This window comes from Thamnophis sirtalis, unplaced genomic scaffold, assembly GCF_051295495.1.
Source record: "Thamnophis sirtalis isolate CommonGarterSnake01/CBP01778 unplaced genomic scaffold, rThaSir2_p1.2 scaffold_3, whole genome shotgun sequence".
In the NCBI taxonomy this organism is placed as follows: domain Eukaryota; kingdom Metazoa; phylum Chordata; class Lepidosauria; order Squamata; family Natricidae; genus Thamnophis; species Thamnophis sirtalis.
In genome coordinates, this window is record NW_028261383.1 from 97,483,770 (window position 1) to 97,550,994 (window position 67,225).

The 67,225-nt window shown below is 37.7% G+C and overlaps 3 protein-coding genes across 6 annotated transcripts; 2 read left to right on the forward strand and 1 right to left on the reverse strand.

Annotated features, from left to right (window-relative positions):
* Positions 1–595: 595 nt before the first annotated feature.
* On the forward strand, positions 596–13,632 carry RNF14 (ring finger protein 14). The gene is made up of 8 exons (XM_014074776.2): positions 596–2,089; positions 2,565–2,727; positions 4,664–4,815; positions 5,278–5,781; positions 7,202–7,430; positions 10,133–10,305; positions 11,339–11,469; positions 12,881–13,632. Exons 2-8 carry the CDS (start codon positions 2,574–2,576, stop codon positions 12,909–12,911), a joined length of 1,374 nt encoding a protein of 457 aa, XP_013930251.1. The 5' UTR covers positions 596–2,089; positions 2,565–2,573; the 3' UTR covers positions 12,912–13,632.
* A 666-nt stretch (positions 13,633–14,298) lies between these two features.
* On the reverse strand, positions 14,299–29,470 carry GNPDA1 (glucosamine-6-phosphate deaminase 1). Of its 3 annotated transcripts, none has more exons than XM_087709579.1 (7): positions 29,334–29,470; positions 25,297–25,426; positions 23,603–23,704; positions 21,570–21,752; positions 20,302–20,486; positions 17,562–17,736; positions 14,299–14,769 (listed from the first exon to the last, which is right to left on the reverse strand). In XM_087709579.1, the coding sequence occupies exons 2-7, from the start codon at positions 25,418–25,420 to the stop codon at positions 14,675–14,677; spliced, it is 864 nt and encodes a 287-aa protein (XP_087565705.1). In that variant the 5' UTR covers positions 25,421–25,426; positions 29,334–29,470; the 3' UTR covers positions 14,299–14,674. The 3 variants fall into 3 exon arrangements, with proteins under 3 accessions (XP_087565705.1, XP_087565706.1, XP_087565704.1); XM_087709580.1 differs by lacking the exon at positions 29,334–29,470 and adding an exon at positions 26,333–26,425; XM_087709578.1 differs by lacking the exon at positions 29,334–29,470 and adding an exon at positions 26,263–26,418.
* Positions 29,471–33,291: 3,821 nt separating this feature from the next.
* NDFIP1 (Nedd4 family interacting protein 1) lies at positions 33,292–58,572 on the forward strand. 2 transcript variants are annotated; one of them, XM_014059664.2, is made up of 8 exons: positions 33,292–33,567; positions 42,978–43,059; positions 45,323–45,453; positions 46,528–46,615; positions 48,509–48,633; positions 50,642–50,708; positions 54,525–54,630; positions 57,646–58,572. In XM_014059664.2, the coding sequence occupies exons 1-7, from the start codon at positions 33,514–33,516 to the stop codon at positions 54,626–54,628; spliced, it is 651 nt and encodes a 216-aa protein (XP_013915139.2). In that variant the 5' UTR covers positions 33,292–33,513; the 3' UTR covers positions 54,629–54,630; positions 57,646–58,572. The 2 variants fall into 2 exon arrangements, with proteins under 2 accessions (XP_013915139.2, XP_013915138.2); XM_014059663.2 differs by having other exon boundaries at positions 33,293–33,567; positions 42,972–43,059.
* The last annotated feature ends 8,653 nt before the right edge of the window (positions 58,573–67,225 follow it).

Genomic DNA, 67,225 nt, shown 5'->3' on the forward strand with positions numbered 1-67,225 from the left:
AGGAGAACCTTTTCTGCCGTAGCTTCCGCCCTTTGGAACATCATTCCCCCTTCTCCCATCCCAGATGTGAGATCTGTCCCTATCCTCAGCCTTTGGAAAGGGCCTAAAAACATGGCTCTGCCAATTCTCTTGGGCCCCATACAAGGGTGTCCCACTCTGGAGATGGCTAGTAGATTAGATAAGATACCACTTCCACACCTGTTTACTCTCTGGTCCTTTATTTAACTTACTGTTAATGCCATTTGTGTTTTAAGACTTGATGTTTTAATGTTTCCATTTTAATTGCTTCTGATACTATAAGCTGCCCAGAACCAGTGAGATGGAGAGCATAGAAATTCAATAAATAAATAACCATTCTTAATAAATGTGATTGATTTGAGCAGTAAAATTATTTTAGTGGAATAAAATATGTTTTGCATATGTCTTTTTAGGTAAGATTGCGGTACTAATAATGTAGCTGAAAGTCATGTCTTTGCTCTGTGGAACCAAGAGTCATAATTTTGATATTAGGAAAGCAGCAGCAGAGGAAGAGATGGCAAGTGGAATCATTAGGAATCAAATCAAATATGATTAAATCAATTATGTACTTACCATTATTTTTTTTCAATCTTTACCATTGCCATTCTGTAATTTTTCTACCAGTGTATTGTTTGATGCTATACAGATAACATTACTCCTTGCCTAGGCTGTGCTGAAAACCACTATAGCTTCGCTGCTCCAAGTGAAGTAAAAAGAGGAATAGAAAGTTCAGAAGGGGAGAAGCTATTTTGGTCCAAGAAAAGTGATATCTGAAGCCAGGGAGGTTAGGGGCAAAGGGAGAACTTGAAGTTCTCCAGTGCAAGATGCTATGCCATGAGCTATGGTTTAGAAATGACAGTGACTGAATCAGAACAACAGGCCAACCTGTTGTGTGGCCTGTTGACGTGATTCACACAATATCTTAAATGATCATGAGTGATGTACATGACATCATTTTTCTCTCGTCTTGCACACCTTAGTCATTTTCATTGAATCTTTCAGGCTGTATGAACCTGAAGCTGTTACCTTTAACTTCCCATTAACTGCAAGTAAGGTTTCAACTTACAGCTTTTTTTTAATCTAGCTATTCCAGATTTGTACAACGTACTTAAACTTTGAAAAGTTTAATTAACAAGCTGAGCAAGACAAGTTTAAGTTGATGGTGGTTTTGTTTATGCTGATCTGGGTTATTACATGTATTGTGGGAAATGCTGCATAGCAACCCAGTTCCTAATAGCCAAGTGGGGTTTATACAGCGCACATGATTCCAAAGATTGATTTATTCAACAGAATATTTTATATTGACTAAATGTGATTAGACACACAAGGAATTTGTTTCTGGTGCATAAGCTGTATGAGCAATAAAATAATAAATCATAAATCATAAGATACAATCATAAATCATAAGATACAACCGACAAAGTAATAGCTATAAGGTAACAATAGGGGTAGGTAACAGGAAAGGTGAGATGGATAATAGTAATATAGCCATACTACATGGGTAAATATCCTTAGGCATAAGATAGTGCTGGGGGAATTAGGTATTTAGTAGAATGATGGCAGGGGATGAAATTGACTTTGGGTCTTGTTGTTTTGGCATGCAATGCCCTATAGCATCATCCGGAGGGGAGGAGTTGAAAATGTTTATGTCCAGGATGTAGATCTGTAGATAACTGTATCTTCAATACTTGTGGATACGTGTAAATATCTGTAGATATTTTCTCAGCCCTCTTTCTGTGTTGCTTGTGCAGTATAGAGATCCCCAATGGAAGGCAGGCTGGTTGCAGGTTTTTTTTGCCATGCAGTCCTAACTATCCATTGAAGTCTATACCTGTTCTGTGGTAGCAGCAGTAGAATTTTTAAAAACCAGCTAAACTTGTAAGTTTACAATGTATGTTTGATTTGAGAGAATATTACAGATTTGATTTAATTTCTAAAGTAATGTTGTATGGATCAAATATTTTTCTCTGGGCACTATATTTCATGACAGGGATGGCACTCCAGTGAAAAACTGATCAGAAACAGAAAAGGATCCTGGAGGAATTTCATAAGGAAGAAGAAAGGCTTTCAGGTGAGTTCCTTGAGATTAGCCTACTTCAGACATAACAATGAATAGACAGTTGCTTTTTGTTATTTTCATGTGTCTTGGGCTTTTAAACTCTTTCTCCCACCCACCCCCCCTCCAGGCCACAAGAAAAAGATTGGAAAGTTTTAATTTCTGTTAAATATACTTTGGCATGAAAACCTTAGTATTCCGTAAGTGTCATTAATTGAAACTAAACTGATTTATAAACTGTGATTGAAGTTATTTTGTTTCAACTTCCATAGTTAAGACCAACTGTACTGCATTTTGTTTAAAGACAATGTTTAACTTTTAAAATAAGTAAAAGCGTTTGACTGTTTCCTGGAATCTCTACTTCAGATGAAAAGATTTCATAAATCAGAAGGCTGCTATTGTCCATTTGGGTACTGATGGTGACTAGAGCAGATTATTCAGTTTATGATGTCTTCATAACATATTCTAGAAATACGTTTATCATTCACAGATCATTTAAATGTCTTCAGAAGACAAAGAATCTCAGGAGGATGAACTTCTTGCTTTGGCAAGTATTTACGATGAAGATGAATTCAAGAGAGCACAAGATGTGCAAGGAGGAGAAACTCGAATCTCCGTGGATGTGCCTCAGAATTTCAGAGTGTATCTGAGCGGTAGGTCCGACTCCTTTTTGGATTCAGATTTGCTTGAAAGGTATTGTAGTATAGTACTGTCAAGTATGGAACATTCATGTATGTATTTTTCAGATGCACCGGAGTATAAGATGCACTCTGCAGACCTCCCAAAAACAGCCTGTTTTTCACAAAAACAGGCCCATTTTTTTCCAAAAAATCATGAATAGCCTTTAGGAGATTTGCAGAGTTCTCCTAGGGGGTGCCCCCCCCAAATGAGCAAAAAACAGCCCCTACAACTGTATCTGTCCGCCCCGTGCCAACTCAGTGAAGCAGTTGAAGTGATGTGCCAGTGCCTGGAGGCTGTCAGGGTCTGGATGGGAGCGAACAAGCTTGCACTCAATCCAGACAAGACTGAGTGGCTATTGATGTTGCCTCCCAAGGATGGTCCTGATATTCTACCTGTTAGCTTGGGGGATGAAATTATCCACCCCTCAGAGAGGGCTCGCAATTTGGGTGTCCTCCTGGACCCACAGCTGACGTTAGAACACCATTTGTCGGCTGTGACCAGGGGGGCCTTTGCCCAGGTTCGCCTGGTGCACCAGTTGCGGCCCTATCTGGACCGGGAGGCACTTTGAATGGTCACTCACTCCCTCGTCACCTCAAGACTGGATTACTGTAACGCACTCTACATGGGGCTGCCCCTGAAGAGTGTCCGAAGACTACAGTTGGTCCAGAATGCAGCCGCGCGAGCGATAATGGGTGTACCGAGGTACACCCATGCTACACCTATCCTCCGCGAGCTGCACTGGCTTCCTATCGGTCTCTGGACCCGCTTCAAGGTGTTAGTCATTACTTTTAAAGCCTTACATGGTATTGGACCTGGCTACCTGAGAGACCGCCTCCTGCCATTTACCTCCCAACGACCAATAAGATCACACAGGTTGGGCCTCCTCCGGGTGCCATTGAACGAACAATGCCGGTTGGTGGCTCCCCGAGGGAGGGCCTTCTCTGTAGCTGCACTGGCTACCTGCTGAGATCCGGACCCTCACCACTCTTCCGGCCTTCCATAAAGCGACCAAGACCTGGCTGTTTCGGCAGGCCTGGGGCTGTTGATTATTCCAGCCCCATTTGATGAAATGGATGTTGTGTTGATTTTAATTCTGTAATTTTAAATGTTTTTATCTGTTGTGAGCCGCCCAGAGTCCCTAGGGAGTGGGCGGCATACAAATACCATTAAAGTTTGAAAGTTTTCACAAAAATGGGCCCGCTTTTGGTTAAAAAAAAAAAAAGGGCATGCATAGCCTTTAGGAGGCTTATAGAGTGCTTCTGGGGGTGGGGAGGAGGGAAATCGAGCAAAAAATGGCCCGTTTTCACTCATTTCTGCCCTTCCTAGCCCCCAGGAGCACTCTGGAAGCCTCCTAAAGGCTTTGCACGGCCATTTTGGTTTTGGGAAGCAAAAAATACTGTATTCAGTGTATAAAACGCACCCAGATTTTCAGCTCTCTTTTGAGGGAAAAAGGTGCATCTTATATTCCTAAAAATACAGTATTTATCCTATTTCTTAACCACCTGTCTCCCTCAGAATTCTGCTAACCTGTGCATTTTGCGTTGGCTCATATGATACTTCAATATACCTCATTACCTCTTTGAATATATACATACACACATGCGCAAGGCAGGAATTCACATTTTGCACACACCAGTGTTGAAAAAGTGGATGAGGATTGCAATCTACTGGTAACTATATTTACACATTTACTCAACATACCTAAATTCAAGTAACATTTGAGGAAATTTTAACGAGAATTTCTCAAAGGGAAGGTTTTATGGAAATAATATGTATGGAACCATTCAGCTAAATACCATGACTTGGAAATTGCATAATCAGATTAATTTATATGTCACCCAGAGTTGCCTTGCAGTGAGATAAACAGCAAACAAATTTAATAAATACATTGAATACATTTTGTTTCAGGCAACTTCACAGAGACTCTTGAAAACAGCAAACTTGAATATACAGTAAGCTTTCTGCCTCCAGTAGTGCTGAATTTTGAATTCCCAGCAGACTATCCTTCAACTTCCCCACCTCTGTTCACTCTCACTTGCAAGTGGCTCTCTCAGGCTCAGGTTTGGCATCCATCTTTTACACATCACGTAATTGATATGATCCATCAGGATGATAAGGCACATAGTTTTTAAATGAATGAGTGATGATCTTGTTGTAGTCAAAGGATGATTGCTAAAAGGAAGCATCATAATTAAAATTCAGGTTAGCTAGGGAAAATAATATGTGTGTTAAAACTCATGAATTATTTTCAATTATATTATAAAGGCAATAATTGTGACTTTAAAACCTTAATATCCCTATAACATATTCATTTGAAAATTATACATAAGTAATTTCTGGAGTTACATTTTATCTCTACAGGTATAGCAGTCCTTAATGTTCAGATAACAGCTGGAGAGTGAAATATGGATGCAATACTATTAAAATACCATTTTTTTCATGAAATATAGTCAGATTGAATTAAGATTTGTGGAAAAAATGTTTTTTCTAACTGTTTTTTCTACTGCTCTCTCCACTTCCAGCTCACTGCACTTTGCAGGCACTTAGATAATTTATGGGAAGAAAACAGAGGTTCTGTGGTCCTGTTTGCCTGGATGCAATTTCTCAAAGAAGAAACACTTGCCTATCTGAATATAACTTCCCCGTTTGAACCGGAGATAACCAAGCAAGAAAAACAGCCAAAGGAAGAGGATGGTTGCCATGACATCAAAAATTCTGCATCCACACATAGAGAATCCTCTGATACAAGCACTGTAGAGGATATTGAGTCTTTGTCAATCCTGATTAAGGAAATTTTAGACTTTGATCAGTCTCAAAAAGAGAAGAATTTTAACTGTAAAATGTTCACGTGCAATATTTGTTTTTCGGTAAAACAGGGAAGCGAATGTATGGACTTTAAAGACTGCAGGCATGTGTACTGCAAGATTTGCTTGAAGAACTACTTTGAAATTCAAATCAAAGATGGACAGGTCCATTGCCTGAATTGTCCAGAACCAGAATGTTCATCTGTTGCCATTCCTGGGCAGGTAAAAGAAAAGACAGTTATGCATCAGACCCCGCCCTGTCATTGGAGCATAAAAATAGTTGAGCATTATCCAGAAAGAAAAGCTAGTACAGGTAGTCCTCAACTTACGACCCAAAATTCAGCCCAAAATTTCTGTTGCTAAGCGAAATGTGCATTTTGCCCCGTTTTATGACCTTTCTTGCCACAGTTGTTAAGTGAGTTGTTAGTAACATGGTTATTAAGTGAATCTGATTTCCCCATTGACATTGCTTGTCAGAAGGTTGCAAAAAGGGATCTTATGACCCTGGGACACTGCAACTGTCATCAATATGAACTAGTTGCCAAGTGTCTGAATTTTGATCATGTGACTATGAAGATGCTGCAATGGTCATGAGTGTGAAAAATGATCCCTTTTTTCAGTGCTGTTGTAACTTCGAGTAGTCACTAAATGGACTGTAATAAGTTGAGGACTTTTAACAGAGTTGGAAGGGGCCTTGTAGAACATCTAATCCAACCATCCACCCAAGCAGGTGACCCTACACGATTTCTGACAGATGGCAGTCCAGTGTCTTGAAAGCTTTCAGTGATCAGCTCCCACAACTTCTGAACTTACTTACAACGTACCATATTTAAAGATATACTAATGTCCAATTATAGTAGTGGCTATCTATATTGTTAAAATGATTCTGGCAGCTAATACTGTGAGTACTTAAAGAGAGGACCATATCTTTTGCAAAAAAACCAAGATCCCAAAGAATTAGGTCAGTATTCACCTAATTTATAAGAAGAGACATATGTAAATTTGTTTGTCTTGCAGTAAACAAAGGTTTATTATTTTCTGGATTATTATTATTATTTGTAAATTAACTTTCGATACCTTTAGAATCTTGGTCTAAGCTTAGGGTTAAATATATGTTTCTACGTTCTGTAATGAATTGGCCCCAATTTAATTCAGTAATATTCTGGAGTCCTTTCTAAATCTTTGAAGTCTTTGGATTGTTATTAGCCAAGCCCTAGAAATATGCATTGTGGAGCACTGATAAGAAAGTAATCCCTTCCAATTTTGATATGAAGTGAGGTGTAATCACTATAGCTGCTGCTGTATGACAATAGGTCTAAAGCAGTGGTTCTCAACCTTCCCAATGCTGCGACCCTTTAATACAGTTCCTCGTGTTGTGGTGACGCCCAACCATAAAATTGGTGTCTCAGTTCCTAAGACCACCGAAAATATGTGTTTTCCGATGGTCTTAGGCGACCCCTGTGAAAGGGTCGTTCGATCCCCAAAGGGGTCACGACTCACAGGTTGAGAACCACTGGTCTAAACGGAGTTCATTTGGTTAGTATCTTTTGTACTCTTCTATCAGATTATTTTCATAAATATAATCTCAAGTAAATCTTGCTACATCAAAATCCTCTAATATATTTCATCACTTGCCTTCAAGGTGAAAGAGCTGGTGGAAGAGAAGCTATTTGCACTTTACGATCGCCTGCTGCTTCAGTCAAGTTTGGATTTGATGGCAGATGTAGTGTATTGCCCACGCCCAAGCTGCCAAACCCCGGTGATGCAGGATCCTTCTTGTACCATGGGCATCTGTTCACAATGTAATTACGCATTCTGCACTTTGTGTAAAATGACCTATCATGGAGTTTCCCCCTGTAAAGTCACTGCAGGTGAGTAACCATAAAGGACCTTGCATTCAGTGCTCTCTGAATATGTAAGAGAATTAGCGTAGTGTTAGGGAGTAAGCTCTTAAAATGATGGACTAGCACTGAGGAAACTCAGGTTCTCCTCAGCCATGAAAACGTACTGACCAAATAACTCTTGAGTCATTTACTTATCAAGTTGTGAAACTCACAGAGGGACATTCTTACATGAACCGACTGTATCTCACAGGGTTCTTTTGGGGAGCACTGTTTATGCCATCTTGAACTTCTGAATGAAAAGTGGGATATAAATCTAGTCAATAAATTAACATAATTTTGGATGTGGGAAACTCTTCAATAATCTCATAGAATGGATGGTGCAGGTGGTCCTCCAGTTTGTCTTGTAATCCTAAAAGCATTTCAAGATTATACTGATGAAATTTTGTGGCCCAAATTTTCCTGCTGTTTTTATTTGTTTGTTTAAGAAAGGGGGAAAATAACTATCTTAATTCTATGGAGCATTTTAAGATCTCTGTTTCAAAAAAAATGTCTAATTTTTAATTGTTTGAGAAGATGATTTAAGTCTCTTGTATAGCTTCAGATTCTTATGGAGCTTAATATATTTAATTCACTCCTCCTCCAAATCAGATCAAACATTTTCATTCTAATCATTCTGATTTCATAATTGGGTCACTATCCATATCTCCAATATTTTACATCTAAAATTGCAGCTAATGGTTACCATGGATTGGCAAACTGTTAGAAATACAATTCTTAAAGGCTGTCTTCTTAGATAGATCTTGATTTTTCTCTTCTTTATTTATTTCTTTGTGTCTTTAATTGAATAGGGAATATATAGAAGGCTTTATTCAGTAGAAGATTTTTTAAAATGATGTTATAAAGAATTATAAATGCAAAGTGAATACAAACTACATAAAATACAAAAAAGCACAGGGAAAGGGGACGACGATGCTGAAAAAGAAAATAAAGAAAATATTTTAAAAAATAACTTATTTCATACCAGCAGATTAAAAACAATTTTAGTAGTTTAACATAATTTCTAAAATAAATCATAATCTCTCTTTTGCCCCTAACTCATATTTTAGATAAAGAAAACAGTCCAAACGCTTGGTCTATTAATCATTGTTAGCACGAATCCAGTAAGGGCAGATAACAACTATTTTCTTCTTTTAACCCAGGTCAAACAAGCTTATCTTATAAGCTTTCCTGAGTTTTTAAAATTATTCTTTGACTTCTTAAAAAAAAGGTAAAGGTAGTTTGCTGATCATCTGCGTTTCAAAACAATAATCCTTCAGAATTTTAAACAGATTTCTTTTGTATCAATAAGTAAACATGATCTTTTTGTTTATTGCTTCTAATAAAATCCTTCCAAATCTTAGCAGATTTTGTATATGCAGAAGAAAAATAAATCCAAATCAGTTTCCTGGTGTAATAGCTTCATCTGCTTTAGGGAATAAGTCATGTGTCTCATCTATTTGTATTACATGTAAATCCGCCTTCAAATTAATTTCATATACATCAATTGCAGTTCTTTTTCTTTCATAACTATTAGAATATCATCTGTCAATTTTATCAAGTGCTTGATCCTTCCTTTCCAAAGGTTTGGCTCAAAGGTATTAAAAAGTTTGCACTAAGGATTTCTCCTCCATTTTATTTTATCCTCTGACACTAATATTCAACCATCAGGGTAGCCTTATTATAAAAAACCCCAAAGCAATTGATATTTTCCCATAAATACTTCTAAATAATTTAAAACCGTACTTCCAAATTCCTCTGGCCCATTAAAACCCTTGTTAACTTTTCACAATCCATATACAGAAGCACCCCTTTGCTGCATAAAGAATAGTATAAATTTTATTGTAAGTTTTTAAAATATGTAATTATTTTTTTGATTATGCAAAGCAGTCAGGATTACATTAATGGGCTTAATGTAATCCCGACACCCTGCCATTCCACTCATAGGACGACTAAAAATGGTAGTCTGCTCATGAACTGTCTTGATGAAGTCATGAGTCTCAACCATCTCCCCTTTGTTCTGGAGAAATGCTGGCTTGGATCCGAAATTTGGCTCATAAAAGCCACTTTGTTAGCCATGGTATTCACACGGGAAGTGTTCTATTGATTAAAACATATTGAAGTAGCAGGTCAGACATCCTCTAGAACAGCGGTTCTCAACCTGTGGGTTGCGAACCCTTTGGGGGTCGAACGACCCTTTCACAGGGGTCGCCTAAGACACAGGCGCACGCTGCCGTCTTCTCTCTGACAGCTGCCTGGTTAAAAAGCCATCTGCGCGGCGTTTTTCCATGGGGGGCTCCGCAGAACATCCCAAGACCGATGCCACCACATCTGCCCTCTTTGGGACAGATCCTCTTCCGAAGGACGAGGCCCCGCAGGTTCCTCGCCTTCCAATTACGGCTCCATGCCGTGGAAAACATAGGCGCGTGCACGCCCTGCACAATTCTAGCCCGGAGTAGGACCAAAGCCCCTCTCCCAACTGGCGCTTCCTCCCTCGGAGGGCTTTGGGGGGAGGCTTCTGCAGAAGCCCAGGTGAGTGAGAACAAGTTCCCACCATTACAAAGTCTCTGAGGCTGTAATTATTGGGGGGGGGGGGTGTTGCGCGCATTTATGTTTTCCATGGCGTGGAGCTGCGCTGAAGCTCTGGGCGGCCAGTTTGTACAACTTTATGCCATTTTCTGTTCTTAATGCAGAGAAGCTAGCAGATTTACGCAATGAATATCTTCAAGCAGACGAAGCCACAAAACGATTTTTGGAGCAACGCTATGGCAAAAGAGTTATTCAAAAGGCTTTAGAGGAGATGGAAAGTAAAAAATGGCTAGAAAACAATTCCAAATCATGTCCTTGCTGTGCAACACCTATTGAGGTAAGATCATAGCAAAGAAGTACATGACTGAAAAATGTTCTGGACACTCAAAAGATGTTTACCTTTTTAGGAGCAAGAATTGTGGTCTAGCTTTGAATTGCTGTGGACAGCCATTCTTTAGACTATCAGCTCAGTCCAATCCTGACTATAGGCTGGGATCATCTCCACAGTAAATTTTGGTTGTGTTGGCCCACAATCATAGAGCGTACGCCCAGAGCGGCCACTGCCAGAAAACTCGGTTTGGAAGCTGCAGAAAACGCCATGTGGAGGCAGATGATACAAATAAGTCTGACATCTGTTTTTCAGTCTCTCTCCTCCCCCTTTCACACACACACACCTGAAAGTGCCTATATCAGTTTATGTAATTTCTGTTGACATGCTTCCTAGAGGACTGTTGACAATGGATTTTTTTTCTTTTTTTTCTGAAGCTCCACTTTGGCAATACTATGAAGTACCATACAGGGAGTCCTCAACTTACAACAGTACATTTAGTGACCATTCAAAGTTATACTGGCACTGAAAAAAGTGACTTATGACCGTTTTTCACACTTATGACCACTGCAGTAATCCCCATGGTCACCTGATCAAAATTCAGACACTTGACAACTGACTCATGACAATTGCAGTTTCTTGAGGTCATGTGATCATCTTTTGCAAAATCGGCCAGGAAGCCAGAGTCACTTGACAACCATTTCACTAATTTAATAATTGCAGTGATTCACTTTAACAACCTTTAGCAAGACCGTTTGTAAGATGGAATAAAACTCATTAAACAGCTGTCTCCCCTTGTAACAAAAATTTTGGGCTCAACTGTGGTTGTAAGTCAAGGATCACCTGTAGGTAAAAATCCCATTTAGTGCTTCAGCTATTTAGAAAAGACAGGCAGAATTCTCTTTTTTATAACAGTGAAGACAGCATTTGCTACTGCTAGTATAAGTGAGTAGCCTCTGCATCTTTTATTTTCCATTTAGCAAAGTATAGTGGATTGTACAGATGTTAGGTCAAATTGTCTTTTTCCTTTCTTTTTCCCCAGAAGTTAAATGGCTGTAACAGGATGAGGTGCACTGCTTGCATGCAATATTTCTGTTGGCTTTGTATGGGTGTTTTATCCAGGATAAATCCATACCAGCACTTTAGTGATCCAGGCTCACCATGTTTTAACTTGTAAGTAACTTTTTTCTCTACTGAAAGAAAAGCGGAATTTCACTATAGGTCTAAGTTTACAGCGGTTAATAGAGTTTGCATTCTAGAAGACTTTGGGATCTCTTACTACAAAGTAAGCAAAACAATAGGTCAACGTCTTTCAAATTTGGTAATTTTAAGATGTGTGGACTTCAACATCCTGGCTGGGGAATTCTAGTAATTGAAATCCACTCATATTAAAAGTAGCTAAATTTGAAAAACGCTGCAATATGTTAATAAATTGAACACTGTTTAATATGGAGCTTATTCCACAAGCTGGTGAAAGAGCTGGCTGAACAATTGTGTACAACACAAAAACCTTTGACATGTGTACCTTTTTGTCTGCAAGAGGCAATGATATTGAAAAATTCAAAATTGCTAAAACTATTTTGACTGCTTTGAAATTTGTTATGGGACTTTTTATTGGAAAATAATATGTGCAATAAGACTGGATTCATACATTGTACTAATCCATAATGTGACTTGTTTGGTTTATTTACTTAGAGTAAACACAGCTAACTTTAATAACTATGATTAAAGTATGGCTTAGCAAGATGCAGAATACAATATACTTTCATTAGCATCGCAACAGATTTCCTACCAAAATGTAATATTTAATCAAATCTTAAATAGTACTGTAATATTTAAATTTGTGCCAAAAGTTAATGCTGAAGCCAAATTCCATAGCATACAAGCAAACCAGAAGTGATTTCTGGTTTGCTTGTACGGCCATTTTTTGCCCTCCGGAGCCTTCAGGGAAGCCTCCTGAAGGCTCCAGAGAGCGAAAAACGGACCTACGGGGACCCAGAAGTCCGTTGCCGAACTTCCGGTTTGCCCATAGGGCTGGTTTTTCACACTCTGGAGGCTTCAAGCAAAAACAGCCAGAGGCTTCAAGTGTGAAAAACAGCCTCAAAAGAATGCAATAGATATCAGTGCTTGCTTGAAAATAAAAAGTATATTGTATGTTATTTAAGAGTACCAATTTTTCTAGGAACAAATCCAAACAATGTGTCTCTATTGTTATAAACAATCAAAGTATATTGAGCGTATGTAGAAGTAGTGGTTAAGTCCTGAGAAAGTCAGTTGGAATGCATTATTGCAGATCTTTTAATGTTAATTTTTTTTTAATAAGTTATGGCCTGAGTACTACTAAGTTTGTTCTTCTCTTTACTGAAAATAGAGAGGAATACTGTCTTAAAACATAGCATGTTCATTAGTTTCTGATATTACAAATCTCCATAGTTGTGAAAAAAAATCCAGTTTTGAAAACTATTTTTTTTTAGTTTTGCTGCTTGATTCTGCTACAGGGGCTTTTTACAGAAATATATGCATGAGTTGTTACCGCGTTGGGAAAATATTTTCTTGTTTAAAATTCAATTTTCTTGTCTTTCAGGCTGTTTCAAGCTATGGAAATTGAGGATTAATTTTGGAATGAAGAGAATGATTAATCTTTAACCAGGATCAAAAAAGCTAAAGAAGTGAAAATGTATCATGCATGTTCAAGTTACTTTGATTATCGATAGATGAGACACAGAAATCAGCTCAGATCGTCTAGAAAACTGCTTTTGTTTGCTACCACTAATTTCATGGATGTTATCTTTTAATTTAATTTTCAAAAGCACTGAACATTTAAACAAGCACATTAAAATTTCACAATGTGCTCCTTTTTCAAGTTAGCACTATTATGACTAAAACTGTTCCAAGAACAACAGCAGTGGAATGTAAGCAGTTGTTTGCTGTCCTTGTCCAAGGAGCAAAGTATAAGGTAAAAAACCTGTGATTTCTTCAGGTTCTACAATTCTTAACACTTTATCCTGTTAGCATGGAGAATGATGCAGCCTGAGAGTCTCTTGGATATGGCTTATCCTGACATGGATGGAAAATGGATTTTAAAAATCAAGATTTAATAAAGACGACGATGACAGTAGGTTCAAATAATAGGCCTGTACTTTGAGGCTTCTACAGCACCCTATTGCATTTGTGGGCAAAATGCTGGTCTTCTGGCCTTAATTAGTTTGTCTGATAAATAATAGATATCTGCAAATGGTTGCCTTTAGCCATAACAGTAATTTTGTATCTATCCTTCAGTTTTCACAAAATAAACTACTGCTGGAACCTGTTGGCAGGTCAGTCCATGGAAAGTTCCATTGTATGATCATATCTCTGGTTGATAAGTTGTTTGCTCCATTCAAATTTGCAAATAAATAAATAAATAATGCTTGTCCAGAAGAGATCAGGAAGAAATACTTCTGGGCCAAGGTGACATGAAGATGTCTGCTCTTCCTATCTACAATGTGTTAAGCACGAACTCTATGGTTATATATAGAAGTTGAAAATAAAATATTCCTACCGGCTTTTGGGTTTTTATAGATAAAAGTTAGCACTTCAACTTCTACTACAAACTGGAAGCAAATGATTTTTTCCTCCTAAGGCCGGCATAAATGCCAATAATTGTTCTGCTGGCCACTTGAGAGAATAGAGAAGTATGTTTTCCTGCACTCTTAGAAGTTTCCCACTTTTAATACCTTCCAGATTGAATTACAATTCACAGAATTCCTAGCAAAAGTCAATCAGATTGGGAAACGATGACTTGGATAATAATGAAGAAGAAGAGCCGAGAGTTGATGCTTCCCCACATTACATAATTGTACCTCTTTAGAAAAGTCTGATATTTCTGCATTAAGAATTGAGGTCCAGTAGAAGGTCTGAAAGAGTGCTTTTCATTTGTCGCCTCCCCCTGCCCCCGTTCCTCAAAAGGCTGCGTTTTCATGAAATTCCAATTTTTAACAAATATGCCCCAAATTGTTCATAAACGTTTATACGTTTAATATGCAAAAAGTAATGAAAAGTCTATATCCTGCAGATTTCTTTCTACACAATTAGGATTCTAATGTTAACATTCCCATCCCAGAAACTCTTTAAACCATTAAAAAAAGAAAAGAAAATGAGGTTGCCATTACTTCATTTGGTCTATGTTCTTAAAACAGTAGGAAACTGATGTGTAATTAGTCCTGAGTTACTTGTCATTGCTTGATGCAGTTGCATCCACTCCTACTCTTGCACCTGGTAGAAAAAAAAGATGCTTTTCAATAATTGATTCCAATAATGTATATTGTATATTGAAAGACTGCTCTCCACCAACTTCTTGCAATGGTGCCAGAAAGATCTAGCCGGTTGCTCAGAGAGGCTAGTCACTGTAGGCTTTTTCAGATTGACTTTCTGCTCTAACTTCTTTCATGCTGTAGAGCGGTTCCACGAGTTTGTTGTGAACAAGCATCAACCCTGGTTAAAGGAAACAAAAATAGTTCAATTCTTATGTAAATGTCATATTTTATCAAGTAATAACTTACACTTGTACCAAGTATATTTGAATCTGTGAGGTAGTGATTTCAAACCTTTCTCCCCAAACCCTCTGGGTCCCTCTCAGAGGTGGGTTCCTACCAGTTCGCACCAGTTCGGGAGAACCGGTTCGTCAAATCTACCGAACCAGTTAGAAGAGGTTCCACCAGTGGACCCGGAAAGCAGGCCACACCTATAGAAGAGGTTCAAAATTTTTTTGAAACCCACCACTGACGCACGCACACAGACTCACACAGAGAGAAAGAGGAAGAGGAAGAAAGGGGGAAAAAAAAGAAAAAGTGAGATGAAAGAAAAAAAAGGAAAAAGGGACAGAAAGACAAGGAAGGAGAGAGAGAGAAAGAAAGAAAGAAAACACATGACCAGCAAGCCACTCCCACCAGGTCACATGGCTGGCAAGCCACTCCCACAAAGGAGGCCACACCCACAGAGTAGGTTCGAAAAATTTTTGAAACCCACCACTGGTCCCTCTACTGCCTTGCCTAATGTATTTGGTATCGATAGCAATTTTATAGTACCTCCTACTACCACCTGTCTTCCAAGCAGATGTTTAACCTGGTATCCTACCCTTAACTTTGTGTGTATATGAAAGTGTGTGCACTGGGAGAAGGGATTCTCACAGCTGGCTGTATTTCTGATATATAAAAATGAAATAATGAAAGTATTGCTACAGCAAGCACCAGTTATAGAAAACAGAGACATGTGATTAGAAATATCAGACATAGGACAATCTAATGAGATATAGAAAAATAAAACTTTGCTAAACAACTCCCCCTCCCAATATAAAATCATCTTAAAAGTTAGAATATTAACCTTGTAAATATAAAACCAATTCAGAAGACCACAAAGCAGCACACTTTATCTATTGCAGAGTCCACAGGCTTCAAGATTTATCAAGCATCAAAAATTCCTCATGAAAAAATGTCAGGATTAGAAAAAAAATATGTTGATACATTTGATATGCAAACAACATGGAGTACATACAGTCATGGAGCTTGTACAAAGATACAAGAGATACTGGACTGAAGCACAGAGAGCCAAAATAATAATAATAAAGAAATTAAGCCTTTTGCCTGTATATATTTAAGATATAGCCTCAATTCAGAGGATATGGGTATGTCTCTGTAAATATGCATTCTTGTGTTTTTTTTTTTTTTTACTTCTTTGTTTATTGCTTTCATTTTCACACTAAATTAGTAAAAGCAAAACTTGGTTTCTTAAAAAGTAGCACCCTGGAGAGAGAATGCAGCCAGGTCAGGCACAGCAATTTCTCCATTTCCCCAATGTTTTTTTTAATTTTTTTTTTTAAATAGCTTTTTTTCGTCTGCCTTTGCTTTATGTGTCCCAATGCTGATTCTGTTTGACACGAAAGGATGACTGTTTTGTTTCTGGATGCAGACTGGCATCACTCCAACATCCTCTGCTTTTAATTCTTTTCCTCTTAATATTTTTGAACGTTGTGTCTAGAACAGGAAAATACAATCCTTATATTCTAAGATAAAGCACCAATGTGGAGAAATGGATAAGATATGCGACTAGGACTGAATTGGCTCAAGTTCAACAACTCCCTCAGTCATGGAAACGCTCTGGATTACTTTTAAGTCTCCTGGTATCTCCCAGACTCCCTTATGAAGGTTCCTATTTGAAGAATAAAAAAGCAAGATACAAATCTAAAATAATCAAAATATACAGAGTCATTTAGATGGGAGAATCTCCATGTCATGCCTCACACCCATTGTTTAATACTCCAAAGCGTATAACAAAACACACACACCTCTTCCATTGCTAATAGAAAAATGAAGTGAAGTGGATCTTGAAAACAACAGTGTTTTAAAGTTTGGTTCTGAAGCTGATCTTGATTGAGGAGACTATTTTATAAACAGCTACCTGCAAGCTCCTTCATTAACAGTAAAGATGACTGTTAATGTGCTGGCTAAGAAAAGCAGGGCTTTAACATGATATGTGAAGCCAGCAATACGTTTAGAAAGCTGGTACCATCATACCTGTTTGTAACTTCCTGCAAATATTTAATTGTTCATTGTTGGTGAACCCCAAGAGGATGATTGTGGTGGTTCAGTGGAACTTTCACCAACATCTCTACTTGTTATACACCACAATACTAGAGAGGTGGCACAAATAGCCCTTTGTTCCTTTTTTATGCATTTATGCATGACTTAGGTTCTTGGTGCTGTTGTTACACATTCCTTTATCTATTTAAAGCTTCCCTTCAACTGGATTCTGGCTCAAGGAAATTTAAAGAGAAGACATGCTTGTAGGGTATAGGTGGGTAAAAGATACAAACATTTCACTTAAAATGGCAAAAATCAGCAGGTTGAGAAAGTAATCTGATTTTCAAAAAGGGTAAGACGAAAGGGCAACACTAAAAGTGTTAATCTAAATGAGCCAAATGTACCTACAGCCTTGTGGGAAGCTTTTCAATACGAAAATGCTAAGAAATAGTGGAGAATCCAATAAGACAAGTTTGTGTTACAAGTTAAAATCTCCCAAGGTACTCCTTGTAGTTAACGCATGACAGTCCCAAATTGTATTTGCAGCTCCTGATACATTTTAACTGCCGCCAAAAGAGGTACCAGCTTCATGGATGATTTTTGCAACATGATTTGTAAAGGTGAATTGCCAAACATTACTGGTGTGTTAATGCCTGCTTATATTCTAGACATTCATAGATTATTTCTGAGATTTGGACAACAATCTACCTTGAAAATACTTCACAGTTTTTACTTTAAGCTCCAGAGTAGCATCATCGTCGCATATAAAGATGGTTCGGGGATGTTGCTGAAACGCAGAAACAGTCCACATGTGATTCACCCCTTCTTCAATTGCTTTGTATAATGCAAATGCTTTATGGGCTCCTGTGATCAGAATCATAACCTGAATGACAAGACATACAGGAAACACAATTAGGCTTTTAATGAAAAGCATCATAAATACTAAATGGTCCTTGCTATCCTCAACTACTGGTATGCATGTATTTCAAGTTGGGAAAAAGGAGATGGTATAGGCCACAAATATCTGCAAGAAGTAAGTTTTACCAACACATGAGAACTTTTTCCAAGAAAGTAAAAGGGAGAAGATGTAATCATTAGAGCTATATAGAATTCTATTTTACAAAAAATCTGGGAGGAAAAATAAGACCAAAAACAAAGAGAGCTCCATGTTTTATAGCAAGCTAGTAAAAGGACAGCTTGCTTTTAATTATATCAGTTTATAATCTGTAATTCTAGTAAGAGCTAATTTATGAACTGTACAGATACTGTGTCCTTTAAGCAGAAAGACATTTCTCCAAGAGTTTTGTGTTACTATGGAAGAACAGATGGACTACCCTGTTTCCCTGAAAATAAGACCTCCACGGATAATAAGCCCAATTGGGCTTTTGAGCTCATGCGCTAAAATAAGCCCTCCCCTGAAAATAAGCCCTCCCTAAAATATTGCAACACAGCAGCAGCTATGTGGTGACCACACTCATCTCCTTCTGCACCTCAAAAATAATAAAACCTCCCTGAACATAAGACCAAGCGTTTATTTCAGGGGTCAAAAAAAATAAGACCCTGTCTTATTTTCGGGAAACACGGTAATAAACATTGGTGAACTAGAAGCTGGTGAATTTATTTGCCTAGCAGACTTACCAAACTAGTTATAGCTGATCAGTTCAGTAAAAATGGATGGTATGTAGAAAAAAATCAGATGAGTATCAATTCTCTTATCTTTACCTATCAATAATGATAATGCACTGAGCTATAAGCAATGATTTCAGAAGACTTTTAAGGTGCCACCACAAATCCGCGGTAGACTAAAGCGCGCTCGACGAAAGCTCGTACGTGACGTCATCACAGCGCGACGAAAACGGCACACTGTGAGCGGTAAATTTAAAATTAACGCGAAAACCTTACCCTAACCCCCCCAAACCTAACCCTAAACCTAAGCCTAACCCTAACCCTTAACCTAACCCTAAACCTAACCCTAAACCTAACCCTTAACCTAACGCTAAACCTAACGCTAACCCTTAACCTAAACCTAACCCTAACGCTTAACGTAACTCTAAACCTAACCCTAACCCTTAACCTAACCCTAACCCTAACCCTTACCTTTATGTGAATCGGCTTGCTTTAATTTAATTTTAATTTTAATTTAATTTATTTTTAATTTTATTTGTCGCGCTGCTGCTGATGTCACGTACGCGCTTTGATCGGGCGTGCTTTAGTGGACCGTGGTTTTGACGGGTCACGGACTTTAAGAGGTCTGCAAAATCCCGGCTTTATTTCCAAGGTTCCAAAAATGGTGTCAGTGTATTAACTGACTACATACAATAGCTTCATAATACTATTACAAATTAATATTTTACTGTATATACTTAGCTTTTTATTTGGAATTTTGTAAAACTGTAAAATTTCATTCAGAGGCTTTGCATTCTAGTCAAGTACTATTATGTTTGGTAAGTTTGTTGTCTTCCATAGACAACTTATTTATTATGCAACAGAAAACAAAACTTCCAATAAAACAAACAAGGCATAAGTTTGGAAATATCAGAAAAGCATTTCATTTACAGTCATCACTAGGCATATGGTCAGTTTGTATTCTCCACTACAAATATCAGAGAAAAGGAGCCCAAAGGAACTTCCCTCTCTAAATTCTCCATCATGCTCAATGTTAACATGCATGTGTAGACGCTGGTCAGCTCTTTAACACACCACATGATCTATACCTAAATAGGAAAAAACATGGATTTGTTTTGAAATAAATACACCTCCAATTTAAGTACCAACCCACATTCCAACAAACTGCAACAGATTTAAAGAGCAGTGAGGATTATCAGGAGATTAGAAAGTCCTATGTAGAAAGATAAAAAGAAATGGAAATGCAGACCTTGAGAAGATGGCCAATGGGGACATATAATAGCATTCTTCAAATACTTGGAAGGATATAACATGGAAGATAAAAGATTCTCAATTTTCCAGGAATGCAAAGAAGAAGATAATTAAGGATTCCAGTTTTAGGAAGATAGGTTGTGGTTAAAAATGTAAAAATAACTTCCCAGTAATAGCAATTTCATATTATAGATGAATTACAGTGTATTACTGAAATGAGGTCCATTTTGCTGGATTTACTCAAGTAGGGCTGCACATTAAATTATAGGGATAGTTTAATTTTGATTCCTGTTCTGAAAAGGAATTGGACTTCATGGCCACCATGATATCTTCCAAGTCCAGTATTCTATAACAGTGGTCTCCAACCTTGGCAACTTTAAGACCTGTGGACTTCAACTCCCAGAGCTGGCTGAGGAACTCTGGGAGTTGAAGTCCACAAGTTTTAAAGTTGCCAAGGTTGGAGACCACTGTTATAGAATACTGAGTAACCTAGAATTCTTCGTTTCAGACAAACTTCTTGTTCCATATCCCCTTCTATCTCTTATCTGGAAGTATTTATTATGCTTCTAACCTCTTTGGCATCCATGACTGTACCCACTCCAACTGTGAGAGCCATTGTGGGCACTTTGGAAAGTTCACCTTCAAAGAATCTAGCATTAGCCAATATTGTGTCCATAGCTAATGTCTTCACTCTAGTTCTAGATACCAAACTTGACCCTGGTTCATTGAAGGCAATATGACCATCTGGACCAATACCTGTAGGGGAAATAATTGAAATAATTATTATAATTGATTGATAACTGCTAAACAGTAAATATGCCTCAGGATTAAGTATTTCAGAATAATTAGTGCATCATTTAAACAGATGGTTGTGAATGTTTCTTTAGGCCCTAATACAGACAGTAATTGTCGAAGCGTTTACATACTGCCAAACATCTGAAACGAGAACATTCTCTTACAGGAATTAGCAACATTTCTGGAAAGAGGACTAGAACTAATGATGCAGATCAATATTAACGCTGACTGCTCTAGCACTATGGAGCTAAGCTTATAGTTCATCAATAAATGCCCCTCCCCAGACAAATGGATTTCCAAATTCAGGGTTAAGCTGCTAATCACAGAACCTTTCCAGATATTCAACCCACCAGCAAAATGACTCACAAAAGGACTTTTATACCCATATGCAATATTTCAATTTGCTGCCTCATTAAAATTTAGTCTCATAGCCAATAAAAAAATGTTCATCTTCCCTGATGTCACATAACATCTCATTAATTTTACATCTTGCCTTTTATTCTGGAGTTCAAGACAGTAGGGAAAGTACTCCCCCTTTTTATATATATATTTTTGCTCAAAACCCCGAGAAGCAGATTGTGGTGAGAGTCAACCAGTGAACCTCCAAGATCACAGGTGAATTTTCAGATAGATCTCCCTGATGCCAGCATAACTCCTCTGTCACTACAACGATTTCTGTAAGAAGTCTTCCCACAAATGGCATCGGTATTAGGGCCTTATCTATTTGTGCCTGCATCATCATTTGAAAAAGACCATTTATATGTTCAATTTTTAAAACAATCCAGTTCCATCTATCATTATTATTCTTGTTTTCCTTTTTGAGTGTAATTTTGAGAAACATTAGAGATTAACTTAGCTTGAAAGATGACCACAAGTCTGTTCACAAAGTCTTGTTTTGTATCACCTTGAAGTATATCACTAGTCTGATTTGCAGCATCAAAAATATCTCCCTTGAAAATTGGGTGTTTTGAAGTAGTCTGAAAGCTGTGATGAATCTTCCCCCCTATAACTTCACTCCTGCTTCCAATACCTTTAAATACTCACCCCCAACAAAGAGTTCTATTCCTCCAGCTGCTTTTATTTTGTCTTCAAAGGCACCGCACTCTGCCTGCAAGTCGGCTGCATTCCCATCCAGAATATGAGTGTTTTCAGGAGAGATGTCAATATGCTTGAAGAAGTTATTCCACATGAAGGAATGGTAACTCTCTGGATGTTCCCTTGGAAGACCTGTGAGAATAGTGTGTTGGCATGTGATTGCTTTTAGTTCATTTATTTATGTCTCATCTTTCTATCCGTAATATTGAAAGGACAGTAGAAAATTACTGTTCCATATGCAGAAGGTTTTAGGTTTGGCCACTGGCAATTCCAGTTAAAAATGATTTGGTAGCAAGCTGGGGAAGATAGCTTGCTGAGCTCTTACAGAGCAGCTGCTAGCTGGAGTTGTGCACCCAGAACTACCGTGTTTCCCCGAAAATACGACCTGTCCTTAAACTAATGCCTTGCCACATTTTTCATGTGGGCAAAAATATAAGCCCACCCCCGAAAATAAGCCCCCTGGACAACCCCCCCCCTCCGGCCAGGCATAGCATCGCTCACCGACCTAGTGGTATTCTGAAGGCGCCAAGCCGGGAACCCGGGGGGGGGGGGGGAAGGCGCTCACATTGCTTGCCGCCTTTGGGATACCGCTAGGTTGAGGAGTGGCGTTCTGCCTGGCTGGAGAGGGGAGTTGCCGGGCGGCCACTTCCTTGCAAGCGGGCTCCCAAAGAGCCGGGCACAGCATCAGGGAAGCAGCCATGAGGTGACCATGTTCATGAGCAGCTGCCCGGCAAACCCCCTCTCCAGCTGGGTAGAGCACAACTCACTGAACTAGAGGGTATCTCTCAACAATTTTTATCAGAATCAAAGAAAGAACAACCATCCTAGCTTTCTTCTTACACATGAGTCTGGAAAGGGTAGAGTCAAAAAGAGTCAGTTTAGGACTGTCTCATCCTCAAGATCCTTTGAAGGATCTTAGGTGGCCTAGCCTGAATTAACCTTTCAAAGTGCTTCCTTTCTTCCTTCTACAATTGGATACTCATTTGTCTGCCCATTGTTTTTCACAGATGATACCTTAAAGAGAAATATTCAGAAGCTTACACTTTCAATAACTATATCTATTATTTTCTATAAATGATCACATAATTTATACAATTATGTATAATTGTATAAATAAGTATTTTAAGATAGATTAGTACTATCATTTGTATACTTGCTAACAACAAAACCCCTTTTATTAAACGAATGTGAATTCCTTTCATTCACGTTCAGCAAAGGCCTGGTAAACAGTCTTTCAAAGGTGAATTTATGACCACAGACCTTATCTAGCTTGGAAAGCTGCCATGTAAATATTTTCCAAATAAAGTGCTGTGCAATGAAAGACTTGGCAGAGTCTCTGAGATTCACGGACAGATCTTCACACTCCTGAAACGAACTAACGCACAAACAAATGAAGGAAGGAAGGAAGGAACGAACAAACGAATTGTTTCCTGCAAAAGCCCACTCTCCTTTCACTCCTCTTTTATTTCCTATGGGAGGGGCCATTCACCGTCCACCTGTGGCTTTACTCCCAAGTTGACCCTGATTTCTTAGCTGTTCTTTTCTTCTGGCAGCTCTGTGCATGCACACATTGGGAACAGGCTCCAGCTGTTCCTCTGTCTCACTGCTATCTATCTCCAAAGGCAGCTGAGAACTGCCAGACAGCCTTGGCCCCATCACTGCCTCCGACGCAGAGCCCTTGTTCGAGCCTTCCCCAGCCTCCAGGACTGGCCCATGTTCCTCCCCAACCTCTTCACTGTCTGTCTATGCTGCCAGCTCTGCTGGTGGGCCACAATACTAAGAGAATGGTTTACTTCTGCTCAGATGCGTTACTGCTAAAAGATGATATATGAGTTTATAGTTCACAACTCAGATTTTGACTCGCCAAACTACAATGTAGAAATAAGTTCATCTTTACCTGTATGTAATAAAGAAAATGTACTGACAAGAAATATAAAAGATGATGACACCTCCCTACAGCTTTGAATGTGAAGGGGACTCACCTACATATTCATCCATATTGAAGGTTTTCACATATTTGAAAGAGAGATCTCCATTCTTACAGTATTCAATCAGTTTTTTGTAACATCCTAATGGGGTACTTCCTAGAAAGCAAAGGAAGCAATACACCATCCATGAAAACAAAGGTTGTACTACACAAAAGGCATTTATTTAACTGACAACTGCAATGGTTAATGTGACTACAGAAACAATGGCCCACACATGCTCTTCAGCTCAGCGACAGCTTCATCAAGATCTTCAAAACTGCAACAGCCTTCACTGCCACTGACCCTTTCTTTGTGGTTAATGGTGAAGCATTCTTCAGAGGATTGCTGATGAATGCATGTATTCATCATGTAATTCATGAAATGAATATAATTTTTTTAATATCTCCTATGGAATGATGTAGGAGACAGGAATTTGGGATCAGTGTTCCTACCTAATGAGTTCTTTACTATGCAAACGATAAATGGCCAAATGTAGAAACAAAGGTATGATTCAATACTACAACACAAGAGAATAGATTAAAATAACAGGTAGTGGCAAAGGACGCAGTGATCCAGAAACAGAGAGCCAGAGAAAAAATAATCTCATCCTGTTTCTTAGTTACAATAAATCTTATTCATCTGACAGTAAACATCAGCACAGGGACCCCCATTCCCTTCAACAACAACCAATGAAATGAAACAACAGTTAATGTCTAGAATTAAATTATTAGATTTTAGGGAAGATGTTTGGTGCAGTAGTTAAAGCATCAGGTTAGAAACCGGGAAACCGTGAGTTCTAGTACTGCCTTAGCACAATGTCAGCTGGGTGACCTCGGGCCAGTCACTTTCTCTAAGCCCTGGGAAAGGGGCAATGACAAACCAATTTTGAAAAATCCAAGAAAACTACAGAGCTTGGTCAGTCAATCACTGTAAATCAGACATGATTGCACATTAAAAAAGAAAGAAAAAGGAAAATTTAAATTATGCCTCAATATGATGTCTTTGTTGGAAAAGATAAGCACATGCATTTTGTAAAAGAATATGTTTCATTCCAACTCAATTTCCAGTCAGTAACACAAAGTATGGCTTGAGGTAAATTATTAAATGTTATGGAGAAAAAAGCGAACATGTCACAGGAACAGTGGAGCTTTGTTGGGAATAGTGCATTAAAAATTAAATTAAAAAGGCATCTAATTCCATCTACCATTATAGCAATGCAAGCATTGTTATGACAATGAAAATTGTATGGACTATTAATACAGAGGCTGGATGTTTTATTTTTTACTATTTTAGTGATGTATCAAACTGTAGTGTCAAAAATATGTAAAGTCTGCTCAGCCCATTAGCAAAGTATCTAGCCAGACTTGCTACAGGCATCTAAATGTGAGAATGTTCATGACAGATTTGTGTAGTCTAGAAGTAAAGTGTATAAAAGTCTGCTGAATGTGTATCCCAATTAAATGTCCACGTGTTCAAACAAAATTGCAAGCTCTTGATAATTATTTCCATGTAAAGTTTTTTCTTCTAAATTTGAGAAAACAAACTGCCTTCCAAAATATTAGTCACCTAATAATCATTTATGACAAACATCCTGTGTAAAGAATGACAGCTTGATCATAATACCACCAAGACAGTCTTTTATCTGAATTACATCAGAGTAAATTATGACTCCATAGCTCACCTCCTATGAACTGAAGTTTGTAACTTACCAGTGGGAAGTCCAAGAGTGAAATATTTATTTGGTCCTGGATTAAATTGGATTATTCTGTTCCTAATGTACTTTGCAGCCCATTCACTGGCCTCATTGTAATTTTCTAGAATTATAAGCTTCATTGTAACCTGCAATTTTGAAAGAATGTTCAGATTATACATTTCACTTGTAAGCTAAACAACATGTGAAGGCAGGATTGGCTATTTATGTAGATATAAACATTACATTTATGACCACGATTGAGCCCAAAATTTCTGTTGATAAGTAAAACATTTGTTAAGTGAGTTTTGCCCCATTTTATAACTTTTGTGCCACAGTTGTCAAGTGAATCACTGCAATTGCAAGGTTAGTAATGCGTTTGTTAAGTGAATCTGGCTTCCCCATTGACCTTGCTTGCCAGAAGGTTTGCAAAAGGTTCTCAAATGATCCCAGGACATTGCACCATCATAAATATGAGTAAGTTGCCAAGTGTCTGAATTTTGAGCATGTGACCATGGGGGTACTGTATGTGTAACAAATGTCTGTAAGTCCCTTTTTTCAGTGCCGTTGTAGCGTGGAACAATCACTAAACAAACTATTGTAAGTTGAGGACTACCTATACTGTCTTCAAATAGTATTCTATCTAAGAGCTTCTTACTCCCCCAAATACTTGACAGATGTGATCATTGTTCTGAAAAAATTAAAGAGCAGCACAATGTTATTTGTGAAGGATCCCTGAGTTTAGTTATTTTACTACAGATTTTTCATTACCCAAACTAGGTAACATCAGTGCTACTAGCGAGTGGAGTTTGCTTTTATTTTATATTCTAATGCAGGGGTGCCAAACTGGCAATCCACAGACCAGATGCATCACGTGCAGGCCACGTCCACCATGCTCCACAAAGGCAAAAATAATAATGTCGTGATATGTCACGTGACATCACATGATGTGATCAAGTTTGACAGCCATGCTCTAATAGCTTACCCTTTCAGTGTAAATGGGAGTGGTTCTTTTATTGGGTTGTTTACTGTGAGCTTCTTTGGCAGTTCCTTACTTTGTGTATGATTTGCTTCTTGATTGTTGGTCTTATGTTAATCTTGGTGTTAATATCTGCTCATCTGGGTGTTGATTGCTGATGAGGAAGTGTTCTGGTCTTTTTGTTATTATGTGCAATTTTAATATGCTACAACTTGTCTCCTCTTCCCTGTAATTAAGATTCACACTTCATACATTACACAGAATGGACAGTGCTCCTTGAACACTGGAGCCATAAAAATCCATTGGTTTTTAGCAATATCATCCATACTTCTGTGACTTTTGCTGCAAATGCAGACCTTACAGCTACCATCAGCATTCGTTAAATACCACACTTCCATTCATAAATGAATGGGTTAGAAAAGCAGCAAAGTCTTTTATGCAATGAGTCTGGTTAAGTTGATTGTAAAAGTTGCTGACATTGTAAGAGTGCTATAGTATCCAAAAATATCAAGCATAAATGGTGCTATGGTATCCAGAAATCAGAAGGGGTCTGGCAGCACTTTAGACTGAAACTGGAACATATTAATAAGTTTTTGGGATCAGAAGCATGGACAGGTAAACTGAGGTAGGATTTTAAATTGAGCAATGGTGAAAGAGAGAGAAGAGACGGTGGTTATTTATACATCTGAACTACACAGTTGTTTTTCTGTGTCATTGATGTGGTATATGCATAATTTTGTATTTATTTATTTATTTATTTATTTATCCATGGTTATGTAGTGAATATAGGAGGTGATGACCCTTTGAGAGCTGTATGCAAAATTTCATTGTAATTTATGCCGATTAGTGTACATTCAAAGTGACAATTAAATTTTTATTCCTATTCCTTTTGCATTCCGTTCTATTCTATTCTGTACGTCGCTGATTATCAGCATTTTATCAATGGAAAGATGTTATGTGTTAACCACTGTTCCCTCTAAGGTGCGCGGCTGTGTGGCCGCGCACGTGGAAAGAAACCCCCGCGCAGCAGTTTCTAACTGCCGCACAGAGATTTCTTTAAAGCAAACATGGGGAAGTCCTTTGCAGGCGGCTAGAACTGGCCACCTGCAAAGGACCTCCTCACACTTGTTTTGAAGAGCACGGCTCTTCAAAGGGGGATTCCTTCCTGTAAGACCCCGTCCAGAAAATGCGGGGAGTGGCAGCGGAGCCCCGGGGCTGCTTCTGCTGCAACCGCTGGACTGTGGGGCTGGGAAGGGGGCGGGAAGAGCGGCGGGGCTGGCGGTGGCCGGCGGTGGCAGGCTGGTTCGCCTCCTCCTCCTCCAACAGCACTGCCGGATTTCCGCCCAACGCTGCGGGGGCGCCAGCGGGAGCTTTGGCGGCTTCACCTCAGCCGCAGTGCTGGGCAGCAAATGTGTTGGTGCTGTTGGAGGAGGAGGAGGTGGCAGCAATAGCACCTGAGGACAGGACAAGAAGCAATGGAAACTTGTCAGAAGGAGACTCAAGCTGGAAATAAGGAGAAATCTGACAGTAAGAACAATTAAAATCAATGGAATCTTAATTCATTTGCTACAGGTTTTCAAAAGACTGGATGGCCATTTGTCCCAAATGATATAAAGACTCCTGCCTTGGACAAGGGGCTGGACTAGAAGACCTCCAGTATCCCTTCTGAGTCTCTGATTTTAAAAACCACAATTTTTTACAGCTCGCTTGCAACTTTACCAAATTTAATTCAGCCATTTCCTTTTGTTATTAAATGGGTATTGCTAGTTCAATGCACATGCGCTCCATTTTTAAGATGCTGAAAAAATCCCCATGACCTGCAACAAAATTCATTCTTCCACTCTTATCTTGCCCTAACTTCTGATAGGTTCCTGAAATATAGATCTATAAAATTTAGTGAAAATATTTCTATCTATTTTAATACAGACTCGTAAAACAGATTGGGACAAATGACATTAGTGCTCTGGGATAATAGCAGGTTTACTCTATTTGGATTTTCAGATAAAAGGTATCTTTTGTGCTAAGTTCTAACAATGTAGTTCTCTAATGCAGTGTTTTTCAACCACTGTGCCGCGGCACACTAGTGTGCCGTGACATAGTGTAAGGTGTGCCGTGGGAAAAACACTTTATATATAGTCAATATAGGCACAGAGTTAAAATTTTTTAACATTTTCTAATGGTGGTGTGGCTCGTGATTTTTTTCATGAAAAAAGTGTGCCTTTGCACAAAAATGGTTGAAAAACACTGCTAATGTAACTATGAAACAGTCCACATATATAATTCCCCTCAGGGAGGAATTCTGGGAGTTGAAGTCCACAAGTCTTAAAGCTGTCACGTTTGAAGACCCCTGGGGTTTTTCCCCCCTAAAGGGTTAGGGGTGCAAGGGTCTTGTAACAACAGCTTTAAGACTTGCGTGCTTCAAATGCCAGACTGATATGTGATACTGATATTATATAATACTTTTAATTAAGCGGGTACCTTGAATAAACATAAATAAACATACATGAGTTTCAAATAATACTGATTTTGTTGTTGTTTTAGGTGACATCTGTGAAAAAAATTCAGGTGCTCAGGCATGAAAATATGCCGCTCAAACACTATACTTTTCTGCTCACACTGAAAAAAAATTAGAGGGAACATTGGTGTTAACCACCCATTTGTGTTTGTTAAGCTCTTCAGAGTTGGCCTGAACACTCAAAGAGGAGTCTGGTAGCCCTGAAGCAAGTTGTGGTTTCAGGAAAGCTTAGACCTCTGAAAAAGTCCTCCTAGATTCCTCCTGATAATACTGGCGCCATAGAGATTGTTAAAGGGAAGAAAGGCGAACGGGACCCCTCGGGGAAAGAAGTCACGAGGCTTCACGAAGAGAGGAAAATAGAAGCGGAGCAAAGGAGGAAGGAAGTTTCTCAAGCGCGCTCTGGAAAGGGGCTCTGGGGGCAAGAGGCGCAGCCACCCCCCCGGGTTTAAAACAAGTCCTCCTGCGCCTCCGCAGAAACGCCGCTTTTCCGGGCCGCGAATACGAGGCGCGCGGAAAGCAACTCCCGGGGCCCCCGATTCGAGCAACCTGCCTTGCCACTCACCTCTCCTCGGCGGCCACTCGCTCCCACTGGGCCCGCCTTCTTATGACCTCATCCCGTCACATGTAAAAAAAACAAAACACAAAACGCTGAGCTCGCAGCGTTCCTCGACTATCGCCGCCCCCCGGCGACTTCCTGCGCTCCTCCTCCCCGGATCCGCGCAAGAGGAGTCTTTGCACCTTTCATCGTGGCGCCTTCTTTTCGGCTTGGAGCGCTTCTGTTCCTTTGTTTCTTGTCGAAGGATCTGAAGATTCTCCAGGCGTTCGGGGTTCTACCTCCGAGCAGCTGGGCTCCTTTCCGGCCTCATCAATTTGTCCCTTCCTAGAAAGTTAGGAGACATCCAGATTGTGTCTTGCGACTGTCCTGTCTTCTTTTACAGGCGCGTAGATAAGTTCCCATTGTCTGTATAGAGATTCTCAGTCATCCAGGGTCATGGTTGTCCCAAAGGTGCTTTTTCAAGAGGCAACTAGACTTTTTTTTTTTCTTTGAAAACGTTTTGTTTCTCATCCAGGAAACTTCATTCATTCAGAGCTGAGGAAGCTTCTTGGATGAGAAGCCAAACGTCTTCAAAGAAAAAAACAACAAAAAAAAGTCCAGTTGCCTCTTGGAAAAGCACCTTTGGGATAAGTTCCCATTCTGAGTCTCCTTGTTGCTTGTTTTTTTCAAACAGCTGAAAATCTCACAAAGGGGGAGGACAGAACAACTGGCTGAATGATGGCCATTTCTTTCCTAACATCTGTAAAGAGGATTCAGTTTCTTTTAATTTGGCTTGTGGGGGGTTCTGCAGAGGTGTTCCCTAAGCAGGAAAGGATGATTGGGTGTCTGGAAAGGAAACACATTGAATAAAGAAACGTGATATATATTGTTATATATTGTTATATATATTGTTATTCCCCGGTGCTGGAGATTAGATTGGTTTATAATATTAGTAAAACAAACCAAAATAAAAGTTGTCAATCTACAGCAATAGTTGTCATGAGAACTGTAATGTAAATATATTATAGGCTCTGTTTTCCTAGACAAAAACATAGATTCTGTGGGTTCTGCTGCTCCTTTTGCAAATGTGTCTCTAAAAAATAAAAGCTGAAAATCTCTTGACTTTCTTTTAGTCAACCATTCCTACCTTGTTCTTAAGAAACTGCATGGATCTCTCCATAAGGCCACCAGAATTTGAGCCCAACTAGAAGGCTTTAATTTTATTTATTTTTATAGCATCATCCAACCTTTGCTGTGCTTGTAGAACAGTGATAGTGATGGCTGCTTAATACAATAAATCACTGATGAGGAAATGGCCGATGCTTTTAAATATAGCAGTAAAAACACTGAAGCTTATTCCCCGATAAATGAAATCCCCAGTGTATCCTCAGTAGCTTCCATAGCTGATCAGATATTTTAATTCAAGAGTCACCAGTTATGTCTGGTAGCAAGCAGGGCCTGAATCTCTACCATGGTCTTTCTATAAGAGGGAGGTGGAAAAGGAACCTTGCTATTTCACTCCTGCCCTTGAACATCAGGGGTGTTCAGTCATGGATGTCAACTCTTAGGTTTTTAATTAGACTTAACAATGAAGTACCAATCAAATGTCAGATTTGTTGCATTTGGTCCAATGGCAGAAAAGTTGGTTTTCTTAAAAACTAATAGGGCTTGCCACAAAATCTTTGTATAGTGTTGAAGCAGTCAGCACTGTTTATTTTAACATATTTCAAGACCTTCCCCTGCTTTTGTATTCACTGCTCCTGTCACATGACTTGTCATTTCATAGCCAATTGAAGAATATCATTCAATTCTTAAAGTGCTGCAGGTTTTCCAATTTCTTCTCCCTGTAGAAATATTTTTGAATTTCAGTAGACTTCTCATATCTTGCATTTTGCACATCAGACAATGCTAATACCACAAAAATTGGTCCTTATGGGAAAAAAAGACGGAACATCTAAGCAACAGGTGACAGGTTGCCATTAACTTTCTTTTTGAAAAGCTTAGCTGAACTTTAACATTTTCAAAGAAAGTCCATTTAGTCCTGTCTTCATAATGGATTTATTTGACAATAGCTCAAGATAGTAGAATGTGAGTTCATTATTTTTTTAAATTAAATTATTTGACTGTATGTTTCACAAATGCCACAGGAAAGCGCTTTAATACTACATTACAATAAAACAAATTTAGCAAAATAAAAACCAGCAATGTTTATTGAAGATGAACTCATCAAAGAAATATACACAAGCCACTCAATAGTCATTTAACTTTCTGACCCCCCAGGCACTGACACACCCTGAACAACAATAGCGCTTTGGTGCAACTGCTCAGACAACTATTGCTTGCCAGGAATGTCAAATTATTATCTCCTTTTTATGTTCAATTGATAAAGACAATATTTAGCTGCACAATCTTTTAAAATTTAGATGGAACCTGGCTTTTTGCTGAGGTGGATATTAATTTAACTTGTCTGTATGACTTTAGTCATATTTTTTAGTTTTTAAATTTATATTCATCATGTTGAGTACCATTTCCAAATAAAATGCAACGAAGGTACCCAAAGAGAGAAACATTTTCTAATGTCTTGGAGAATGCATTATAAACAAAAATATGAAATATAAAGTATTCTTAATCTATTAAATCTTTTGCAGATGTTTTACTCCTGGACTACTTCATTCATATTCATATGGATGACTTGGCTGGTACTCCCATAATTTACGCCCCTAAATTTTTGTCACTTTTCACACAGATGGAGGTCTGGCCCGAAGATGATCACGTTACCCTAATACAGTAGCTCTGTTTTTCACACTAACCACAGTGTTTCAGGAGCTCTACAGTGAATTCCACCTTGTACAGGTAATCCTCAACTTATGACCACAATTGAGCCCAAAATGTCCATTTTCTAAGCAAGGCAGTTAAATTGTCCCATTGTACAAAGTTTCTTGCCTCCGTTGCTAAGTGAATCACTATAGTTGTTAAGTTAGTACCTCAGCTGTTAAGTGAATCTGACTTCCCCATTGACTTTGCTGGTCAGAAGGTTGTAAAACATGATCACAAGAACCTGGGACACCGCAACCATTATAAATACATGCCAGTTGCCAAGCATCCAAATTTGGATCACTGACCATGGGGCTGCTGCAACAGCCTTAAGTGTGAAAAACTGCCTTTTTTCACTGCCGTAACTTTGAAGGGTTACTAAATGAAAGACTATAAGCCGAAGACTACCAGTAAACACAGGTGTGCATTGTCTGGAAAAAGAGTCAAATGCAAGGATGGAGACAATCGGGCCATGTATGTATCCAATCACGCCCCTAAAAAGTCCATCTTGGGGAGGGCTCCTCAAGAGATGCCCAGAGCATGGCACTTGGTTAACAGAATTGGAAGGGACCTTGTAGGTCATCTAGTCTAACCCCCCCCAGGCCAAGCAGGAGACCCTACACCATTTCTCCCACAACTTCTGAAGGCAAGCTGTTCCACTAGTTGATTGCTCTCATTGTCAGAAAATGTTCTCCTTATTTCTGGGTTGAATCTCTCCTTGACCAGTTTCCATTCATTGTTCCTTGTCTGGCCTTCAGGTGCTTTGGAAAACAGGTCCACCTCTCTGTGACAACCCCTCGAATATCGGAAGACTACCATGGTCCTCCTTCTCTTCACTAGACTAGCCAAGGCCCGTTCCTGCAACCGTTCTTCACCTATGTTTTTACCCTCCAGTCCCCTAATCATCTGGGTTGCTCTTTCTCTGCACTCTTTCTAAGACAATTCCCCCTTCGGATGGGAAAAGATCACCAGGCGGAACTAAGGAGATCTTGTGGGAGATCGTTTCCACCAACCTCTGCTGAGGTCCGGTGGGTTTTCCCCTTAAGACTGCTGAGTGGCTGAAAACGCCGAGCAGCGGAAGAACCTAAGAAAGAAGAGAAGGAGGAGGAGGTGGCGGCAGCAGCGCGTGACGGCTTGGAAGGGAGGGGAGGGGCCGGGCCTTCGGCAGCAGTAGCAGCAGGGAGTTCTCCGGGTGGCCGCTGCTGCCGCCGCCGCCTTCCTTCTCAAGCGTCAAACCCTCCTCCTCCAAGCCTAGCACCGGCAAGGACCTCGGGGGACGGAAGCGTCATTAAGCCGTCCCCGACGGGCCTCCGCCCACTCCCTCAAAGTGCTCGCCGCCCCAGGCAGCTCCCCTCCTCCTTCTTGGCCCTCGCTCGGTTCTTCCCCCAGAGCTATGGCGGCGGCCGAGCCCGGCAGTAACGGCGGCGGCGGCGGCCGATACCAGCAGGTGAGGAAGAAGCGGCTCGCAACTGGGCAAGGCGGCTCACGCGAGAGCCGCGGTCCCTTAGGCCGCGGCGGGGTGTGTTGGGGCGAGGGGGGTGTTGTGAGGCGGCGAAAGGCGCTTTGAAAAGCTCCCTTCGGCTTAGAAGCCAGGAAGCCTTCAACGCTTCAGTCGTGTCCTTCCCCCGCCCCCTCCCCGATAAGATATGTTTTCTCTCTCTCGTTGCTTCCATTTTGGCCTCTTGATTTCTAAGGCAACTCTAACGTTTCCTCCCCCCCCCAACTTTTAAATCGCGCATCCGGTTTCCCTCCCCTTTTACTTGGTGTGTTAAGTTTTGAAGGCCAAAGGGGAGAGAGAGAGAATATGCTTCCCCCACCCACCCCCAACCATCTGCTTACTCCCTTCGGAAACACGACGATAAAGGCAATTTTATTTCTCTTCCCCCAGCCTTTGGTGTAAGATTTGATCGTAGAAAAAAAAGATGAAAACGCCTGTCCTAAATAAACGGCGTTCTCGGTTTGTGCATCCGTGGCCGGTTTGGTTACTGACCGACTCCATATTGTAAGGATGGATGATTTAAGATTAGGGTGTTACGCAGTAGAAGTATCATAAGCCCTGGTGATTTAAAGCCAGCGGTGAAAGGAGAAGAGGTTCGTCCGTTTGGCCTTATAAATTCTTCATCCTGTATAGATGGAGAATTTAATGGGCGCTGATTGTGAGTGTGAAGGCAAGCTAGTCCTTGTGCTAGTAGTTGTGCTAGCTGGAGTAATTAATTGCCGTAAGGATATGATGGAGGTAGCAAATTGTTGGGAGACCTAATTCTTAACATCTCTGGAGTTTCTCCCATATCCAAATAGTAAAACACTGAATTCCAGAACTCTTACATTTACAGATGTGAAATTCAAATTAAATAAGCCAGCTGGTTCCCCTGCCTTAACGGATTATCAGAAAAAATAGTATGTATTGAAATACAGCATTGGGTATTACAATTACTGTATGGTAATTGTATCAAAAATGAAGAATACATTCAGCTAAATACGTTAACGAAAGAACTGGGATCAGCGTTCTTAATCTAAATCTGGGATGGGAAAATTGTGGCCCACCAAGTGTTGCTAGACAATTGCCTGCATCTCATATCATTAGCATCATTTAATTGGATTTCAATTGTAGTTTCGGTATTCATTTGAAATTATTGTTCGCAAAGTCTTGTTATTACCGAAGGGTCTTTCAGGTTAGAACCCCAAGAGAATATCACATTGCCTTTTGAGATTTTGTAATTACGAAGTGTAATTAAATAGATGTCTCTTTGTTTAGCTGATAGTTTTGGAGGGTTTAAAGCTGATATGTACATATTGCAAGATTAGGTACAGAACTAATTTGCTGATTTGAAAACTCTCATTTCAGTTTGGACCCTGAATCCAATTTTTTAAATATTACACTTAACATAATCATTTGAAGTTAGTTGTAATTTTTTGTTCTTTATTTTTTTAAAAGACATTTCACGAAAGTTAGTGCTTCTGAATGAAAGACCTGCCAAATTTCTGAAAAATAAATGTAGACTATAGTACTTCTTGGCTTTTATTTTTTATTTTTTAAAAAGAGAAATGTGTTTTTTAATTTCTTGATAAACTGAAAGGAATCTCTGCAAGTAGAAACTACTGTGGGGCTTAAGCCTGCTAAATTTCAAATAAGTATATTTAGGTTTTATTGAACAGAATGCCATTTTATATTAATTTTTTTTTTAAATCCATACCTTTAATTTTAATTGGAAACATACTGAAAAATATTCAGTCGAAATAACACATTGTTTGGTTCTTTACAGCAGGGATGTCAAACTCATGTCATCATGGCGTTGTCATGTAGCATATTGTGACTTTTCCCCCCTTTGCTAAACCAGATGTGGGTGTGTCCAGTATGTGACACATTGGTCCATGGGCTGAGAGTTTGACAGCCGTGCTTTAGAGGGTTCTTATTTAATTTTGTCTGTTTTGGAGAAATCCTGTGTCAATGTTAAAAGTTCCCAAATTGTTTTAAAGTCAATTTAATTCAGGTTGAGATTTAGTCAAAGGTCAACTGCTATTGATTACGGGTAGTCCTTGACTTATAATTGATTGCACAACAGCAGTGGATTTGCTTCATGATCATGGTGTTCACTTTACAACCACTGAGTTCACTTAACTGTCACAAAAAGGTCAAATTGAGCATAGTCTCACGGTGACTCATTTAACAACTCACAAACATGGTTTAGATTTCAATTATCATTGTAAGTTGAGAACCAGCTAATACTGAGACATGTCCAACATGTTTTTATGTAACAATACAGAACTAGTTAACTGTTGCTTTCTTTAGAGCTTTTTATTTATTTAAAAAATATCATTGTAGTCTACCAGATTTGACCTTGCTTATTTTAGCCAAGGTTGGCTAGATGCTAACCTAGCTATGACAAAACCATGATTTAAAACATGCTTGCTGACATAGAAATCAAAGAGATTTATGGCTTAAAAGGGAACTATGTTGGTGAGAAATCATGGAGAAATGATATGTTAAGTCATTTGTATGGAAATCTTGATGTTTCATTTCTTCATATATTTATTTGTTCTGTCTTGTATGCCTCTCTAGTTATAATGACTCTTGAGAAACTAACAACTATTGGCAGGGTATCATTAAGAAAGCTTGATTATGGGGTCCTTGCAAATTACAATTCCTTGGTAGAGGAACTCTTAGCAAATCTCCCCCTCCATGAATCATCCTGGGATAGATGGTGTCAGAAATATCCAATATCTGAACCATGTGAGGTTTAAAGGTGACAACTGACACCTTGAATTGCATTCATATGTTAATAGATAAAGCAGATCCCATATTAGTGATGTTAGATGGGCTAATCTAGACCTAGCCATAATACCCTGGGTCATCACATAATGAACAACTGAAACTTCCAGATGGGCCTTAATGATAACTCCATGTACAAACATTAGTGTATAATGGTCTAGACAACAAAGGCATGAATGGCCATCAACAAAGTCTCTTTCAGAAATGATAGACACCAATTGCAGAAAGGACTCCCTCACCATATTTTTTATCCAATGTTTAAGTAGAAGTTGCAAGTCCAGAAAACAGATTTGGCACCAGTTCTTTCTGCAAGAATGTAAACATCCAGGATTGTTTCTGGAATCAATGGACTTTTGAATCCATAATTATTTTATCTTTGTTTGAAGTTACTGTACTTCGTAAAATTGACGTGTATTGTTTTTTAACTGAGGGTAGTGGGAATTTTTTTGAAGGGTTAGTGAGCTTAGATGGTTCCTAAATTTCCTTATATATTTATATGTAGTTGAGGACTAAGGTAATATGTATTGGGACTGAACTGCAAATATAATTAAGTTTATGGTAGTGAAGCTGAATGAAAGCATTAGCTTCAGTTATGTTCACAGTTGTGGGTCTACTTTCCATTTAACTTTTTATAATTCTGAAAATATTTTTGGAAATTATGTATTAATAAAAAATGTATACTTCATAGGAATTTAGGCAAATATTTTTTGGATTCAATAACTGTGGGGCTATAAAAACAGCTTTATTGTGATGAGGCCTGGAATAATGCTGTTTTAGAACAATAGCTGCGCATGGTTCCCAAACAATAGAATTTGTTGGGAAAAAAACCTGAGGTACTATTTATGTGATATATAGCACAATATTACATACAAATAGTCCTTGACTTATGAGCATAATGGGCCCTACCCATTACACTTTTAAGTTGTGATAGTCATAAAGTGGGTCACCATGTCACAAGACTCATTTTGCAACCTTTTTTGTGGCGGTTGTTAAACAAATGCTGTAGTTATTAAGCAAACTGACTGTTTTCTATGGGATGATGTTGCTGAAAACGAAGTAAATGCTAGTTTAGGGCAAAGACATCATAAATCGCAGACACATGATCATGGGACTCTGTAAATGGCCATAAATGCAGGCTGGTTACTGAGACCCCAAAATGAAGTCATGTTGAGGTGGAAGGCATATAAGTAAATGTTGACTATTGGGGGAACCCTGGCCGGTAGAATTTTGGAACCAAGTTGTAAGTACATTTTGGGGGAGGGTGTCCAGTATAATTTTGAATGGTTGTTAAGTTATGCATTCAGAAATATGTCCTGTTATTCTAAGGGACTTATACTCATGTTAGGTTGCAGTTGTTTTGTAGTTTTATTTTAAAATCATTAGACTAGTTGTTAAGAGTTGGTTTGCACGATCATCTAAAAATGCATTTGTCCCATTTTCAAAATGGGATTCTTTGTTATCTTGTCTGTTTCTTGGCCAACATCTTGAAGGCAGAAGTTTTTTTTATTAGATTTTGATGTTATTCTTTGAACACATGATAATTAATGACATAATTTACGTACCATATAGTTTCCTTTGTCTAGCAAAATCCTAAATGATAAAATGTTCATATTTTTGGAGAAGAAATTTTATTGATTTTTTTTTAAAATATGATTTTTTAAAATCCATATTTAGTACCCTTTGTATATGTAATTAGCACAACATATACCTAAAGATATATATTTTCAAAATGATGATGGTTGCAAACCTAATATTACATTGGTTCTTTTTGTGGAATTTATTCTTTTTAGATATTTTCTGCAAAATATCTAAAAGTGTTTGGATTGGCACCTAAATTTTATAAATATGTTTTTGTTGAATTCTGAGAGACAGCCTCAAACCTATGTTGCAGCAGAGCATGTAAAGATGCACATATGAGAGGAGTTGGATGCACTTTTATGCCTTCTACAAAATAAAATCTCTAATCCTTTTACCCATAATTTCACTGTATTTTCCTCACAGCTCCTGGGAAGAAGCTGTTCAGTAAAATGTCTTACCATTAGTTCCTTTTCTACAGATAAAGTATCTTTGATGCTAATGCTACAAAACATTGCCACATAGTTCAGCTTCCATTAATGCATGGTGAAGCAGATAATCTACAAGTGGAAAAATATTCAACATCATCATTCCTTTTCCCAGGAATGGTCATTCAAGTCACTACAAGAATTAGGAATATAGTACTCTGAGAAATTTCATCTGATGGATCTGATTTGGAGGAGTGTAAAAGTACCAGTCAGAAGCCCAAATCTACACAAACACACTGGGGAGGGGGGGAGATTCTTTTTAAAGCCTTATCCCTATTTTTCCCCAAGTTCTTACAGTATTTAATGATCTGCCTGACATTCTGTTCCCACTCACCTTCAGCCATTTATCAGCTATTCTTGTTGAGCTGTTATTACTCTGCCAATTCTGCTGGTTCCACAAGTTCCTTTCTGGAACTGCTGTTACCTCTGGACTCAGCTTTGGTGCCTTAGGCTCTTTCTGGATTATATTATTATTCCTTTTTCAATTTTTTTGTTCCTCATCTCTTTGTTTCTATTGTCTTCCCTCTTCAACTTTTCCTTATTGCTACTACTATTTATTTTCCTCAAAAAGTTTTTTCCAGCCAGATGTGTGTGAGTATTTTGCAGAGCTACTAAGCCAAGTAAAGGAAGGGCAGGCCCCTTAAAAGATAATGAGTAGGTAGAAATAAAGGCAGTTTTTTGGCATGCTCCTTTGTCTCATACCTGTCTAATTGCTTGATATCAATGTTCATGGGTCCACTATGAAGAAACAAGAGTGGTTTGTGTGAGAGGATGCCAAGGAAGAAACCACTGTTTTCCAGCAAGCGCATTGCTGCTTCACTCAAGTTTTCCAGACACCACTACATGATTCAATAGACTATTACAACATAATTTTGTGGACAGAAGTAAAAATGGAACTATTTAATAAGAAACATGTTTGGAGAAAATCTCAGCAAAAGAACTTAATCTTGACTCTGGAAAGACATCATGTTTGAGACTGCAAAGATCTGGATGGCTTACAGTCACTAAAGGAACACTAGATTATGTATTGTATCATTAAATTCTGCATAAAATAGCAGAACAACTGACTGTGACCTGAAGCTTAAAGTAATGTAATCATGCAACGTGATAGTGATCTAACAAAGAAATAGAAATTAAAGTCTGGTAAAAACAGATCGCTTTTCCTCTGAGCCGAGATGGCGCAGTGGTTAGAGTGCAGCACTGCAGGCTACTTCAGCTGACTGCAGTTCGGCTGTTCAAATCTCACCGGCTCAGGGTTGACTCAGCCTTCCATCCTTCCGAGGTGGGTAAAATGAGGATCCGGATTGTTGGGGGCAATATGCTGACTCTCTGTAAACCGCTTAGAGAGTGCTGAAAGCCCTATGAAGCGGTATATAAGTCTAACTGCTATTGCTACTGCTATTGAAGGTACCAGCCACAGTTGCCAAGAAAACTATGATGACACCAAAAAACTAGTCCATGGCAGCTCAACTGGGAAGCTCATCATTGATTCCTATAGATTGCTCCAGTGATATCTTTGTTCTGAATCTGCTGAAAAAAAGAGACTGCCTAATGAGCTGTGCCTCTCACTGAAGGCAATGGTCATTGCTGCATAATTACCAGAACTTCCTGCAAAGTTTTAGAACTGCCTTTTGTTAATTCAGCAAAGAGGACAACACTAAATCAGGAGATTTATAAGCTAAAGCAAAGGTATTGCAGGGTATGTTACTTCCTGTTGGATTTTCAGTTATAGGCCAGAAATGTGGAATAGGAGGACTTGCTGATGAACTGAGAGATGTTAATAAGATACAGCAAGCTGGGTAATCTGGAAGAACTGTTCCAGCATTGTGTGATCATTGCTGGATGATTGGAGGAGTTGAGCACAGAGGAAAGAATAAGTGGAGGAGGTTTTATTCTTTCTTCACCACTAATGTTCTCCCTCTTGGGCACCAATTCCAGAGAATCCATGCAAATAGGAGAAATAAAGAAATCATGTCTGCAACAGATAAGGATTAGAGAGGAAAGATTTTGGTTGTGTTTGTGCTGTGGAGCCCAAACACCTAGTGAAGACTTGTCACAGGCTCCTCTCACAAGATCTTGGCAACTATTAGGAATAGCTCAGACAACTGACAATAGGTAAATACATTTTATTATCCATGCTATTCTTTTTACGCTTTCACGCTTAGAAATATAACTCCACTATTTTAGATTCTGATGAGATCACAGTGCAAGAGCTTAAATTGTCTACACAATTACTAGAGAAACCTATACTTGTGGAAAAGATTGACCAGCAAGCACCCCAACTGGCCCTGTGTCTGCAATGTGTGACACCTTTGCTACATCCACTTTTGGAATGCCCTCTTGAACCTGTTATACAATTGAATTCATTTGCCATCTAATTATCTGTCATAAAATGGAAATTTAAAAAGGTGAATCAATACCTGAGGTGCTGTGTCTGATATCAGCAGGACAACCAAACTGAATTTGCCTGTAACGTCTCACTATATACCTCCAAGTTACATTTCCCTTTTAATCAATTTATTGCTACCAACCCCACATCTTGCCCTCCAGAATTGCAGCATCTACTGTTATGCATGCTTTCGACATTCTACAGGAGAGGCAGACTGCTCAGCTCCTCTTAAAGGAACAGATTTGGCCAAGACTGTATACAGATGTATTGCAGATACATACAAGCAAGGGGTGCCAAGCTTCTGGTGGTTGATTTAGTTTGGCTTCCTACAAGGTTTTTACATTCTGCATTACCATCAAAATCTGGAATTTTTTTTAGATTTATTGGTCTCTTCCCAGTTACCCAGAAAATTAACCCATTGGCCTTTCATTTGCAATTGTCTGCTTCACTGAAGGTTTATCTGGTCTTCTGTTAGTCACTGTTCATTTGTGAGGCGCCTCTGTGCCTTGCATTCAAAATCTCTGTTTGGGGGCAGGGAGGTAGAGAGTGTGAAATGGAATATATTATAGATTCTAGATATAGCAGAGGCTTTAGGAGTATCTTAGTCATTGGGCATCCATTTCCATCTGAAATTTCCACATAAACCATATTTTTAAAAGTGTTGCCACTACCAATACACAATTATCGCTAGGATGAAGATGATTCCTTACTTTCTGATGCAATTATGATAAACTCTCCAAATTTATCTGTACAAAAAAAAGGAGGGGGGATATTTTCCAATTGTCTGATTCTGAGTAACAGGACTTACTTGTTGATCTTGGAGAGCTGCCAAGTAAGGTTGGGAGAATGAGTCTGTAGATATTTCCCTTAGCAACCTACCAGAACCTTCTTTGAACCCAGGAGGGAAAACTGATGGGGGAGTAATTGTACAGGGATTTGTAGATAACCTTAAGATGGAATGCAATAACTTTTAAGCTAACAACTCAGACTGGGAAAGAAGAAGGGTTAAGAAAGTAACTCAATATAAGCCTGCCTTGCTTATATGTGGTATAAAAAAGCACAGAGAAAAAACTCAAATTTTTAAGGTTTTGTTATTATGGCCTATTATCAATAATATAGAGTTCCAGTGGTACTTGTGTTGCCTGTTTCCCAAATTGACCTACCTTAAAGGGCTGACCTCAGTGCTGTGTTCTTCCATAAGGATGGCAGAAGGTGGTATCCATAAACTGGAGAGAATTACTGTATTCTTTAGCAAGTGCTACATAATGTGTTCATATACAACTTTGCCTTAAGCATATCTAAACATAAAGATAAATGTTTATGTAAATTGAGGTGTGTGTGTGTAATGCAATGTTACCATAATCCTCTCTTTCACACTGCTGCTAGAAATCTTGAAGATTTCCCCTGTGTTACCATAGCAACAGGATGAATTTGAGGAGTGGTAACAGCAGTCAGTAAGCTCATATGTATTGCCATCTGGTGACTGAGCAGTTTTTGCTCCACTGAATTAAGCTACATAGTTACAGTTTAATAATAGAAACATATGTTCCATATTCCAGTTTTTCTATGCTGATTAGAAAGCAATGCTTTTGTGTAAATTTAGATCTTGCAGTCTTGTTCCTAATAACAAACAATTGTGGATGATTTATTGATTGTTTGAAAGGGTATGTGGGACACAGATAGAAATATCTGTTAAGATTTAGAATACTTGCATTAATAATTTGAAAATACATGGAAAAAAATATAAATTAGGAGTCCCATATTCACGAATTATTTATATGTTAGCCCCAGTAAATCCTAATTTTACATGTGTTATTCATATACTTGTTCAGTATCTTTCTCAAACACCCAACTGTATATAGATTTTAAGAACTTTTCAGCAGAGCAAAAAGCATACAAGAAAGGCTGGTTTACTTTGCTATCTCAATGCTATTTAGCTGTGAACTAAAATGTTTAATAAAAATAAAAGTATGTTAAGGAAAAAAGTTACTAAGAATTAATAGCTTGATTTTAAAAAAGTGATTTATATCTCTCTTAGAGGGAGGATTGAAAAAATTATATATTTTTAAAACATTTATTGATTTTTTTAAAATGATGAAACATTTAATTAAAGAAAAAAATCTTCTCAGTTGCAGAACGAGGAGGAACCTGTTGAAAATCTGCCAGTTGTAAATGATTTTCCACCACCTTACAGCAGCATTTCTGGAGAGAATTCAGGTAAAAACTTGGAAGTCTGGTATTGGAATAACTTTCTTGATGATTGGAGGTGCAGCAAAATGTTGTGTGAACAATCAAAATTTACAGGAAAAATAAGTGACTGATAAATCTATCCTTATTAAATAGTCCTTATTTTACATTGCAAAAGAAACAGGCAAATAATGCTAATTATGAAAGCTAGGAAACTTACTTTTCTGTAAGTAATTCTATAGTATGTTGCATTGTTGACTATGAAGCCATACCTCCCAACTGTAGGTTAAGAAGGGAGAGTATGTGGAATATAATTCTTTCTCCTTCTAGTGCTGCTTAAATAATAGTTTCACAACATCAAGAGATCACAACTCTATATTTGTAGAAATCAACTGATTTGCCATATGCTATATTTTGAATTATTGAGTTGCTACTTGCAGCAGGTGGGGGCAGTTGCAAAATTCCTGCGGTTAGTCATAAAGGTGGGTGGATTGCCCAAATTCGAATCATGTAATCACACGGGTACTGCAGTGGCTACAACTTCGGATACAGATCATAAGTCCCTTCATTCAGTATCGTCGTGGTTGCAAATGGTTGCTTAACAAATGGTTGTAAGTCAAGGGTTATCTATAAAAAGTCCCAAATCATCTATGTTTATAGTTAGCTAGAAATATACTTGAATGTAGCATTATATTAATAGGATAAATTAAATACCACAATATGGTTCTAAATAACATGTGATTCTTCTTTATTTGACAACTTTCTATTTTGCACATGTAGTCCCTCCATTTCCTTAATCCTGTGAACTAAAATACTGTAGTCCAAAGATAGGTGACTGGTATCACTCATTTATGCATGTGTTAAACATGCATAAAAGTTAAAACTTTTATGTGCCACCTATCCAGAGGTGGGCTGCACTTTCTTTAATAAAGGGTTCGCTGGTTGGGAGCTCACGTGTGCGCTTCACTCGCATGCACCCCTTTCGGAGAGAAACAGCGCTTCAAACAGGCTCCTAATCAGCTCAGGCAGCTCCGGTGAGAACAGCAAGGCCATACAAAACGCAGTGGGCCAGCCAACAAACCAGAAAGTGAGCTATAAATGAATAGCATAGAACATAGGTGGGCGGGTCCAGCCAACGATCAGAACTAAGGGTTGGCCTGAACCCTTGTGATCATGCAGTAGCCCCCCACTGCACCTATCTGCAAAACATCCTTAGGTAGTAGATAAAATTAATGAGCCTTTTGCCTTAGTGACGTCTTGGTTTCCATAATCTTAGTCTGATGTTTTATTTATAAGTATAATCTTTATTGTCATTGTACCTAAATACAACAAAATTGGTTTTAAACTCACTGGTGCAAAATTATAACAGAAACGAAAAAAGAAAGAAAAAGAAAAAAAACTAGCGTGTACAAACAATGGCTTTTATGACTCATGGTTAATTTGATCTTGGTTTAGAAATGCCCATTATTATGACTGAAAGCCAGTGAAAAAGCTTTATTGTATTGTTTGTTTTGTCCCCAATCGCTGTTCTTGTCCTTACTTACAAATTTACCCCTTTCAGCAGTTTGGGTCAATCTGATTTGAGAAGGGATTGTTCTCCACAATTATTTATACTGCACTGTTATCCCTCAGTCTTTCCCAAAGTGGTGCTTCCAGATTTCTTGACCTAATAACTCTGGGAGTAACTCATTGGGAGGCCATTATATTGGAGGAATATATTTATTCAGAAGTACACCCACTCCAAGAATATAATGGATTTTGTCATTAGAATTAGGATTAGGATTTATTTCATTTATATGCCGCCCTTTTCCCCGAAGGGGACTCAGGGCGGCTCACAACTCAGTCAAGGGAAAGGAGGTACAAACAGGGGATAAAAAAGACAAACAAACAATACAGAATTTAAAACACACAACAACCATACCATTCGAGAAGGGGGAGCAGAAGCTCTTTAGCCCCAGGCCTGCCGGAACAGCCAGGTCTTAAGGGCTTTGCGGAAGGCCTGGAGGGTGGTGAGGGTTCGAATCTCCACGGAGAGTTCGTTTCAGAGGGTCGGAGCAGCCACAGAGAAGGCTCTCCTCCGGGTAGTCGCCAGTCGGCATTGGCCGGCGGATGGAATTCGGAGGAGGCCTAATCTGTGGGATTTCATCGGTCTATTGGAGGTGATTAATGAGTTTTGTAATTTGCCACTTTTCTGAAGATAAAAAGTTGGAAGTGTTGACTTTTCCACTCATAACATAGTTCAGTTTGCAAATGTTAATAATAAATTAACCATCTTATCTCTCCTGCCTGCCAGCATATTTTGACTACAAAGATGAAGCTGGGTTCCCTAAACCTCCTTCATATAATGTAGCTACAACTCTACCTACTTATGATGAAGCAGAGAGAACTAAGGTGGAAGCTACTATTCCCTTAGTTCCTGGAAGGGTAAGTGTGTTTTGATTCTTTGAAAACGTATCAAAACATAATGAAAAAGTAAATTTGTTGATGTCAGTGCTGTCAATACCCTAAGGAGTGACTATAAGCTAAGTTTGCTGATTTAATTAGATAAATAACAGGAATAATGTATCAATTTGTGCAGTTTTAGGAAATATAGGTAACATGTTAAAATGCTTTTAAGTATAAGTATAATCTTTATTGTCATTGTACACTTAAATACAACAAAATTGGTTTTAACCTCACTGGTGCAAAATTATAGCAGAAACGGAAAAAAGAAAGAAAAAGAAAAAACTAGCATGGAGTGATTGTGGTTGTATTTAAAAGTCTGACAGCCCAAGGATATAAACTATCTTTAAACCTCTTTGTTCGGCTGGCTATATACTTTGATGTCTTCTGCCCGATGGCACTCACTTCAAATCCCAGGGTATAGTTAATAAGATTGCTATGTTTACTTTTGTATTGTCCTATTTGTACATTAGATACAGTTCACTTAGGTCTTTCTTTTTAAATTTCCCTTTAATTATGGTATTTCACTCATGTGTGTATATGAAATATTTCTCATTCCTTAGTGATTTACACTGAAGTAGAAGATAGGTGTGCTTTGTTACTAAAACTCTTGTGTCTCTAACCTTTAACTGGGCAAAATGGTGCATCATAGAGCAACAATTTTTGAACAAAGATGCCTCAATGGAATAATTTATAGAGTGCGCCCCAAATCCAGAACCTGTGACTACCATGGAATTGAAATTTGGCAAATTTTATAAAATATGGCATTAAAAATTCTAGTACAATCAGTTTATGATATAATAAAAATGTCATAAAACCTTCCCTGTCCTGATGTTTGACTGCTATATGGTTCCCCATGGGCTGCTTTCAAGGCAGATTATCTCCCTGAATTTTTAAGAACATTAAAAGTTCTGCCATTGTTGAAGACATTGAATAATCTGGTAAGAAAAATCTCTGATTTTCACAAGTTTTCTAGTTTATTCTCTTTAAGGAAAGGTGACGTATTGTTCTTGTGAACCAGACTTTTCCTAATCAGTTTGTTCATTTATGCCACAGGATGAAGAGTTTGTGACACGGGATGACTTTGATGATTCCGACCAACTGAGGATAGGAAATGATGGCATTTTTATGCTGACTTTCTTCAGTGAGTCTTTTAACAAAGTACTTTTAACAATTGAAATTGAAATAACATTTGATTTTCATATTTTATAAGGCCATCTAGATAATAGAAATATTGTCTTCTGTACTGTTACAGAGATTGCACATATGGAGCTGATAATTTTTTTAATAGCAATGACTTCCACTTTCATCACGAGTGTAAATAAGTTTAGTAACTTCTCTTAAAATGCAACAAATGACCTTCCCCTCCATATTTCACATCTTATTATAAATAAATCCTTGAAGCCTCATTGTTTCAGTCTGTTGTTTCATCACCAAAAGCCCATTAATGGTTAATAGAGAGAACAACATATCTATTTTAGGTTTGATCAAATAAACGAACTTCCTTTTACTTTTAACAATCTTGATCTTCAGTCAAGAAATAATGACCTAGAACTTGATTTCTTTTCATCTTTTCTTTGTCCCTTCTCACAAAATTCTTCAGAGCTTTAATAAGCCTCTGTAAATTCAGTACGGAAAAATAATCCATGTCACTCTCCTGGTTAATTATTTATACATCCTTTTTAATTATTAAGTCATGAGTGGGTTTCTTCTGAATATCCAGTGTGGCATCTTTTTTGTAGACTGTCACTTTCGAAATCACTTTCAGATCAGTCTCAATTTTGTCAAGTAAAACTTGTTCCTTTTTCATAACATCTTTTACAACCCAATTTATTAATAGAAACGGACACTCTTAAAGTTAATGTCTGGGCCCATTGTTCAAAAATATCCTTCCGTAAGTTCAGTGTTAAAATATTTTGCTTTAGTCCGTACTGGTAAGTCAAATGTTTTTCTCCTTAAATTATAATCTTTAGTTCTTTCTGGTTCTTGCCAGTGTCCAACCTTGAAGATCTCAACCTTATCATTAAAAAAATAAAATAAAATAAAAAGTGTTTTTCTACAGAAAGGATTCTTCTAAAATCCCATTTCAAATCCATCTGGATCCTTAGTCTGTAAATTTTCAAAATTTCTAAAACAATTTCTAAAAATGATTAGAAAAGGAAGTATGTGAACTTAGTTTCTTTAAAAACGTCAACTGGTTTGAACAAGATGGCTATTCTTTTGTCTCCCAGAGCTGTATACTTGTTGGAAACTGCTGTCTTGCAATCTCCTTGCAAGAAGAAACCATCTGAGCATTTGTCTGCAATCTCAAGTCCTCTCTCTGTCTGTAGAGGAATTATGAGCAGCTAGTCTACTCGTTTGCTCTTCTCTCCACCAGTCTCCAGTTCCACTTTCAGCTGAGTTGTCTTCAGTTTGCTGTTTTCCCCCTTGAAGTCCCAGAGCTGATCATTTTTGACCCAAGAAAAGTCTTGCGTCCATTACCTTTTTTAATACAAATTTAAAAAGTAGTACAAGATATAATGATAAGTTATGTTATAGCATAAGGATGCTATAGACAGCAGTGCTAATTTAGGAATGTGATACAGTGTATGATACCTCTTTATTTTAGGGGCCTTGAAGTGGACATTTTACAAAAATTGAAGAGAAACCTAAATACTTCCACAAATGATCATAAGTACAACTCCACTGAATTATTACATGCAAGTTCCTTCTACTTTAGCACCTTGCTTCCATGGTGGTTGATGAGATTTCTTTGGGAAGCTCAAAATCGGGCATGAAGGCAGTTTCCTTTTCTCTTCCTACCTCTTCAGATGCTGAGAGGCCTTCTGACTACTAGTCATCTATAGATTGCCTTTGTCAGGAGAGTTTTCTTTCTATAACTTTTCATATTAGTCTTTTTTAATTACCTTCCCAAATTCTTCAGGGTGACCTGGTAGTAGCGATTTTTTTTAATTACAGTATGACCATCATCAATAATTAGAACAAAATTAAATCCATTATTTGGCATTAAGACATTTTCTTTGTTCTGCTTTTTTAGTGGCATTCCTTTTCAACTGGATTGGATTCTTCCTCTCTTTCTGCTTGACTACCTCAGCAGCAGGAAGATATGGGGCTATTTCTGGATTTGGTCTCTCTCTCATTAAGTGGATTCTGATTGTCAGGGTAAGTTACAGCATGGAAAAAGAAGTTATCACAAGTCGATGTGTTTGATACAGAGTTTAGTCTCCTTGTGAAAGTTTTAGAAAATTAATGAAGACAAACTATTCATTGTATTTAGGAAATACAGTATAATAGGTTCTGTTTGAGTTCTGTGATCAGTTATGTGGGGTCCTTAATAAACATTTTGCCTGCTAATTTGTTCAGACTTCTTTCAACTATTTACTGTTTTAGCTGAATATTTTTTTATATTTTTCATATTTTATGTGCAGCATTTGGATACATGTTAGAAACCCATTTGCTCTTGATTAGGCACTCTGCAATTAAGAGGAGGCAATATGAGTTTGTTAAAAGCAAATCATGCAGCATTTATCTTTTTTTCTTTTTTGATAAAGTTACTACTTTAGTACATCAGGGAAATGCCACAGACATAATTATCTGGACCTCAAATATTCTTTCTTTCCCTCTTCCTTTCAAGAAATTGAATTGCTAGGAATTGAATCTAAAATAACCTGTGTAGAAGACATAGGATTTGCCATTAATTTATATATATATCTATATATGTGGATTTCCCATATGTACTTACATGGTTCTCTTCTACTGGTAGGCTTCCCAAAGGAGCACACAAAATAATGAAATGTTTGAAAAACTAAATTGGATAATATAAAATACAAGTTATATATAGAAATTTTCCTTAAGAACAGTTGAAGGCAAAATAGTTCTTAACTTTGATACCATCTCTCTATTAAACAGTATTTTACAAAATTGTCTTTAAATATAATTCAGTTTTCCATTTTTGAGAAAAGACAAATCATTAAAAATCTAAGCTTAATTTCAGAGAACATAACTAAGAACTACGAAATAGATACTTTTTAAAGAATAGACTAGAATAACAGAGTTGGAAGGGACCTTGGAGATCTTCTAATCCAACCCTCTGCTTAGGCAGGAAACCCTATACCAATTTAGATAAATGGTTTTCCAGTCTCCATGCAAAACTGGAAAATAATGCAGTTGCTACAAGAGTTTCATTAACTTTTATGAGTCAGTTTCTTAGAATAGGGACCATGTGTTTTTACCTTTTCAATTCAATCCAATAGATTGGACATGCTTCAACCAAAAAGTGTCAACAGGCAGGAACTAGAAGATAGGCTTTTTCTGCTGTATTCCCTGCGTTATGGAATATTCTCCTCTTGGAAATTAGAATAGATTAGAATAGCCCCTGTTGGCTTTTCACAAAGCTTTAAAACCCTGGCTGTGTACTGAGGCCTGCAGCTCAGGTGTTAAGGGCCCTGTTCCTTGGCTTTACTGTTAGTTGGTTCACTATCTCGGTTGCAGTGTGTATTTATTTTTGGCTGTTTTTATTGTTTCATTGTTTTTAATTGTTTTAACATTAATTTTAGAATTATAAACCACTCAGAATCACTTGGTTGAGTTGTGTGGCTATAGAAATTGAATGACTGCATAAACAAATCAATATCCAAAGTACTTCTGAATCATTGCAAAGTGTATAGAGCCCAAGAATTAGACATGACACGGATTGGTGCAAGAGGCAAACATATTTGTGCATCAAAACTTTGATAACAAAAGGAATCATTTGTATTTGAGGAAAAATATGCAGAATGCCTAATGTTTTCCAAGAGCAGATTTTCCTCATCATTCACTTCAGCAGTAAAGTACGTCGTGCTTGCTCTGTTTTTACAACAAAGAGTAAATTATTGCTGTTATTTTTATAGAATCAAGCAGTGGCTGTCTTATATTCACTTCTACTAAGAAAGTATCAGTGAAAGTACTTTACAACTGCTGAGTCCTAAAGGATTTCTTCCCAGAACTATTAATAGTAGCTCAATAAATAATTGTAAATGTGCAGCAGTTATTTTAATGCTAAACCATTCCTGCTTTGAAGGATTTAGCAATTGTTCTACTTAGTTAGCAACTATGGTAATTAGCAATGTGAAAAATCCCACAAATGCTTAACATCTTAATACATTCCTCATTTTTTGTTTTTAATTTTTAGTTCTCTACCTATTTCCCTGGCTATTTTGATGGGCAATACTGGCTGTGGTGGGTGTTCCTTGTATTAGGTAAGTGGGTTTCAGTAAATTTATTTTAATGTTAGTTGTTGATTTTAATTATTTTACCTTTAATTGTAAACTAATTTTTTTTTTCATAAAATAACTTTTCTATTAGCTTTTTGACTTAACCTAATTTTTAACTTTAATTCATTATTTGAGAAAAGTCTAAGAATGTAGGGCTCTTTTTAGGGATTTAATATAAAGGTATCCTGCCACCTAGTGGAGATGTCATTAGTTGCATATTTAAAAAAATCTTGTCTGACTCTTGCATTGGCCAAATGCTAATCCTGTAGCTTAACCAGATAGAACATGTGTCAAAGATAACATGTAAAGGGAAGACTCAGATTGGTAAAATTTCTTCAGAATGTTTCAAGATTATTTGGAACCACTAAAACACAGGTTTAGATAAATACATACCACAAATTAAAAGAGACATTAACTATTTCCAAAGGATAATGGTGTAGTTAAGTAGTACCAAGAAAATGATAAATAATGCTTTCTTTAACAAAGGCATTGTAACAGAAAAGAAAAAACTACTCTACTTCTCTGAGTAGAAAAAACTACTCAGAATAATGGAAGCCAGTATCAATCAAACCCATATTTAGAAGTATCCCTTCTTTATTGCAGTCGTTACACAAGTTGAAATTTTCCTAGAGAAGGCAGTTTTGATTATATTAATCTAAGTTTTAATTAGTTTCATTAAGTGATTGTTGCTGATGATTGATTGATGTGTTTTTACATTTGTGAAAAAATGTAACAGCTTTATGACCATTACATTGTACTAATGTTACATTTTTTACATTTTTTATGGTGGTTAAGTGAACGCTGTGGGCATGAAGTGAACACTATGGTTGTTATGCTGTGTTTTTGCTGAAAACCAGAAGTGCCATTTGAATAAAACGCAGTAAGGGGCACTAACTATCACAACTTCGGGGCCAGATCATAAATTCCTTTTCAGATTGGTTGTAATTTCAAACATTTGCTAAGCAACTGGTTATAAGTTGAGAACTACCTGTATTTTGAATTTACCAGTACTTTAAAATAGTTTTTAAAGGCCAAGGGGGCTAAATATGGAACATTCTCTCATGGCTCCATTTCAGCCTTTGAACATGAATGATTTATGTATACAGGTAGACCTCGACTTACAACAGTTCATTTAGTGACCGTTCAAAGTTACAATGGCACTGATCAAAGTGACATGACCATTTTTCACAGTTACGACCTTTGCAGCATCCCCATAGTCATGTGATTAAAATTCAGATGCTTGACAACTGACTCATATTGCTGTGTCCCAAGGTCACGTAAACACCTTTTGTGACCTTCTGATAAGTAAAGTCAAGGGGGGAACCTGATTCACTTAACAACTATGGCAAGAAAGGTCATAAAATGGGGCAAAACCTACTTAACAAATGTCTCATTTAACAATATAAATTTTGGGCTCAATTATGGTTGTAAGCCGAGGACTACCTGTAGTTACATTATTTTTTTTAACATTAATCTTAATCTTTATAATATTATTTGTAATACTATTTGTAATTGTAGACACTATTGGGAAACAATTCTTTAGTATTGGAGTTCTTGCCAAACATATGCATTAACAATAAAATGCCAAATGAGCATGTAGACACAATATTGCATACTGGGATAAACAAAACTGTAAATAATTGATTTCACAGAGCATTGAAACCTTCCAAATATTGTTTGTTGCTTTTGCTATAAGAAGTAGCCTGGCTGTCCTTGTAAAAAATAAATATGTTGATTAAATGTTCAGCTAATTGGAAGTTTGTTTCATGTTGGTTTAAGTAAAGAAATGACATGTCTTTAAAGGTTAGGAATCACAAATATAATCAAAACAATAAGGGATATAATAATTATTAGAGGATTGTATTTGTCAATGAATGCATAGATTTTAGATCTACACGATCCTAAGAATTATAGATAAAATCTCACCCTTAGAGCTTCCCCATCTTGTTGCTCTTTCTCTGACTGCATTTCAACACTTTTAAGCTGTAACTCTTAAACTGGTTGACTGGGCTGCCTAAGACAAGAGAATGAATAAACCTATGGTTTAGTACCCTAAGCACAGTCTGTAACTGTAAGGAAATATAGATTGGATATTAAATGGTTTTTTCCCCCTGATTTAGAACTCTTCTGTATATTTTAGTAATGTGGCTTTGAACCTGAGGTGAATATTGACTGGTTCAGTATAATGTTTAGAAGCAAAAATTAAAACCAATGTTTACTGTTCAACTTCAACTGAAGTTTGCTTTTCTCTTTGTTGAATAAAATAACAATCCCATGGTTAATAAACCAAAGTTTCCACTTGTATACATATCTTTTATTCTTTAGAAATAACTGTAGCCTTCTTGAACTTAAGTTACTGTTTCTTAAATAGCTCACACTTAAGTGCTGAAGTTTTATAAATTTCCACACAAACCACCCAATAATTCCTTCTGGTCCAGTTGACACTTTGCCACTTCAGCCTTCTCCAATCTCTAGCCCCTCTTGTAGAAATCTCACTAAGAGGGGCTCCAGTTTTATATTCTTTGAGTGACAAATCATTCAATTATATATAGTATTTCTAATGTATATAGTAGCCTTAATATAACAAACTATATACATCATTTCTAGACAGAGTTTTTACAGTTTAACTGTCTCACTTCTTATTTTCCTGTTTCCACTTTCATGTGCTCATGCTTTATAAAGCTCCAGTACTTTCACTTATTAGGCTTCATTTTAGTTTAGGGACCCAACTCGTTCCTGAGCTTTTTGAAATTCTAACACCTTTATCAAGCTCTCCCTGCTGACATTTGGTTGGTCATTTCCAAACATAGCAATCTTCCACCAACTAGTTTCCTCTGGAGATCTCTCTTTATGATCGTGTTTGTTCCTATTGGGTTCTCAACTATAGATTTTTCCCATAACTATTCTTTGATACACACATTAGCTTCATCCACACAGCACAAAGTACAGGAAGTCCTTGACTTACAACAGTTCATTTAGTGACTGTTCAAAGTTATAGCGGCACTGAAAAAAATGACTTATTATGGTTTTTCACACTTCCAACTTCTGCAGCGTCCCCATGGCTGCATGACCAAAATTCACGTACTTGGCAACTGACTCATAGTTACAATTGTTGCAGTGTCCCATGGTCATGTGATCACTTCTGACCAGCAAAGTCAATGGGGAAGCCAGATTCACTTAATTACTAACTAACTAACTTAGTCTTACTAACTTCAGTGATTTACCTAACAACTATGACAAGAAAGGTCATGAAATGGAGCAAAACTCATTTAACAAATGTCTCACTTAGCAACAGAAATTTTGGACTCAATTGTGATTGTCAGTTGAGGACTATCTATACAATTCAAGAAATGTCCAAGAGTCTCCCTTGCCTAAGGGAATTTCAGTTTGTTTAGTTTCATTAAAGACTGGACGTATCAGTTCCTAACTATCTTCATTAAGATGAAAGCTTCATGTCTTTGTGACAGCTGGGATTATTTTGGCAGAGTGGGGGGAATCTTGGGATTACTTTGCAACTCTGTCCAAATCAGGGATTTTATCCTGCCAACCTCTTTTCCTTTTCATCTCTTCCCTTTTGCTGAGAATTGCTTACCTGACAACAATCCTCGTTTGAAGATTGAATTACCAGAAAATCACTTGACTTGCTCAATATTTGACCTCATACCACAATAAGGAATGTAACAAATTAAGGAAAACCATAACAAATTAGAAACTGATTGTTAGGCCCTTGAACAAACAGTGCTTTTTGGATCAAAGAGAAGCAATGTGTTTACATAAAAATATTCTGTGCTTTTTCTATAGGATTTCTTCTGTTTCTCAGAGGATTTATCAATTATGCAAAGGTTCGGAAGATGCCAGAAACATTTTCTACACTCCCTAGGACAAGAGTTCTCTTTATTTACTAAAGGTAATATACTTCAATAAAGTTTGCTAATTTCTGGTGTGTGTGTGTTTGTGTATATAGACACATGTTAAAAAAAAATACTAGAAAATTTCACATTTCACTGTTATTTATAAAATCAATTTATATTATTTGTTGCATTTGTTTTCTTTTTTGTATTATCACAAAATACATTTTTGTAATTCAGTCATATTGAGTGCTAAAAGAAAATTTCAAATTGCTTTAGGAAGATGTGTTTCCTGACCTATACACACAACTTCTTTTGCCAAATAGATGTTCACTATTGAATTAGAAAGCAATATCAAAACTCAGGGAAGAAAAACACCATCATGAGAGAGGCTATATAAACAAATGCAGTTGGCATTAGCCACCTTAAGACACTGGAACTAGAGAAGGGTTTTTTTTAAATTTAAACTGTGGCTAGGATATCTTTAATCCTTTATTAGTGATTTGGCATCTCCTATAGCCTCCTGACTAGGAGGAATTCCCACTGAATTACAATTTTCCTCACTTCTATGTTTCTTTCAATAAAAAATGGGTTTGGCTGGCAGGCCATTGCTGTTTATTTTCTACTGACATCAGGTTTAGGTTTATTAGATTTATATGCCGCCCTTCTCCCAAGGACTCAGGGCGGCGTACAACATTAAAAGAAACACATACTACAAAAGTTTAAAAAAAATTAAATAGAATATCCCAAACCCAATTAAAATTGACAATGACATTTTTTTAAAAAAATTCAAATTAAAATTAACAGTGATCAATAATTTATTTTGTTTTGTTCACGCCAGGCTGGCTTGCTGGAAAAGCCAACTTTTTAGGGCGCGTCGGAAGGACCGGAGGTCGGGGATTATACGAAGCTCCGGGGGCAGCTCATTCCAGAGGGAAGGCGCTCCCACAGAGAAGGCTCTCCCCCTGGGGGTCACTAGCCGACACTGTCTGGCCGACGGCACCCTAAGGAGACCAACTCTGTGGGATCGCACTGGACGATGGGAGGCTACTGGTGGCAGTAGGTGGTCTCGCAGGTACCCTGGGCCTAAGCCATGGAGCACTTTAAAGGTCATAATTAGTACCTTGAATCGCACCCGGAAGACAACCGGCAACCAGTGCAGGCCGCCTAAAAGGGGGGTAACATGGGAGCAACTAAGTGCCCCCATGATAACCCGTGCAGCCGCATTCTGGACCAGTTGAAGCTTCCGGCTGCTCTTCAAGGGCAGCCCCATGTAGAGAGCGTTACAGTAGTCCAGGCAAGAATGGACGAGGGCATGAGTGACTGTGCACAGAGCACAAACTATTTGTTTCTCTGAATGTAGATTTAGTGTATTTTTAGCCCATCTTCTTTATTTTTATAAATAATTCAAGGCACTGATTGTGTCTAACACTCCTTCTGCCTCCTATTTTCCCCACTACAATTCTGTGAGTAGGTTGGACTGAAAAAGAACGACTGACCCAAAGCCACACAGCTTGATTTCATGCTCAAAGTGGGCTTCAAGCTCAATCTCCTGGTTTCTAGGCCAACACTTAACAACTACATCAGGCACTTTCTGATGTAGTTTATATAGGGTGCAAAAATGGCAGCCACATAATTTTGCATCTACCCAGTTTTTAATTTGATATTTACAAAAAGGGACTCGTTCAGAGTTTATGGATTTAGAGAGTGCCTGAAATTTTCTAGCCTACCAAATTAAAATTTAGTAGGCAACAAAATGTATATATTTATTTATTAAAAGTGCTTGATGTGGTTAAATTGGGCAAATTTATGCAACTTACAAAGCAATAGCTGTATTGTCCAACAAGTGGAAGTATTCATAATCAAATTTGAAGCAACTTCCAGATGTGCAGAAAAAGCAGTCCAAAAAGGATGCTTACAAACAATGTGCAGAACCTACTTGCTTGAAGCTCCTAACACAATTATTATCCCAAGCCAGTGTTTTGCAGTCAGTGTGCATGGAACTAATGCAATTTTTATTATAGTTAGCTATTAACTAAATTTATTAACTAAATTATAGCTATTAATTATGTTTACTATACAGTTATCTTATTCCTTGAGATTAAACTAAATAATTTAGCAATCTTTAATTTGTTCATATTTGAACATGAATACAGGAGTTATAATGATGAACAAGATTGTAGATTGCCTCTTCTCATTACTTGCATTTTATTGTGCTTTTTATTTTGAGTATTCTTTATAAATTGATACATGCAAATAAAAAAACAAATTTTCATACAGAGTTGCAGACTGTACTCAAGATATCAAGTTATTTGCTCTATCGATCTGATTACGCTAAGACAGAGGAAGTCGCCCATAGCCTCCCCCCGCCCCCATTTATGAACCTCCACTGTCTATTTTAATATGATCCAATAATATGCTATTGCTGTCTTAAATACAGTTTGTCTAAACTTTTGAAGAAGATAGTATGACTGTCTATAGAATATAGAGCTGCACTGAACAATTACGGTATAGAGTAACCACTCGGTGCTGTGACTGAATGGTTAAGACGCTGGTCTTGTCAACCAGAAGGTTGGCAGTTCAAGACCGAAGCACCGTGTGATGGAGTGAGCTCCGGTTCCTGCCCCAGCTTCTGCTAACTTACCAGTTTGAAAGCTATGCAAATGTGAGTAGACAAATAGGTATCACTTTGATGGGAAGGTAACAGCGTTCTGTGCACCTCAGTATATAGTCATGCCTGCCAAATGAGCATGGAAGCATCTTTCAACAATGCTGGTACTTCAGCTGTGAATCGATGAGTTGGACACAATTGGACAGGGAAACCTTTACCTTTAGAATGAGTTTGGCCAGTGTCTTCTAAAAGCTTGACATCAAACACAAATTGTGTCAAACATACATGTATTCAGCTATTAAAATGAAACAACAGAATGAAGAATGTAAAAACAATCAAGGAGACAAACACTTGGGAATTATTCTGCTACCTCCAATAATTCGTCTATGTAAAATGTTTCCTTGGTTATACTTAACTTGTTTTATGACCATTCTTCCCTGTGCTATCATTTTGCTTTTTTCAGACTGAAGTCTTTTGGCAACATTTTCCTGCTTTAAATGAATCCTCCCTCAATTAATATATGGACATCTGCAGGAAATGAATCAAGACTCTGAACACCCACAAAAGAACAAAAGTAATTAATCACCTGCTTAAAATAAATAAAGTTTTATTGGAAAAAAAGAAGCATTTCTTTCTATTTGTTTTTAGATGTAAAATTTTAATAGTACAATGCAAATTCCTGTAATCATTAAATCATTAGTGGCTAATGTTTGAAACAGCTCTTGCAATCAAGTCTGTGATGTTACTAATAATGCCTTATTTAGTATTTGTAGTCTTTTAAATAGCATGAGCTATTGCCCTGTAGCCAGAAGGGGTCAGTCTTGCTTTTTCCCCTCCTTAAAATGAGCTTGAAGTATACTCTCTTAGTGTAAGATACTGTAATAATGCTGGCCATTGTGAAGGGATGTTCTTGGATCTAGAAACTTGTTTTAATTGTATTTCTGCACATAATATGTATCTGTTATTAAATAAAATGATAACAACTTGGAAGTAAAGCGTACATGCACAATCTGAATGTTTTAAAGAATAACTGTGAGAGTATTGCTAAGAAGATGGTAGAGATATGTATTAATTTTTGGTAATATATGATAAGTCCTTTATACAATTGTACTATATCTATTTTGGCTTGGGATCCTTGCAGTATATGTTGGTAACGTAAAATTCAAATAGTTTGATACTGCCATGTGTAAAATCAGACAGTTATGTTTGATGATTTTAGAGGTCTTAAGATAGTCTCTCTACTAATTAACATTTCTTGTTTTTCTAATTTATGTTACAGTTAAATATAGTTTATTGTACATTTCTGTGATTTCTGCAAAGCAGTAATTCAGAATTCTATTGTGTTAAAACTGTAAATATAGCAGAATGTTAATAAATGTCACTTACATTAGTAGGATTTTCATTTTGCTATACACCAGTGTTCACATGGAGACTTTAAGGGGGAAATCCTAAAAGAGCCCAGTTAGAACATGCACACTCTCATTTGGGCCATTGGATGGCAAATGGCAAGGATGGAAGAAGATATGGCACTATTTAATTACAAGTCTCAGTTTATTCAATCACTCAAAAGTCTGCTGTTTTAACCAATTCTCACATCTAAGGCTGTTGACAGACCAAGTAACTGTTTATCTCAAAATTTGCTCTATAGATTGCTTGCTTGATGTGTCCTAAAATATAGTCTTCATTATTTCTGTAAAAGCTTTAAAAATGTGACTCAGCCAAGCACTGTCTAGGCCTAATGTTTATGCCGGGAGGGATACCACATGCAGATTGTCACTATTTTTCATGCTTGAACTGTACTTGTGCACATATGTGATTCACATACGTATTACATTGGTAACGTTTGATGAATGTGACTTGTATGTAGTTTCAAACAGTTAAAGATTCCAGTTGTAGGATGAAGATGTATAGTGGGTATTACCAGTATTTTATGTGGATTTTTTTAGGGTGGTTGTGTTCTTTAAATTAAACTCTTTTAGGGCTCTCTCTGGAGCTTCAGTTTCCCATCTCAGAATTACAAAAATAGTTGATACCAGGATTAAACATTTTTGGTCAGAGATAATTTGTAGAGGAGTAGTAGCGGGGGTGCAGGTGGGGGTGGGATTTGAGGCCTTATGCAATTCCCAAGGCCTCAGGTTCACCTCTTTTGTATGGAAGGCACTGACACAATGAATTTCACTGAATTCTTGTAATATAGCAAGCATGTTTAGTATTTCCTTTTGGAATACACAAAACTTACAGGAGACATGGTGAACAAAGTTAATTGTATCTGGTTTAGCACAGCCCACTTGCTAAATATGCTATTTCATCTTATTGCACCACTTTAAAACTTGTTGTTTTGATAAATATTATAATACATTTTATTATATCTGATGCTTTGCAATAAACTACATAGGTTTGAAGAACTTCCCTCTCACACTAGAGAAAAATGCTGATCATAAAAAATACTAGGTCTATTATGAGATTTTTAAAATTACATGTGTGTTTTTAATTTGCTCCTAGAACCATGTACAATAATTTACAGAAACAACTCCCCAAATGCCTTCTTTCCCTTGAATAGGTATCACCAAGGATTAATAGCATTACCTTCTGTAGAGATGCATTTGTTTTCAAAGTGGTGTTAAATCCTCTCTTCATTTCCTGGGTTGTTTTAAGACAACAAGCTTTGTAACAGTGATATTTGAGTCTTTGTTAAGGTATTTTGGGACAGCAGTGTTTGTATTTGCAGAGAGATGCAAATCACATCCCTTCAATTTTTTGGTGAAAATGCATGCTTTCTGAGAGATGTAAAAAATTTTTAAGTAATATTTCTGTAGCCCAATCTTTTTTAATATTGCCCATCACCCCTGAATTATCGTTCAATTTTTAAAACCTTATTCAGTGGTTAAAATATATATATGTAATACTTTCAGTCCTATAGCCAGTTTCTTGATGAGAAGTGATTTCAGCACACCTTAATTTTAGATAGATACCTAGAATTTTGCTGTAAAATTATATGTCATTACTGAAAAATATGTAAGTACAATGTTGTTTTTATAACATATCTTGTAATAAACAATGAAATCACATTTTTAAAAGATGCCAACTGGCTTTCTAAGTGCAATTCTAAGCATCACTGAAAGCAAAGAAACTTCTAAATGGATAGGGCAGAAGTTTTATTATTCTCATTCTCCATATGATAATCCAAGCTGTCGCTCTTTCCTGCACAGAACTGCTTGTAGAAGAGAATATGCATGAGGATTGCTACGTACCTGATATTTAAATTTTAAATATTTTAAAATTAAAATTAATTTTTAAAGCTTTGATAACATGTATATTATTTGAATCTTTGGAGGGCAGGAAAAATATGGCTAGAAAGAAAAAAGTTTGGAAACTCTGGAACTGGCAATGAGATTTTGAATGTGAGTGTATTTGGGAGATGGAGTGAGAGACTAGTGAACACAGTTTTATTATTTTGACTTTTTAATTTATAATGAGGATGAGGATTGCTTCTGTCAAGAGCCACACATTTTTAATGATTATTGGATGGGATCCATATGCTGGTGGGAGACGAGGGCAGGGCTGATGAACAAGGTCACCTTTTTCTCTCAGACCCCTTCCTATATTTCTTCAATATCTCTTTTTATCATTCTCCCATTCAACATATTCCCCCAGAGAAAAATGGATACTCTGACCAGGATCGAGGGCCATTGGGAACAGGTCTCGCACAACTTTAGTAGAGAAGATTCCCTCTGAATTTACATTGAGAAAGGAAGAGTTAATAAGGTAAACTACGAACCATGATTCATAGGGATTAGGCAGGTGAATGAGTTTAAGAGTAACCTCATAATAGAGAGATTTGGATATTTCAACTTGTCATCCTAGAGCTTTCAGACAATTTCTCTCCCCCCTGAATGACATCTGGGGGAATGATGGGGACAGATTTTTGGTGCCCACTGCCATGCCATGATTAACCAAACCCGGGGAGTTTGGCAAAAGATCTAGCCCTTGTTTCTGGATCTTGTTCCCAGTCCTGCCTTAGCCTTAGTGGCTTATTTATTATGAGGAGCCCTGCCTAAATCCTGAAGTTCAGCAGCCCAGATACACTTGGGCACTTTAAAAATGTAAAATTATCCAGTCATGCAAGAGTTACAGATTACCTTCCTTAAGATACTATGTTTTTATACTTTCTCTGGTAACCCTGAAAAGCTATCTAGTGATTTTTTTTAAAAAAAACTTGTATGCTATCCTAGTTATGGTAAGAGTGTTTCTGGAAGTCGGATCCTGCTTCCAATAAATGATCTACTCTGTTCTATAGCTATTAGAAAAAATCCATCACTCTGAATCTTGGGAAATTTAGACATTAGTGTTGACTGCAACAAAAACTGATGAAACGTGCGTGGTCCATCAAATATTAATAAACTTATAGAGACCTAATTTAGAGCAAAAAGGGAAGGGGAAGTAGTAAGCACTGATGCAGATGCATAAATAAACTTTTGTGGGTTAGCTTAATCTTGTTTAAATAGACCTCCCGGAAGCAACAGGAACATAGTATCAGCAGCTTATCTCTTAACCGTGTTTATTTGCACCTACCAATCAGCCACATGTTTACCTTGTATTGATAGTGCAAAGTTTAGAATTTCAGTGGGGTGGCAATGGTGCAAGTTGGGTTATCCTCTGTAGCAAACAACTTCCAGGTGAGGTAGAGGAAAAGGATGTTTTGTGTAACTAGACAGGTGTGGCTTTCTGGAGAAGTTTTATTTACATTTCCCTGGATCTACTTAGCTTAAATGTTGCTTTTAGGAAAGTGTGGAAAGATAGCTGCATTGATTTTGCTACACCAAACACCTAAACCAAATGCTGCTGTTGGGAAACTGCTAAACAACCCAGGAGGAAGCTACTGGTGTCTAGAGGTTTAGAACTGATGGCAGGATATGAACATATTACATTTAAAATCAGCACCTTGTTCTGAAATGTCATCTAATTTCTTACCAAGAAAAAAACAGAATTTGCTTACACACTCCTTATACATTTCTTCTAGAGTTTGAACTGGAAAGCATTGGTGGTAAGCTGCCATATTTTTTTTGGCATTTTTAAAAAATCGGGATTAATTCAGTTTGAGTTGCTGGAAGTCTTTGGCTGCAATTCAATATGCATTTACCTGTGAGTAAGTCCTTTTGAACTCAAAATGTAGATGTCTACAGAATTGGGAGCGGATTATACGTTACTGTTGCTCTAGTCTTACCTCTGGTTCATTTTGTCTTGACCCAATGACTTTGACTAGCACACAGATATTGATTGACTGTAGATTAACTCCTATTGGGGACATAACTTCCTGCTCTGACGCTGCTGAGCTGTCAACATACCTTTTTATGTTGCTTCTATTTGTGTTGAATAACCTTGGAATCATTAACTGTGATTCTTATCTGAGCACCAGGTAGCAGCTTGGATTACACTGTGGCTATTTTCTACAATATCTCTTCCCCCTAGTCTTGCCAATGCATCTTTTCAAGGCAACTCACTTACTTATCTATATGTCTGGCGACACTTATGATTTATTTTAATAAGTGAAGGTTAAATCTTTGTGTCTTAAGGACCCAAACCTATATGCTTGATCTCATCTGGGTATTGCTACTTATCCAAACTCATAGAACTAAGAGACTGGCTACATCCTTTGGTGCAAATAGGAAGCAGTATTTTATGACTGAGTAGCCAGTAATATAATGATGGGTTGTTGGGAATGTTGTCATATTTGCTTCAGCCTTAGTTAGCCAGGAAAAAAAGATTACCGGTAGTTCTAAAACCAGTGAAAGCTGGATAAAGCATGCATCTCTGGATATCTCATCATCATGTTATTTTTACATAGTTGTTTTTCAGGCCAGGCTTCTGGTTCTGCTGAAGTCAGAAAGGGGAAAATCTGGGATGAGGAAAAGTGTCTCTTGAAGTAGAATATGTATTTGGGGCATATATGTATACATAGTATTCTTTCTCCACAATAATCTATGGGTTGGATTGAGAGAAGGTGATTGACCCAAGCTCAACTAGTGACTGGGGGTGACTCAAAGTCTGGGTCCTCACATTACACCATACTGGCTTACTGGTGTCAGGTCTTGATACTCTTCCTCTGAACGTTTTTTCTATTACTAGGAAAGAAACTAAAGACATTTTAGAAACCATATTCCTAAACCCTCTTCATAGGAGAGTTTGCATTAACAAGATTCTCTATTTTGCAACATGTAGGATGAGTTTTTCTAAAGAAATGCTGAAGCAGAAAGTAAATGTTTCAAATGCCCAGTACACTGAAAAAGAAATGGGATGTTTCTAATAACAGTCAAGAAGTTTGCGGCAAGTGGCAGCATCTGGCCAATCTTGTCTAGGCTTAGAAGCTAAGCTAGATCAGATCTGGTTAGCATTTAGTTGGGAGATCCTTGGGGAATACAAGGACTGTAGACTTAAGCTGAAACATAGCCTGGGATAAAGCAATAGGTTTACATTCTTCATCAACAATGTTGTGCAGATGGGTTTATGAGAGTATTTGATTTAAAGGACATTTTATTTGGCTTGATGCTGTGTTGAGCAATTATTATTACTAAATAAGTTTATGTGACTGTCAAATCCACATATGGTGACTCTGGGCAGCTTACAACATTAAATCGAATAGGCATAAGACATCAGAAGGGTGGAAATCAAGTAGAGCAAAATCTAAAGGGATCAAAAGGCAAGGAGATATTGCTAGCTGGTTATGTGTTATGATGGTGGTAAAGGTGATGGTACTAAGATAATGGATACCTGTAAACCCCCGGATTAATTAATGAAGTAGGATATCTTGACACAAAGCTTTCGTGATACGTAAAGATTTTTTAAAAAAATGTAATAGAAGGTTTGTGGAACTGAGAAAAAAGGCTGCCAGCTAAGGACATCCTGGGTTGGCAATTCAGTCTCCAGTAAGTGCCTTTTAAGCTCAAAATGATGTTGGAAATATCTGAACCATCTGCTAAGCCTCAACAGAGCTTAGATTTTAGTAAGCGCATTATTTTTGAGCTTGCTGTTCTCATCCAAGAATGTGACTTGGTTTAGCAAGCCATGAAATCTCTCGAGTCCACTGTGAAATGAGCCAGAAATGCAGCAATTGGTCCTCTCTGAAAAATTATTTTTGGTTACTTTCAATACATATCTCTGAACTATTTTTTTAAAGCCACTAGAAAATCAGAAGCAGCATAGAATCTATAATTAAAGACCCAGTTGCTATAATGGGAATGGATTTTTGAACTCAAGGCAAACCCCTTCTGGCACTTCCTGTGCCTAATAACCATCAACAGAAAAATCACATCCAATTGGCTCCAGCTGTTAAATCTACAACAAACATAATTATTGCTGGAGAAGAAAAAAAGAAAGTGAACTTTAGAAACATCACTAAAAACCCACAATACCAAACCCAAGGTGAACTTGCTCAAATGATGAAATAGCACCATTCAATTGGGTCCATAATATTTTTGTAAAGAGAAGAAAAAGAAAAACCAATTTGGGTAGCTTTTCACTTTGCAGGTTAGCAATGTGTATGTATTCTGCTCTTGTGCAAAATTAGCGCTTAAAATTTGGCGTTCCGTTGGATTTACTAAAACATTGTATGTTGGAGAAGAAGAATCTTCAGCATTCTGCTTTTTCCTCTTGCCCTGCTATCTATCCTAATGACAAATTTTCTTTTGAGCTGCCTGAGGATATCAGCTGAACTTGATCAAACCTCCTCTGATCTGTTTCACTTCCTTTTGGTTGTCACCTGCTTCCTTACTTAACTATTCTAGATCCAAGGAAATAGGAAATGGAGGATGCTTATCTCTTAGAAAAAGTAATTACTTCAATGTCTGTGGAGATTCTCAGTCATCCAAGTCATGGTTGTCCCAAGGTGCTTTTTCAAGAGGCAACTGGACTTTCTGGGTTTTCTTTGAAGATGTTTTGCTTCTCATCCGAGATGAGAAGTTAAATGTCTCCAAAGAAAATCCAGAAAGTCCAGTTGCCTCTTGAAAAAGCACCTTTGGGGTAACTACTTCAATGTTTCGGCCTTCCTGACTCAACACAAATGCTATCATTGGTGATGATATGGAGAATAAGGAGCAAGAGTTCCTTTCCCTTCTACTGCTATTGGCAGTAACTTGTGTGTTTTGTGTATGGGTTGCAATAGTGTGTGTTCTGGGCAACTAATGGAACTAATAAAAGGCTAAAAAACAATGGGCCAGAAAATTCTACCACCGTATACATCTCTAAAAAATAGATCTCTAGAGAGGACTTCATCCATAATGAACTGATGTGGAATGGTCACAATAGAAATCAATATATGTGAGTGACAGATTATCTGATCAACCTCTCTCTTAGCCAACATTATTGGCAAACACTCAATATGTTCCTACTACCTTACCACTTGTACATGATGTTGCTAACTGGTTATTTTTCATTTCCTCTTATAATCCCTAAGCAACTTCATCATAATATTTGGAAGAGCAGGGAATGAGTGACAGAGGGAACACTGCTATAACTACAGTTGTGTTGCTTCTTGAGGTCTCTTATTACCCAGGATGGCACCGGTATTCTGTTTTGTTCCCAGAATTCAGAGATTGTGGCTCTGCATGTATAATACCTTGCTCTCTACTCCAGCAGGTCTGTCCTGTGATCTGCCTGCTTTGTACATATGTATTTAAACTATTTGTTTCTGGTGCCTGCCTTTTAATGATGGTGTGCTTACCTCTGGATGTATCTGTTGGGTGTTCTGTCTTAGTGATGCCATTAGATGGGGGCAACATATCCTCAGGATACCTGATGAAGGTATTGCAGCATTAATTCTGTGAAAACGCACATAAGAACCAAGCTAAAGAATCAACACAAAGAGCTCCTTGGCCCAACAATTAGTTTCTACCAGTGTCTTGCTGCAAATTTATAAAAGAGTCTAAAGGCTTCTTCTTTCTACTTTGCCTTAATATCTGATGCTGGAAAGGATTAAATGAAGCAAGCACATCTAATGGCTTACCAAACTTGAATGACATCCAAACTCTATATCTAATATGGGAAAATACAGTGTGTGTGTGCATGTGTGTGTGTGCATGAGTACATGTGGATAGGAAGATCTGGGTCCTGATACTTGGTTTTTCCCCTGATATTGTGGCATCTTTCGTTGCGGAGTTTAGAGTTTGTTTTGTTGGTTTCCAGTAAAGCTTGTTCCCAGAGGCAAGATATTTTATGTAACCTTCTTGTTTGGTGTGATTATTTATTAACCATCAGATCGCAACTGAAATGTTCCGGTGCAAACACAGCTGCAATGACAGCAGTGTTGGCTTGACCTCTAAATGGGGCTACAAGGAATATTGCTGCAAGACAATGAAAATAACAGAGCACTGACTTGAATTAACAGGCTTAGAAAACCCAGAGTCACACATGTTGCATGTGGGCTTATATCTTATTTCCAGGTTTCTAAAAATGCAATAGCATCTCCTGCAAAGAGGACTGATAATTAACAGAACCAGGACAGACAGGAGGAGTGAATTTAACTCATTCCTGTCTTACTATTTCTGAGGAAAGTCCTCTTCTGCATCTTCTACTTCACAAAGAAAAAAAATGCAGTTTAAGGAAAATAACTTCAAATGTGTGGTTCTGAAGCCCACTGTTTTACATACCATGTGCTCCTGTAATTGTGCTAATCAGTCTTGGGATTATAATAAGATTTGCTTAGCACAATTGCTGTTTGTTGTCACATGACAGCACTTTGCAAAAAACATTAGATTTCTGGACACAACAGAAAAATAAACGTAATAACTTTCTACAGAGAGGAAAGAGATCCAGATTTTTTTTGCAGGATATAAGAACTCTTAGCCAGTTGAAATCAATCCCCGGTAAAAGCAGTTGAAAGTGTTGATAACTGACCACATTCCTTTATCTGAAAGATGCCTATGGAAAACCTGATGAAATTGTGTGATGAAATTGGAAGCCTGATTGTTTAATACAGAAAATGTTTTTTAAGATACATACATACATACTTACATACATTCACACACCTTGTTTCAGCCTGGAGGCCAGTG

Bases quoted from the DNA above. Each gene is read 5' to 3' on its own strand.
- NDFIP1 (XM_014059663.2), top strand. From the start codon at position 33,514: ATGGCGGCGGCCGAGCCCGGCAGTAACGGCGGCGGCGGCGGCCGATAC. The intron at 33,568-42,971 runs GTGAGGAAGAAG...AAATCTTCTCAG, and splicing joins GCGGCGGCCGATACCAGCAG to TTGCAGAACGAGGAGGAACC. The intron at 43,060-45,322 runs GTAAAAACTTGG...CCTGCCTGCCAG, and splicing joins CATTTCTGGAGAGAATTCAG to CATATTTTGACTACAAAGAT.
- GNPDA1 (XM_087709579.1), bottom strand. From the start codon at position 25,420: ATGAAGCTTATAATTCTAGAAAATTACAATGAGGCCAGTGAATGGGCT. The intron at 23,705-25,296 runs GTAAGTTACAAA...TTTGCTTTCTAG, and splicing joins CACTCTTGGACTTCCCACTG to GAAGTACCCCATTAGGATGT. The intron at 17,737-20,301 runs GTTAGAAGCATA...CTTGTCATTCAG, and splicing joins CAGTCATGGATGCCAAAGAG to GTTATGATTCTGATCACAGG.
- RNF14 (XM_014074776.2), top strand. From the start codon at position 2,574: ATGTCTTCAGAAGACAAAGAATCTCAGGAGGATGAACTTCTTGCTTTG. The intron at 2,728-4,663 runs GTAGGTCCGACT...ATTTTGTTTCAG, and splicing joins TTTCAGAGTGTATCTGAGCG to GCAACTTCACAGAGACTCTT. The intron at 10,306-11,338 runs GTAAGATCATAG...CTTTTTCCCCAG, and splicing joins GCTGTGCAACACCTATTGAG to AAGTTAAATGGCTGTAACAG.